Below are 72,089 nucleotides of genomic sequence, written 5' to 3' on the forward strand. Positions count from 1 at the left end.
CATCGAGTTCAGGAAAAACTTTCTTGTTTCCACTCAAATTATTATTGCAGTCCAAATCTAGCAACCATTGGCTGTCATTGCCATTGGAGCTTTCACGATAAGCCAGTAACAGAGTTTCTAGGTTATCATTCTAAGCAACTTTAGCATGATTCTCTCTATTTTTAGTTCTCCTGGCAGGTCATTCTCTGCTATAGTGCTTATCTCTTTTGCAACTTTCATGACTAGCCAGTAGCAGAGTTTTTAGGTTATCATTCTAAGCAACTCTAGCATGATTCTCTCTATTTTCTGTTCTCTTGGCAGGTCATTCTCTGCTATAGTGTTTATATCCTTTGCAGTTGTGACACTGAATATGTAACTTACATTCATATTGATAGTGACCAGGCTTTTTTCATTTATGACATTGAATATTAGATTTATTTTGAGAAGGATCATTACCTCTTTCTTCTTGTCTGGCAATAGGTCTGAAATTTTTGCCTCTCCTGCCTCTGAAATTTTGGCCTCTTTGATTATGTTCTATCTTGCTTGTGATGGACTCCTTCTCATTTCTTAAATTTACTTGGGTTTTTAATGCTTGCTCCAATGTGTTTGGTGACCTCTCGTTCATCCACATCTCTCGGAACTCTAATGAGGCTTATAAATCATTAAAAGTCAAAACTTCAAAATATTTGGATTCTTCAACGGTTGTAACCACATAATCAAACTGACTTGATAGCGTTTGTAGAATTTTCTCTATAATATCTTTTTCTTCAATTTTGTCACCATTATTTTTCATCTTGTTGACTATTTTCTGCATGTGAGCAAAATAATCACGAATACTTTCATCTTTACTCTGCTCCATTAGCTAATATTGTCTTTTTAAACTCTGCAACATCGTCCTTTTAACTGGATCTGCACCTTTATATGTTTTCAACAAAATATTCCAAACCTCTTTTACTGTTTTGGCATGAAATATTATTTTAAGAACTGGTAGCTCAATGGACTAACAAATTAAAAATAGGGCTTTCGCATTGAGTGAATGATCACGAACTAATTATTGTATTTCTTCAATTATTAACTTTTCTTTTTCCTTGAACCGTTTCTCTAAAATTTCTCCAAAGTCATTTCTCTTTAGATACAACTCCATTAAATGCTTCCACATTTTAAAATTATTTTTTCCATCAAACTTGAAAATTAGACTACATTTGTTGAGTTGATTGGACTCCAACGCTTGAACTAGAAACCATCTTGTTGTAATCGGCTCTGATACCAAATGTTAGTAATAAAAATTAAAATTACCTAAGGAAGTAAGTGAATTAATTTATCCACACAAATACTCAAATAATTTATTAAAAAAATACTCTTAAATATAAATATTTTCCTGCACACTATAACTCGTAAGAGCTATTTTTAACTTATGTCGTTAGAGTTAAAACTTACTAATTTTTTCTCTTACTTGCTCTCTTTGTTTCTTACAAAAGTTCTATTGCAAATGTAAATAATGATCCCTATTTATAATTGAAAATGGCGGTCCAAGGTAATTTTGCCGACTCCAAATGCATTGAATTTTATAGCTTCAAATGTCACCACATTTAAGTCCACATGAATCTACCAGTTCTTGACAAGTAAAATTTTTTATAGCTAAGTAAATTTTTATGCTAAGAAAATGGTGTTGATTGGCCATTAATATCCTTATTATTGAAGTAAAATCCATATTAGTAAGTGATCAAACTTAATTTAGCCACATTTTAACTATATTACTGTTTAATTACACCATTTTTTAGCTTAATTTATGTTTTTGTAATGTTTTTGCAGAAAAGGAAGAAAATAGAAAGTTGGAGAAAAAGTGCAGAAAAAATTGGGAAATTGATTGGGTCAGAGTGATTTGACCAAATCACCCGCAGGAAACCAAAGCAGAAGGCTAAAGGCAGAAACCTAGAAGTGATTCACAGAAACGATTTGGGCAAGTGATTTGCCCAAATCACCCGCCCAAATCACACTGACGCCAGAGAAACCAACAGCGCGGGAAAGAAGAGCAGAAAATTAAAATTTAAAAGTGGAGAAGTCCAATCCTACTTCAAACACTACAAAGTCAATTCCAAGAGCCACGAGAAGGTCTTTTCACTCAACGAATTGCATTCACAATTAAATACAAAATCAAAAGAGGAATCAAAGACTACAAAAGACCAAGTCAAGTTTAGGATTTCCAATCCCTAATTGGATTAGGATTCTCCATCTATAAAAGGGACAACATCAAAACTAGCAAACATCATCTCTCCACCTTCGGAATCACTGCAGAATCTCGGCAGCAGCCTCTCCATCTTTCTTTTCTTCTTTCTTTTGTGATTTTGTCCACCATGAGTGGCTAAACACCTTCTTTTCTAGTTGAAGTTGGGAAATTTCAGATTTGTGATGAATTGGGAGATTTAAAACTCCATTATTAAACTCTTATTTATTTTCAATATCTATGCAACTTGATCTTTCTATTATTATTGCTTTGCTTTTAGAATCAATTAAGGCCTATTGCTTTTAATTGCATGAGTAATATATTATTTGAATAATTTAGGTCCGTAATTGCTTAGATTGTTTAAACTTAAGTACAATCAATTGCATAATCTAAACTTGACCACGTGGTTGGCAAGGTTAGAATTAGGTTTCTCTAAGTCTTAAGTCAGTTAACAGTTGAAAAGTAAAAAACCCCAAGAACGTTCCTTAACAACTTGTTAACTAGTGTTTGATTAGCGAACATTTTCTAATCATACTAAAACTAAGGAGAAATTTGGATTGTGAGAAGCGTCTTCCACATTCTAAACTAATTTATTGAAGTAAATAGGGGTATCAAAAAGATCAATGATCAATTCTAAATAAGCTGAAATAGATCCATACTTCAATTAAAATTCTTCTCCCATTGATTTACTCATTTATTTAATTACTACTTTCTTTTACTCAGTTGTAACTCTTCAAAACAAACCCCCCTCCTTTTATTTACTTTTGTTATTTATTTGTCCAAGTCATTATTAGGAAAATTCGTAGTGTCAAATCCCTGTGGTTCGACCCTATTGCCACTATCTATAAATTATTTTATTGATTGAAAATAAGTTTATTTTTTACGGCTTCGACAACCGCTATCAAAAATTAGCGCCGTTGCCGGGGATTTGATTTAAACTAACGTATTTTCCCTTTATGACCAGGTCTGGCCGTAAAGACACTCTTCTTTACGATCCGGAGATAGAACGCACCACCAAGAGCTTAAGAAAGCAAACAAACTTGAGAAACCAAGCCTCAAAAGCATCTTCATCTGCAACAGCAACAAGCCGAGTGACCGCCACTCAATCTGCCACCAAGCCATCTGATAGAACTGATATTGCACCTGCTGCAGAATTTACCGCACCAGCAGATTCGCCTACTGCTGCATTTGAACCAGAAATTGAATTCCAGGTTTCTTCAGAAAATTACACAATGGCAGAACCACCTGTTGCATATGAAGAAGTTGAAGCTGAAGCTGAAAACGTGCCCATTCGAGCACCACAGCCATGGGAGAGAACACTCCGAGAGCTAGCTATTCCAGCAGAAGATCAGGCACCACTATGCATTGCCTACCCCCAACTGACAGCACCCTTTGAATTGAAGACAGGTCTGATCCACCTCCTTCCCAAATTTAGAGGCCTGAAAAATGAGGATCATCACAAACACTTGAAGGAATTCCACATTGTGTGCTCAACCATGAGGCCCGAAGGTATTTCAGAAGATCATGTTAAACTCAGAGCCTTTCCTTTTTCCCTCGATGACTATGCCAAGGATTGGCTATTCTACTTACCACCCGGATCCATCACATCATGGGCTGGTATGGTGAGAGCATTCTTGAGCAAGTTCTTTCCAACATCAAAAGCCATTGGCATCCGTCGAGAAATAAGTGATATAAGGCAAAAGCATTCTGAAGGCTTATATGAGTACTGGGAGAGGTTCAAAAGGTTGTGCACAAGCTACCCTCAGCATGATATTTCTGAAAAATCCCTAATCGAATATTTCTATGGAGGTTTACTACCCGCGGAGAGGAAGTTTATTGATGCAGCATGTTGTAATACCCGGCTAGGTCAGGCATCAGAATTCTTACCATCCGGTGGAATTCCGGAATGGCAGAGGTTCTAAAAGGGTAAGAGTGAAGGTTTTCTAAAAGGTTTTTAAGTGGTTCAAAGGTTTGATTCAGAAAAGAGTTAAGTTTTGAGGAGAAGTGGCTTAAGGAGTTTCTGTCATGTTCGGCCCCCGAATGGTAAGTTCGGCCGCCGAAAGTGCCCAATGTTCGGCCCCCGAAGTTTATGTTCGGCCCCCGAAAGTTGCATGGTTTTGCATGCAGTTTCGGCAGCCGAAGCTGAGGTGGTCGGTTAGTTGTGCACACTCCTCAGTCCGTGGTTTGGCCAAGTGTTTACCTCCAGATCATGACCAGAGGTTTGGCCATGTAACGACCCGGAAACCGGTACCACTCAGTAACGGTCCGAACCATCACTGGCACTAGGATCCAGATCGGCTTAAGGCCGCCGGGACCCGTAGCAAGCCGACTATACTCTCTGTGTACCTGATAAATCCCATACATGATACAAAGATACTCAACAATCCTATAAAACTCTGTAGGCTTAACTACTGCTACTCAGATATATCAATCTGAAATGGCCCTCAGGGCCTATACCAGGGACTACTATCTGCTGTGGATCAAGGGATTGAAACCCTTTTACTCTGTAACACAATCCACTGGTATCACATCAAAGCCATACATTAAGCCTAACTCACACATTTCTCATCAAGAAACGTAAAACAGGATTCATGTACAAGGGATTAATCATACATCACACTATAGCAATGATACTAGGAAAAGCACAAGTCTATCCAGTATACGACAGTACATATTTATACACATTACATTACCACTAATCTTTGAGTTACATCATGTCTACTACTTTATTACAACCATACATGCATGCATATCTTCCCTCTGTACTCTTGCTGACTTTAACTTCCCATAGCTATCTCAGAACCTGCAAAACTGGGGTTAAGGGAGTGGGATGAGCTACTACAGCCCAGTGAGGAGGAACAATAAAAACAGTTCATTCATTACATGCTCTCATGAAATGCATCACATCACAAACATATCATCTCAAGGATGAACTTGTCACCAATAGCCCTCAACTACATGTGATAATCTGACCAACTGTGCCAGGGAGACGATGTCATCACCTGGTCTACTCTTATCTCTGCTCTGATATCATAACATGACCAACTGTGCCAGGGAGACGATGTCATCACCTGGTCTACTCTTATCTCTGCTCTGTGCTCTGACTATAGTACCAGGAGCGACCTGGCCTATCCAGGGGCGACCTGGTATGGCTATCTCATGCCATAACTCTGTATCTGCTCTCTATCATGGGCTAAGGATCATCCAACATTCATCCACAGGAACAACAACTTATGCAATGCAGCATATTCGTGAATTCTAATGCAACACAACCTAAGATATAACATGGCAGTATATGATGCATGGATCATGCTAGAATCGTGTCATTTCTCAAGAGAAAATATGTAATTTAGTTCCACTCACCTCTAGCCAATGCTGGCTAACTCTGGGCCAACTCTAACTCTGGAGCCTCCTCGGTTCCTCGGTCCAATCCTACACAGATGGACGTAAATGAGGTACCAAACATACTCTAACATAACTATGAACATCTCTCCAAAAACCCTCTAAAACATCACAAAACATGCATGCAAAACAAGCAAAGGAAGGCTGGACAGGGCACCTTCGGCAGCACCTTCGGCGGCTGAATGTCTCCTCCAGAGACGAAAGTCAGGCATGTTCGGCGGCCTAACTTGGACTTTCGGGGGCCGAACCTGAGTTTAGCCAGAACTCAGTTTCGTGCACAAGGACGCCTGCCAGTCCCTCCATCACCTGTTCAGACCTCAACACATGCATTTAACCCTTCTAAAACATGCATAAACACTTCAACAAGCCTAAGGGAGCTTCAAATAACTTTAAACTCCAACAACAAGCTCACAAGACACACATCAAACATAAAGGATTCATAAACCCTATGATGCACATCTCATGCAAACTCATGCCTAGCTCCCTTTTCCCTTTACAAAACTCATTAAAACATCATAAGAACCATGGATCAACACTTACCTCTTGAAGAACAAAGGCTGAGATGATCCAAACTCAAAGATATGGAGAAACCAAGCTTCAAAAGCTTCAAACTCCAAAACCTTGTTTCAAGCTCACAACTCTTCAAAACAAGGGTAAAACTCATTAAAACCGTGAAAGATTTGAAGAAAAACCATGAAAATACTTTAAGGAGATCAAGACCTCACCTAGGTCAAAAGGAGAGAAGAAACCTCCTCCTTTTTCTGCCACTCGGTGCCCTTATAGATGAGCAACCGCCTCAGGTTCGGCTGCCGAATCGCATGCAAAACCATGCAACCTTCGGGGGCCGAACTTAACCTTCGGGGGCCGAACATTGGGCACTTTCGGCGGCCGAACTTAACATTCGGGGGCCGAACATGGCAAAATGCCTCCTTGGCCATATCTCTTCAAAACTCAATCCTTTTCTACGCTAAACCTTTAAAACACTTGAACATATTTTAGACAACTTTCTCTTACCCTTCCAGAGACCTCTGACATCCTCGAACTCCCCCGGACGGTAGGAATTCCGATGTCTGAATCTAGCCGGGTATTACATTCTTCCCTCCTTTAAAAACATTCGTCCTCGAATGTTAAAACAACAACAATAAACATACAGGGAAACAAGAAGAAAGCCGACCTTCGTAGACACAGATACCCCTGGAGTAAAACTCCCGGGTTGGCTATACTGTCTGACTTTGCTGACCCTTTACTGCTTACGCTGTGTCTACACTAATTATTTACCACTCTTGCTTGTACACAATCGACCTGACTCTTTCATATGACTACTAACTTTCCTTTTCTTTGACTTTTCTCAGCTTATTTACACTACTCTGGTTATACGCACCTTTGCTTCTCTTTACTGAACTCTGACAAAGGAACAATAATCCTCAGGAAAAGCTAGATGCCTTGCCTATAGCTTTGACTCTTTTCTTACTAGAGAACTCGTAGTGTGCTACATCACACATCACACAGATATGCTCCGAAATTGAACTCAGATTACAGAACTTGGCCTCTATGCCGTGTTCTCTTGCACTCAACAATGCTTAGTAGATAATGGGCATGCTTCTCTATTCTTGATTTTTTTTGTATTTGTTTTTTTTTTTTTTTTTTTTTGTTCTGAACTATCCTACGCTTTTGCTGCGCACTCTGATCCTTGCCTGTCTTTATTCTTCTTTACTATACTGGCTTCTTCTCTTTTGATCCCTTCTAACATTACTAGACTATCTCTAGCTCTCTAGCTATCTATTTCTATAGGATAAACTGATAAGCGACATCTGACTGAGGGCAGCTAAGCCTTACCCAGTAAATCCTGTCTTGTATACTCAGAGTCGCTGAGCCGTTTTACCCCTTCCCTCTGGTTTAAACTCTTCATTACAAGCAAAATCTCATCTCTATGCAACTGTTAACTGGCTTTTCTCTCCCTTTCGACAGATAGTTCCCAACTCTCAGATCGATTATAGAAAACAACCGGCTTCTACTAGCTGTTCCTATGGAACACTTATCCTTGGTAGTGAGTTTGTGCAACTATTCACAGTTGTGATAACATCTCAAGGTTTCATCCTCCGTTTCTCACAACGATACTGGAACATTCCAGGGTGTGTGGTACTAAGTCGGATAGAATCCTTTACTACCAAGTGCATATTGTTCTACTATCGCTCTTCAGTCTGTAACTGCTTTTCTAACTCTTATAGGTTTCAACTCTTACATGCTACAGGTATCATTCCAAAGGAAAAGGTGAAGATGCATCTAGTCTCCATTCTCACTTAACTTTCAAACTCTACTGGGTTTACTAATGGTAAACCTGCTAACTCGTCTGGGCTAACATATAACACTCTTTCTCTTTTCCTGTCTATGAATACTGAGGCTGGTTCCCTGACCTGGCTATGCGCTCAAACAAGAGCAAGAAAACTCCTGACTAACTTCCCTAACGAATTCACGAGCCTGTAGGGTTGATATCAAACTGCTGGGTATGCTAAACTGTCCCCCTCTAAGGACTAACTCTGACCCATCCGAGCCTCTGAACTCTGAACTGTCCTACCTTGTCTTTGCAGACTTAGGTAGTACCTCAAGTAGCTAGCCAATCCGCCCTAGGGTGACATCATCAGTCACCCCTAGAACCATAAGGTCAGCTGGACGGCATCTACTACTCTCAACAAACTCTGAACTGAACCGACAGACTGACTCTGCCATAGATGAATCACACTCTTGGGCCCTCTGACCCAAAGAGAACACGCTACGCCAGAAGTTATCAACCCCTCCTCTATTTATGGCTCTCAAAACAACAGGGAAAGAAACATCAGGGTCCACTAAAATCTACACATCTGAACACCCGCAAGTGAACGTATCGGACATCACCGTGTTCGATGTGTTAGCCTCCTACTGAGTCAGGATGAAGATCCAAGCTAAAGCTAATGAATCTTCCCTCGGGAACCGACCAAAGAAAAGGAGAACTCTCTTCTCTTGCCTCAACCCCTGTCCTAAAACATGGCTAGAGCTACAGGCTGAGTTACACTACTAGAAGTCATCTGCTGGGACTGTGCCAATCAGGGCCGCAGTAGGACACTCACATAACATGAGTCCTTCCTGCTCGCATCTATACATGCCGTAGTCCCATACCAATAGACTACTTTCGTGTACACTCCACACCTCACGCATCCAGAACTATCTGAACCAGAGCTCATCGCCATCTAATCCCAGACCAAACTGAACTTTCCTTCTACACTTTCGTCCTTTACCTTTACTCTATTCTATTCTTTCTCTGCTCTATCTTATCTCATTTACTCTTTTCTTTGCTTACTTTTCTCTTTCTTACTTTTATTCTTTTTCTTACTCTTCACTTTCTTACGCTATTTCCTTACTTGAGGTCTACACTCAGAGCTGAGAGATCACTCTCTCTCTACCTGGATTTCAAATCCACGGCTAGAGCTCTCGAGCTTTTCCTGGCTGACTAATCTTTCACGACTCACTGAACTTTTGTCGCTGAACATCTAACTCTATTCCACTTTACTTTTCTCACATCCACTGCTAATCTAGTAAGATCCAGAAAACCATACACATCAGAACACGCAAAAATGAGCTTACCTGGCACCACTGTGTTTAGTGTGTCTGTCTCTGGCTGAATCTGGGTGAAAATCCGAGCCGAAACTAACGGACTTCCACTTAAGGAACCTCCTGAAGAAGGGACTACCCCTCTTTCTCTACCTCTGCCCTGCACCGAGGCTGGAGCTTCTGGTGGAATTATATTGTCTGCGGATGTCTGTGGGAACTGTGCTGACATGACCGTAATGGGACACTCTCGTGCCATGTGCCCCTCCTGTCCGCACCTGAAACATGCTGTTGTCCCAGCCCGACATACGCCTTTGTGCCTCCTACCGCACTTCACACATCTAGAACTATCCCAACCAGAACTCGAACCCTCGCGAAAACCCATGCCAAACTGTACCCTATTCCAGAACTCTCTTTTCTTTGACCCTTTCAGGCCTCTCACTTTCTTTTTATTCTTTGCAGCAGCCTCACCCAAAGGAAAACGATCACTAGTCTCTGGGTAAGTTTCTACACTCATGTTTTCTGTCTGCTCAGGCTGCGCAAAGTCACTCTCCTTACGCTCCCTTGGGCTCTCTGGACAAACCCATCCTGTAAACTCTGAAGCAAACTGCTCCCAGGATAAGCGTTCTACCCTCGGGTCCACATGCTGGGTGAACCATTCCCTTGCCTTCTCACATTTCAATGTAACCCCTGCCATCTGTATGGCTCTACTCTCATTAGCTCCCAACTCATCGGTTATCAGCTTAACCATTCTAAGATACTCAACAGGGTCATCACCAGTCTCAAATGTGGGAACATCCAACCTCAAATAAGCTGTCATCTGCACCATACTTTCCCCAGGTGAACTAGACTTGGGTGTTTGGACAATTGGGGCTACTGGTTCTCCTGGTGGTGGAGGAGATGCAACATGCCCTAGGTTAGGGTTTACTGACCCTGGGTAACAAAAGAAGGGTGGAAACATGGTATACTGTGAATATGACGGGTAAAAGGAAGGATAAGGCATAAAGGTGGGATATGGGTTATATCTAGGAAACTCTGATGTCCCTCTCATCGGGTACTCTGCCCCCCACTGATAGGGTGGATACTGAGGTGGAACAAACCTCGAGGCCTGAGTGCCTCCTTGGGACTCACCCATATCTCTTCCCAACCTACTTCTACTAAAGCTATCATCTCTCCTCTGCTCATCCTCCTCTCCTTCTCTCCGATACCCTGACATACTACTCTGAACAACTCCCCTTCTACTCTCATCAACAGACCTTCTAGGGTCCCTTGATGTACCTTCTCTGCTTAAACGATCTGATATTGTCCTTTGCAGAACAGGGAGATGGACATCCCTGTCCTCATCCTCCGGCGGAGCTCCTGTCAATCTAGCAGATCGACGAGTTCCTCTCATCCTGCCTCTGAAAAAGCACAACAGCACACACAATATCATCAAATGATCCATGTGAAAACACATGAATCCTTAGCACATATCAAACATATCAATAATGCACATGCAACTCATCATGGCATTCCACATCAGCATGCAAGACAGGACTCCACATCCTATCCTAGTGGACATGATTTTAACTTATTGTGCTTTCCTTCCTATACAAGACAACACCTCTTTCCGATGTGGGATATCCCAACACACCGTACTCTTGAGGCCCTATGCTCTGATACCAATCTGTAACGACCCGGAAACCGGTACCACTCAGTAACGGTCCGAACCATCACTGGCACTAGGATCCAGATCGGCTTAAGGCCGTCGGGACCCGTAGCAAGCCGACTATACTCTCTGTGTACCTGATAAATCCCATACATGATACAAAGATACTCAACAATCCTGTAAAACTCTGTAGGCTTAACTACTGCTACTCAGATATATCAATCTGAAATGGCCCTCAGGGCCTATACCAGGGACTACTATCTGCTGTGGATCAAGGGATTGAAACCCTTTTACTCTGTAACACAATCCACTGGTATCACATCAAAGCCATACATTAAGCCTAACTCACACATTTCTCATCAAGAAACGTAAAACAGGATTCATGTACAAGGGATTAATCATACATCACACTATAGCAATGATACTAGGAAAAGCACAAGTCTATCCAGTATACGACAGTACATATTTATACACATTACATTACCACTAATCTTTGAGTTACATCATGTCCACTACTTTATTACAACCATACATGCATGCATATCTTCCCTCTGTACTCTTGCTGACTTTAACTTCCCATAGCTATCTCAGAACCTGCAAAACTGGGGTTAAGGGAGTGGGATGAGCTACTACAGCCCAGTGAGGAGGAACAATAAAAACAGTTCATTCATTACATGCTCTCATGAAATGCATCACATCACAAACATATCATCTCAAGGATGAACTTGTCACCAATAGCCCTCAACTACATGTGATAATCTGACCAACTGTGCCAGGGAGACGATGTCATCACCTGGTCTACTCTTATCTCTGCTCTGATATCATAACATGACCAACTGTGCCAGGGAGACGATGTCATCACCTGGTCTACTCTTATCTCTGCTCTGTGCTCTGACTATAGTACCAGGAGCGACCTGGCCTATCCAGGGGCGACCTGGTATGGCTATCTCATGCCATAACTCTGTATCTGCTCTCTATCATGGGCTAAGGATCATCCAACATTCATCCACAGGAACAACAACTTATGCAATGCAGCATATTCATGAATTCTAATGCAACACAACCTAAGATATAACATGGCAGTATATGATGCATGGATCATGCTAGAATCGTGTCATTTCTCAAGAGAAAATATGTAATTTAGTTCCACTCACCTCTAGCCAATGCTGGCTAACTCTGGGCCAACTCTAACTCTGGAGCCTCCTCGGTTCCTCGGTCCAATCCTACACAGATGGACGTAAATGAGGTACCAAACATACTCTAACATAACTATGAACATCTCTCCAAAAACCCTCTAAAACATCACAAAACATGCATGCAAAACAAGCAAAGGAAGGCTGGACAGGGCACCTTCGGCAGCACCTTCGGCGGCCGAATGTCTCCTCCAGAGACGAAAGTCAGGCATGTTCGGCGGCCTAACTTGGACTTTCGGGGGCCGAACCTGAGTTTAGCCAGAACTCAGTTTCGTGCACAAGGACGCCTGCCAGTCCCTCCATCACCTGTTCAGACCTCAACACATGCATTTAACCCTTCTAAAACATGCATAAACACTTCAACAAGCCTAAGGGAGCTTCAAATAACTTTAAACTCCAACAACAAGCTCACAAGACACACATCAAACATAAAGGATTCATAAACCCTATGATGCACATCTCATGCAAACTCATGCCTAGCTCCCTTTTCCCTTTACAAAACTCATTAAAACATCATAAGAACCATGAATCAACACTTACCTCTTGAAGAACAAAGGCTGAGATGATCCAAACTCAAAGATATGGAGAAACCAAGCTTCAAAAGCTTCAAACTCCAAAACCTTGTTTCAAGCTCACAACTCTTCAAAACAAGGGTAAAACTCATTAAAACCGTGAAAGATTTGAAGAAAAACCATGAAAATACTTTAAGGAGATCAAGACCTCACCTAGGTCAAAAGGAGAGAAGAAACCTCCTCCTTTTTCTGCCACTCGGTGCCCTTATAGATGAGCAACCGCCTCAGGTTCGGCTGCCGAATCGCATGCAAAACCATGCAACCTTCGGGGGCCGAACTTAACCTTCGGGGGCTGAACATTGGGCACTTTCGGCGGCCGAACTTAACATTCGGGGGCCGAACATGGCAAAATGCCTCCTTGGCCATATCTCTTCAAAACTCAATCCTTTTCTACGCTAAACCTTTAAAACACTTGAACATATTTTAGACAACTTTCTCTTACCCTTCCAGAGACCTCTGACATCCTCGAACTCCCCCGGACGGTAGGAATTCCGATGTCTGAATCTAGCCGGGTATTACAGGCCACGTCTCCCTTGACTCATCTGCAAGCTTTAATCAGCTTATGCAGAGGGTTGGTCTTTGCAAAAGGGGTTGAACGTTTTTGAGAGAAAAGAAGAGTTGTGAGGGTTTGAAGCTTTGGAGGAGGAGTTGCTGAGTTGGCTGTTCCTCTTCTGTTTTCAAGAGGTAAGGGAAGTCTTTAAACTTGTTTTAATGATTTATAACAGCTTTTAAAGAGGTTAAGGGGAGAGTTATGTATATAGGTTTAGTTTTGATGTTTTAATGGTGTAAATATGTATATGTGTTCTAGTTGCTGTGTTGTTGGGGTTAGTAGGTAGTTTTGGACCCCTTGGTTCATATACCTGAGTATATGTGAGTGAAGGAGGAGGTATGCATGTATGGAGTGGGGTTGGTGCTTGGCAGGCTTGTTCATGCACGAAGCTGAGTTCTGGATGAACTCAGGTTCGGCCGCCGAAGGGAGGATTCGGCCGCCGAACCCCTTGTGGAGGCAGGTTCGGCTGCCTAAGGTTGCTTCCGAAAGAATGGACTTTCGGCTCTGTCATGCACATTCGGCCGCCGAAGGTGCCGCCGAAGGTGCTCTGTCCAGCCTTCTTTTGCATGTTTATGTGATTGTTTTCAGAGGTTCAGAGGGGATTATAGGGGATTGTTTAAGAGTTAATAAGAGTATGTTTGACACCTCATTCGAGTCCATTTGTATAGGATTGGACCCGACAGTTCAGGGAGGTTGTCAGGATTAGCAGTTGCAGCGTCAGTCAGGTTTCTGCTTGAGGAGCAGAGGTGAGTAGAACTAAACTTAATCTTTTATTGTAAGAAAATGGAATGTATGAAGCATAGTCCATGCATCATGAATGTTATGATATGTATTAGGGTGATTGCATTAGAATCACGAAGATGGTGCATTGCATTATTCATTGATAGTGGGAATTGGACCAAGGCGACATCAATAGCCCTTAGAGGGAGTTTTGAGGTCATGTCTAATTCTAGATGATTGGACCCAGGCGACATCAATAGCCCGTCGAGGGAGTTTTGAAGTCATGTCCAATCAATGATGTGGAAATTATGAGTTGTGTTGCATTTTCATAAAAGATGTGTATGAATGAACTATTTTTAGTGTTTCTACTCACTGGGCTTTAGAAGCTCATCCCTTTCCCTTAATCCCAGTTTTGCAGGTTCAGTATAGCAGGGAAAGTCAGCAACAGCAGAGTGGTGACTAGAAGACTGCATGTGTAATAGCTTAGTATGGACATGATGTAAATAAAAGAAATATATGTAAAGGCATGTAATAGCTAGTATGTCAGTATGATATGGTTTAGAATGTGCTTTGCCTAGTGTTTGTTTATCCCTTGTATATGCATGTATCCTGTTTTCAGTTTCTTGATGAGAACTGTGTCAAAACAGACTTAATCAATGTTGTGTTTCGAAAACCCAGTGAAGGATAACTGTGAGGGAAGATAGGGTTTCATTCCCTTGACCCAAGACCAGTGCAAAGGAAAGACCAGGTTTGATTCCTGTGATCCACAGAGTAGACCATTAGAGAAAACCAGGTTTGATTCCTGTGACTCTATGGTAGCCAAGTTAACTTATGATATGCTGACCCTTACAGAGTGGGTTCTATGCTGCAGAGCGCATAGGGTATGGAGGTTACTTGGTAAAGCATCACTGGTGTATTATAGATAGCCCGAGGGCTAGTTCAGATTGGTATATCTGAGCATTTTGGTTCATATGATTGAACCTACAGAGAGTGTTTTGAAAGGTTAAGTCTGGTTGTTTAATAGCAACGTTTTAACAGTTAATAGTCCAGTCGGATCATGTATGGGATTTTAACAGCTACACAGAGTTCAGGATAGGCTTACTACGGGTCTAGGCGGCCTTAAGGCGATCTGGATCCTAGTGCCGAGCGGTTCGGACCGTGACAAAGAGGGTACCGGTTTCCGGGCTGTTACAGATGGTATCAGAGCATAGGGCCTCATAAGTACGGTGTGTTGAGCATTTTTGTTCAAGGCTTAGAGATATCTCACATCGGAAAGAGGTTGGTCTAGAGGTTATAGAAAGGCAAAGCACAATAAGTTAAATTATGTCCACTGAGCTAGGAAGTTTGTTGCATGCTGATGTGAAATGCCATGCTGGATGCTATGCATGTATATGTTCTATGTTCATGTGTCTTTCATATGAACTATATGTGTGCTAATGTTTGCTTATTTGTGTTTTGTGTTTTCAGAGCTAAGATGAGTGGAATTAGTCCTCAGAGTGATTCAGATCCGTCGGAAGGGTCTTTTGATGATAGTAAAGAAGGAATGAATCTAGAATCAGAAAACAGGAGAGAGCTAGAAGTGGCTGTGCAAAGAAGGGATGTAGGTGTACAGGTGAATGTAGATGAAGAGACTTTAGAGGATACTCAGACCAAGGATTCTAGGATAGGAGAGAATGAATCCTCCACCTGGAGTACAGCTACCTGGAAAGGAGCAAAGTGGGGGAAAGCGACAAAGAAAAAGGTTAGGGGCCTTAAAGGGTCAAAGAAGAATACAATAGGGACTAGTGGTGCTGGTCCAAGTTCTGGTATAGGCAAGCCACAATGTTTGAGGTGTGGTAGATTGCATAAGGGAATCTGTCTGGCAGGAACAATAGGATGTTATCGATGTGGACAGAAGGGGCATGTGATTCGTGAGTGTCGTATGATGCCTTGGATGGTTCGGTCCCAGCGGACTGTTTCAGGTAGAAAGGTTCAGCAGGGAATAGCACCCTCAGATCCAGTGGTGCCAGGTATGCTCTTTTTGAGAGTTTTGATGTATATGTTTGTTTTTGTGGATCCTAGTCGGATTGAAAGTAATAGAATGGAATAGAATTACATGTTCAGAGTAACAGGTAAAGAGATGGAGAGTTAGAGAAAAGTTAATAGCTAAGAGTTAAAGACATAGAGTATCAGAAAAGAGTTAAAGAGAGAGTTGTGGTATAAGATGCTATGTTTCAGGTTTCTCCTAATCCCAGGCATAGTGAGAATGGTTCTCTCAAGTAAGAAGTAAAGGTAAGTAAGATAAAAGCAGAAAGAAAAGTGGGATCGATCAGAAAAAAAAAAAAACAACAAAACAGTTTAGCGTTAGTCTGGGAAGAGGTGGTAGTTGAGGCAGAGGAAAAGGTCAGTCTTTTCTTCAGTGGATTCCCGAGAGAAGTTCCATTTGCTTTAGCTTGGATCTTCACCCTGACTCAGTAAGAGGCTGTTACATCACACACGGTGACGTCAGGTGCGTTCACGTGAAAGTATTGAGATGTGTCTGCTAGTTGTTTTGAACCCCAGTGTCTTCGCTTTTCTTGTTGCTTAGTGAGCCGATGACAGCATGGGTTTGGTGACTTCTGGGCTTAGAGTGGTTTTCTTGGGTCAATGGACCTGAGTGTGATCCATCTGAGATAGAGTCAGTCAGTTCAGTTCAGAGTTTGTGGTGAGTAGATGCAATCCAACTGACCTTATGGTTCTAGAGGTGACTGTATGACGTCCTTCTAGGGCGGATTGATGCATTACTCATGGTACTACCTGTGTCCATAGAGACAAGGTGGGGAAATTGGATGGGTCAGGCAGTCCTTTAGGGGGACAGAGTATAGGTGCCTAGCAGTTGATATCAGTCCTACAGGCTCATCGTTATACAGGAAAGGTTGTCAGCGGGTTCTCTTAGCTCTTGTGAGCAAGTTTGTCAGGACAGGGAATCAGCCTCAGTGCCTTTTCTAGTGCGTACTAGATGTTTCCCAGGTAGGCTGTCAGGTTTACCATCTGTCAGGGAGGTAGGATTGGAATGAGAATGGTATCTGGACGCGGAACCATTGCTTCCTCTCTTTCCTCTACAGAATGGCACCTGCAGAGAGAAAGCTAAGAATAGTCAGGATAGTGGAAAAGAGGCTTGGTAGTTAAGGGTTTTATCTGACTTAGTACCTCACCCGCGTATATGCACAAGTTGGTGTGGGAAACGAACGATGAATCCTTAAGGTTTTGCGCTGATAGGTTAATAAGATCAGTGAGTGCAAGCTGGTAAGTAAGTACCACGTTTTCCTTGTTAGGATTGATGATCTTTAGCGGCTCTGATAAAAGTTGTTTATGGTTTTGGTGTGATCAAAGTTTTGAATGCTACCAGTTGAGAGTTGGGAATGAAAGGTTAGAAAAGAGGTTGGGTAAGAAAAGATAAAGAGAAAAAGGAATAAGGATCAGCATAGCGCAGCGAAAGCTGTAGAGTTCCGACAAAGAGTTTGCAGTATGGACTCAACTCAGGAAAATAGAGATTCAGGAATTCTCTCTTTCGAGAGAAGTGGTAGGCTTTATATGTTTATTTGTTTGTTTTTAACATTCGAGGACGAATGTTTTGTAAGGGGGGAAGAATGTAATACCCGGCTAGGTCAGGCATCAGAATTCTTACCATCCGGTGGAATTCCGGAATGGCAGAGGTTCTAGAAGGGTAAGAGTGAAGGTTTTCTAAAAGGTTTTTAAGTGGTTCAAAGGTTTGATTCAGAAAAGAGTTAAGTTTTGAGGAGAAGTGGCTTAAGGAGTTTCTGTCATGTTCGGCCCCCGAATGGTAAGTTCGGCCGCCGAAAGTGCCCAATGTTCGGCCCCCGAAGTTTATGTTCGGCCTCCGAAAGTTGCATGGTTTTGCATGCAGTTTCGGCAGCCGAAGCTGAGGTGGTCGGTTAGTTGTGCACACTCCTCAGTCCGTGGTTTGGCCAGGTGTTTACCTCCAGATCATGACCAGAGGTTTGGCCACGTCTCCCTTGACTCATCTGCAAGCTTTAATCAGCTTATGCAGAGGGTTGGTCTTTTGCAAAAGGGGTTGAACGTTTTTGAGAGAAAAGAAGAGTTGTGAGGGTTTGAAGCTTTGGAGGAGGAGTTGCTGAGTTGGCTGTTCCTCTTCTGTTTTCAAGAGGTAAGGGAAGTCTTTAAACTTGTTTTAATGATTTATAACAGCTTTTAAAGAGGTTAAGGGGAGAGTTATGTATATAGGTTTAGTTTTGATGTTTTAATGGTGTAAATATGTATATGTGTTCTAGTTGCTGTGTTGTTGGGGTTAGTAGGTAGTTTTGGACCCCTTGGTTCATATACCTGAGTATATGTGAGTGAAGGAGGAGGTATGCATGTATGGAGTGGGGTTGGTGCTTGGCAGGCTTGTTCATGCACGAAGCTGAGTTCTGGATGAACTCAGGTTCGGCCGCCGAAGGGAGGATTCGGCCGCCGAACCCCTTGTGGAGGCAGGTTCGGCTGCCTAAGGTTGCTTCCGAAAGAATGGACTTTCGGCTCTGTCATGCACATTCGGCCGCCGAAGGTGCCGCCGAAGGTGCTCTGTCCAGCCTTCTTTTGCATGTTTATGTGATTGTTTTCAGAGGTTCAGAGGGGATTATAGGGGATTGTTTAAGAGTTAATAAGAGTATGTTTGACACCTCATTCGAGTCCATTTGTATAGGATTGGACCCGACAGTTCAGGGAGGTTGTCAGGATTAGCAGTTGCAGCGTCAGTCAGGTTTCTGCTTGAGGAGCAGAGGTGAGTAGAACTAAACTTAATCTTTTATTGTAAGAAAATGGAATGTATGAAGCATAGTCCATGCATCATGAATGTTATGATATGTATTAGGGTGATTGCATTAGAATCACGAAGATGGTGCATTGCATTATTCATTGATAGTGGGAATTGGACCAAGGCGACATCAATAGCCCTTAGAGGGAGTTTTGAGGTCATGTCTAATTCCAGATGATTGGACCCAGGCGACATCAATAGCCCGTCGAGGGAGTTTTGAAGTCATGTCCAATCAATGATGTGGAAATTATGAGTTGTGTTGCATTTTCATAAAAGATGTGTATGAATGAACTATTTTTAGTGTTTCTACTCACTGGGCTTTAGAAGCTCATCCCTTTCCCTTAATCCCAGTTTTGCAGGTTCAGTATAGCAGGGAAAGTTAGCAACAGCAGAGTGGTGACTAGAAGACTGCATGTGTAATAGCTTAGTATGGACATGATGTAAATAAAAGAAATATATGTAAAGGCATGTAATAGCTAGTATGTCAGTATGATATGGTTTAGAATGTGCTTTGCCTAGTGTTTGTTTATCCCTTGTATATGCATGTATCCTGTTTTCAGTTTCTTGATGAGAACTGTGTCAAAACAGACTTAATCAATGTTGTGTTTCGAAAACCCAGTGAAGGATAACTGTGAGGGAAGATAGGGTTTCATTCCCTTGACCCAAGACCAGTGCAAAGGAAAGACCAGGTTTGATTCCTGTGATCCACAGAGTAGACCATTAGAGAAAACCAGGTTTGATTCCTGTGACTCTATGGTAGCCAAGTTAACTTATGATATGCTGACCCTTACAGAGTGGGTTCTATGCTGCAGAGCGCATAGGGTATGGAGGTTACTTGGTAAAGCATCATTGGTGTATTATAGATAGCCCGAGGGCTAGTTCAGATTGGTATATCTGAGCATTTTGGTTCATATGATTGAACCTACAGAGAGTGTTTTGAAAGGTTAAGTCTGGTTGTTTAATAGCAACGTTTTAACAGTTAATAGTCCAGTCGGATCATGTATGGGATTTTAACAGCTACACAGAGTTCAGGATAGGCTTACTACGGGTCTAGGCGGCCTTAAGCCGATCTGGATCCTAGTGCCGAGCGGTTCGGACCGTGACAAAGAGGGTACCGGTTTCCGGGCTGTTACAGATGGTATCAGAGCATAGGGCCTCATAAGTACGGTGTGTTGAGCATTTTTGTTCAAGGCTTAGAGATATCTCACATCGAAAAGAGGTTGGTCTAGAGGTTATAGAAAGGCAAAGCACAATAAGTTAAATTATGTCCACTGAGCTAGGAAGTTTGTTGCATGCTGATGTGAAATGCCATGCTGGATGCTATGCATGTATATGTTCTATGTTCATGTGTCTTTCATATGAACTATATGTGTGCTAATGTTTGCTTATTTGTGTTTTGTGTTTTCAGAGCTAAGATGAGTGGAATTAGTCCTCAGAGTGATTCAGATCCGTCGGAAGGGTCTTTTGATGATAGTAAAGAAGGAATGAATCTAGAATCAGAAAACAGGAGAGAGCTAGAAGTGGCTGTGCAAAGAAGGGATGTAGGTGTACAGGTGAATGTAGATGAAGAGACTTTAGAGGATACTCAGACCAAGGATTCTAGGATAGGAGAGAATGAATCCTCCACCTGGAGTACAGCTACCTGGAAAGGAGCAAAGTGGGGGAAAGCGACAAAGAAAAAGGTTAGGGGCCTTAAAGGGTCAAAGAAGAATACAATAGGGACTAGTGGTGCTGGTCCAAGTTCTGGTATAGGCAAGCCACAATGTTTGAGGTGTGGTAGATTGCATAAGGGAATCTGTCTGGCAGGAACAATAGGATGTTATCGGTGTGGACAGAAGGGGCATGTGATTCGTGAGTGTCGTATGATGCCTTGGATGGTTCGGTCCCAGCGGACTGTTTCAGGTAGAAAGGTTCAGCAGGGAATAGCACCCTCAGATCCAGTGGTGCCAGGTATGCTCTTTTTGAGAGTTTTGATGTATATGTTTGTTTTTGTGGATCCTAGTCGGATTGAAAGTAATAGAATGGAATAGAATTACATGTTCAGAGTAACAGGTAAAGAGATGGAGAGTTAGAGAAAAGTTAATAGCTAAGAGTTAAAGACATAGAGTATCAGAAAAGAGTTAAAGAGAGAGTTGTGGTATAAGATGCTATGTTTCAGGTTTCTCCTAATCCCAGGCATAGTGAGAATGGTTCTCTCAAGTAAGAAGTAAAGGTAAGTAAGATAAAAGCAGAAAGAAAAGTGGGATCGATCAGAAAAAAAAAAAAAAACAACAAAACAGTTTAGCGTTAGTCTGGGAAGAGGTGGTAGTTGAGGCAGAGGAAAAGGTCAGTCTTTTCTTCAGTGGATTCCCGAGAGAAGTTCCATTTGCTTTAGCTTGGATCTTCACCCTGACTCAGTAAGAGGCTGTTACATCACACACGGTGACGTCAGGTGCGTTCACGTGAAAGTATTGAGATGTGTCTGCTAGTTGTTTTGAACCCCAGTGTCTTCGCTTTTCTTGTTGCTTAGTGAGCCGATGACAGCATGGGTTTGGTGACTTCTGGGCTTAGAGTGGTTTTCTTGGGTCAATGGACCTGAGTGTGATCCATCTGAGATAGAGTCAGTCAGTTCAGTTCAGAGTTTGTGGTGAGTAGATGCAATCCAGCTGACCTTATGGTTCTAGAGGTGACTGTATGACGTCCTTCTAGGGCGGATTGATGCATTACTCATGGTACTACCTGTGTCCATAGAGACAAGGTGGGGAAATTGGATGGGTCAGGCAGTCCTTTAGGGGGACAGAGTATAGGTGCCTAGCAGTTGATATCAGTCCTACAGGCTCATCGTTATACAGGAAAGGTTGTCAGCGGGTTCTCTTAGCTCTTGTGAGCAAGTTTGTCAGGACAGGGAATCAGCCTCAGTGCCTTTTCTAGTGCGTACTAGATGTTTCCCAGGTAGGCTGTCAGGTTTACCATCTGTCAGGGAGGTAGGATTGGAATGAGAATGGTATCTGGACGCGGAACCATTGCTTCCTCTCTTTCCTCTACAGAATGGCACCTGCAGAGAGAAAGCTAAGAATAGTCAGGATAGTGGAAAAGAGGCTTGGTAGTTAAGGGTTTTATCTGACTTAGTACCTCACCCGCGTATATGCACAAGTTGGTGTGGGAAACGAACGATGAATCCTTAAGGTTTTGCGCTGATAGGTTAATAAGATCAGTGAGTGCAAGCTGGTAAGTAAGTACCACGTTTTCCTTGTTAGGATTGATGATCTTTAGCGGCTCTGATAAAAGTTGTTTATGGTTTTGGTGTGATCAAAGTTTTGAATGCTACCAGTTGAGAGTTGGGAATGAAAGGTTAGAAAAGAGGTTGGGTAAGAAAAGATAAAGAGAAAAAGGAATAAGGATCAGCATAGCGCAGCGAAAGCTGTAGAGTTCCGACAAAGAGTTTGCAGTATGGACTCAACTCAGGAAAATAGAGATTCAGGAATTCTCTCTTTCGAGAGAAGTGGTAGGCTTTATATGTTTATCTGTTTGTTTTTAACATTCGAGGACGAATGTTTTGTAAGGGGGGAAGAATGTAATACCCGGCTAGGTCAGGCATCAGAATTCTTACCATCCGGTGGAATTCCGGAATGGCAGAGGTTCTAGAAGGGTAAGAGTGAAGGTTTTCTAAAAGGTTTTTAAGTGGTTCAAAGGTTTGATTCAGAAAAGAGTTAAGTTTTGAGGAGAAGTGGCTTAAGGAGTTTCTGTCATGTTCGGCCCCCGAATGGTAAGTTCGGCCGCCGAAAGTGCCCAATGTTCGGCCCCCGAAGTTTATGTTCGGCCCCCGAAAGTTGCATGGTTTTGCATGCAGTTTCGGCAGCCGAAGCTGAGGTGGTCGGTTAGTTGTGCACACTCCTCAGTCCGTGGTTTGGCCAGGTGTTTACCTCCAGATCATGACCAGAGGTTTGGCCACGTCTCCCTTGACTCATCTGCAAGCTTTAATCAGCTTATGCAGAGGGTTGGTCTTTTGCAAAAGGGGTTGAACGTTTTTGAGAGAAAAGAAGAGTTGTGAGGGTTTGAAGCTTTGGAGGAGGAGTTGCTGAGTTGGCTGTTCCTCTTCTGTTTTCAAGAGGTAAGGGAAGTCTTTAAACTTGTTTTAATGATTTATAACAGCTTTTAAAGAGGTTAAGGGGAGAGTTATGTATATAGGTTTAGTTTTGATGTTTTAATGGTGTAAATATGTATATGTGTTCTAGTTGCTGTGTTGTTGGGGTTAGTAGGTAGTTTTGGACCCCTTGGTTCATATACCTGAGTATATGTGAGTGAAGGAGGAGGTATGCATGTATGGAGTGGGGTTGGTGCTTGGCAGGCTTGTTCATGCACGAAGCTGAGTTCTGGATGAACTCAGGTTCGGCCGCCGAAGGGAGGATTCGGCCGCCGAACCCCTTGTGGAGGCAGGTTCGGCTGCCTAAGGTTGCTTCCGAAAGAATGGACTTTCGGCTCTGTCATGCACATTCGGCCGCCGAAGGTGCCGCCGAAGGTGCTCTGTCCAGCCTTCTTTTGCATGTTTATGTGATTGTTTTCAGAGGTTCAGAGGGGATTATAGGGGATTGTTTAAGAGTTAATAAGAGTATGTTTGACACCTCATTCGAGTCCATTTGTATAGGATTGGACCCGACAGTTCAGGGAGGTTGTCAGGATTAGCAGTTGCAGCGTCAGTCAGGTTTCTGCTTGAGGAGCAGAGGTGAGTAGAACTAAACTTAATCTTTTATTGTAAGAAAATGGAATGTATGAAGCATAGTCCATGCATCATGAATGTTATGATATGTATTAGGGTGATTGCATTAGAATCACGAAGATGGTGCATTGCATTATTCATTGATAGTGGGAATTGGACCAAGGCGACATCAATAGCCCTTAGAGGGAGTTTTGAGGTCATGTCTAATTCCAGATGATTGGACCCAGGCGACATCAATAGCCCGTCGAGGGAGTTTTGAAGTCATGTCCAATCAATGATGTGGAAATTATGAGTTGTGTTGCATTTTCATAAAAGATGTGTATGAATGAACTATTTTTAGTGTTTCTACTCACTGGGCTTTAGAAGCTCATCCCTTTCCCTTAATCCCAGTTTTGCAGGTTCAGTATAGCAGGGAAAGTCAGCAACAGCAGAGTGGTGACTAGAAGACTGCATGTGTAATAGCTTAGTATGGACATGATGTAAATAAAAGAAATATATGTAAAGGCATGTAATAGCTAGTATGTCAGTATGATATGGTTTAGAATGTGCTTTGCCTAGTGTTTGTTTATCCCTTGTATATGCATGTATCCTGTTTTCAGTTTCTTGATGAGAACTGTGTCAAAACAGACTTAATCAATGTTGTGTTTCGAAAACCCAGTGAAGGATAACTGTGAGGGAAGATAGGGTTTCATTCCCTTGACCCAAGACCAGTGCAAAGGAAAGACCAGGTTTGATTCCTGTGATCCACAGAGTAGACCATTAGAGAAAACCAGGTTTGATTCCTGTGACTCTATGGTAGCCAAGTTAACTTATGATATGCTGACCCTTACAGAGTGGGTTCTATGCTGCAGAGCGCATAGGGTATGGAGGTTACTTGGTAAAGCATCACTGGTGTATTATAGATAGCCCGAGGGTTAGTTCAGATTGGTATATCTGAGCATTTTGGTTCATATGATTGAACCTACAGAGAGTGTTTTGAAAGGTTAAGTCTGGTTGTTTAATAGCAACGTTTTAACAGTTAATAGTCCAGTCGGATCATGTATGGGATTTTAACAGCTACACAGAGTTCAGGATAGGCTTACTACGGGTCTAGGCGGCCTTAAGCCGATCTGGATCCTAGTGCCGAGCGGTTCGGACCGTGACAAAGAGGGTACCGGTTTCCGGGCTGTTACACATGTGGAGGATCAATTCAAGACAAAACACCTCAAGAAATGAGGAACTTAATTTCTACAATGGCAGCAGCTTCACAGTAGTTTGGAGATCAAGAACAGCCACTAAGAAGGGTGAATGAGGTGAGTACATCCACTTTGGCATCCCAAATTTCTGATCTCACCAGTGCTGTCCGTAGCCTTGTTGTGGGTCAAGCCCAATAAGTCCAGCAGATTCAGCAGCCCAAGCCATGTGGAATATGTGCAAACATGAACCACCCAACTGATCTGTAACGACCCGAAAATCGGACCGCTACCGGCTCTAGGATCCAGATCGGCTTAAGGCTGCCGGGACCTGTAGCAAGCCTGACATGCAACTTGTAAACCTGTTTAATCCCATACATGATCAACAACATACATAAAAATTAAAACTTTTCTTTCATACATTCTATCATACGCCAAACTCAACCTGTGCATGCACTGAACATAATCATCATCATAATCTTGACCCCTCTATGGGATCTTATCAATGCCCCCAATGGGTGGCATAACATGTGTTGAGTTGGCTAACATAGTCATCAATACACATTAAGATCATGTAACAAAAAGGGATTACAACATCTATAGGGTCAAGCACAACTTCTAATCCTCAATATCATTATACATAACATAACTATTCAGTTATACATCATCTTACAATTTATCATGTCCACTTTCTAACTATTACAATTACAAGACTTTACTCTTCTTGACTTCTCTGTCTAGTCCGTACCTGCAATCCTGGGGGATTAGGGAAAAGGGGTGAGCTACAAGAGCCCAGTGAGCAGAATAGAAGAAAACAACATTTAAAATCTCATGCCATCATGTAATGCAACACATCACAACAAATCATATTTCAGATGGTATTGTCACCAATAGTCCTCTACATTTCAAAGTGTCGGGACGTAGAATGGGTACAACCGGTCTTTCTCTTAACATAACATATCATAACATACCAATGTGCCAGGGACGTAGAATGGGTACAACCTGGACTTTCTCTTACATAGTGCCAGGGACGTAGAATGGGTACAACCTGGACTTTCTCTTACATAGTGCCAGGGACGTAGAATGGGTACAACCTGGACTTCCATACCATATCATGCCGTAACATCATCATATCATATGAGGACTAAAGGGTCATCCAATAACCAATCCACATCAACATCATAAATGCAATGCAACATATTCGTGAATTCTAATGCAAGCAACCTAATTCATTACATGGCATTCATGATGCATGAACGTGCTCAAGTGTATAACTCATTTGCTTTAAAAGCATAAAGGTTTATTCTACTCACCTCTGGCTAGCTCTGCTGACTCAGAAGCAGCTGAACTCACTGCTGGGGTCCTCGGTTCCTCGGGTCCGAACCTACACAGGTGGACTCAAATGAGGGACCAAACAACTAGAACATAACTCTAAAAACATTCCCCAAAAACCCCCTAAAACACCTCAAAACAATCATGCAAAAACATGCAAAGGAAGGCTGGACAGGGCAGGTTCGGCGGCACCTTCAGCGGTCGAAAGTCCCTCCAGAGCCGAAACCCAGGCAGGTTCGGCGGCACCTTCGGCGGCCGAAAGTCCCAGACAGAGACGAAAGTCTCTTTTCGGGGGCAACTTCGGCAGCCGAAAGGCCTGCCTCCCCAGCCATGTTCGGCGGCCGAAAGTTCCTTTGACTGCCGAACCTGGTTTCTGCCAAAGGGCAGAAACTTGGCTCCTTTATGCACATTTGCCTCCCAAAACTTCTAATCATGCATATAACTCAACCAAAACATGCATACAAGCTCCTAGGGGTCTCAAACTACCTTAAACCCCAGCTACAACACACAACAACAACACATTGCATCCACATTGCTCAAAACATAACATTAACTCAAAAACCTAACTATGAGCTAAACATGCATTCTACCCCATAGATCTTGCATAAAACTTACTTTAAACATGAAATGAGCTTAAGATCGGCTCTTACCTCTTGAAGATCGAGAGAGAGAGACGTCCTAAACTCGGAGGTGGGAGATTTTGAGTTCTTGAACCTCAAAGCTCCAAAACTTGCTTTAAACTCGAGAATCTTCAAAACAAAGCAAAAACTTGTGAAAATCTTGAAAGATTTGAAGGAAAAACTCAAGGATTGGTGAGGAACGGCGGAGAGCTCACCTTGGCCGACAATGGGGAGAAAAACTCGCCCGTTTTCGGCTAAGGGACCCTTTTATAGTGGCTGGCTAGGCCATGTTCGGGGGCCGAACGTGCCTCCGCATGCATGCCATGTTCGGCGGCCGAACTTGAGGTTCGGCGGCCGAACCTGGACTTTCCTCAACCTATGCCTTCGGGGCCCTAAGGCACACCCGAAATGCCTGCATGTTCGGCGGCCGAACTTGAGGTTCGGCGGCCGAACCTGGGTTTTCCTCCAAGGTTGTTTTATGTAAAAACTCATTTTCTTTTTACTTAAAATCATCAAAAATCATTAAAACATTTCATGAAATCATGGTTCTACCCTACTAGAGGCTTCCGACATCCGAGATTCCACCGGACGGTAGGAATTCCGATACCAGAGTCTAGCCGGGTATTACATTCTCCCCCCCTTAAGAACATTCGTCCCCGAATGTTCCTCAACTAGCACATAGCATGGCATACACATAACATACACATAAAACACATAAAGCTCACAAGGGACAAACCTCAGAAAAGATAAGGGTATTGCTGGAGCATGGACTCCCGTGTCTCCCAAGTGCATTCTTCCAAATTGTGGTGGTTCCATAGGACTTTCACCATCGGGATTTCCTTGTTTCTCCGCTTTCTGATCTGGGTGTCTATGATCTGTACTGGCTGCTCAACATACATGAGATTCTCTTGGACCTCCACATCAGGCTCACTAAGAACCTTGCCCGGATCTGACACAAACTTCCTCAACATTGAAACATGGAAAACCGGATGGATTTTTGCCATTGAAGCAGGCAAATCTAGCCTGTACGACACATTTCCAATCTTCTGCAAGATTTCAAAGGGTCCGATGTATCGTGGGGCTAGTTTACCTTTCTTCCCAAAACGAACCACTCCTTTCATTTGAGACACCTTGAGCAATACCAGATCTCCCTCCTGAAACTCTACTTGCCGTCTGCGGATGTCTGCATAACTCTTCTGTCTGCTTGAAGCAGTCTTGATTCTCTCTCTGATTATGGGTACCACCCTGCTGGTAATCTCTACTAGCTCAGGCCCTGCCAAGGCCTTCTCTCCAACTTTCTCCCAGCAAACAGGTGATCTACACTTCCTTCCATATAAAGCTTCATATGGAGCCATCCCGATGCTAGCATGATGGCTGTTATTGTAGGCAAACTCCACCAAAGGTAGATGCTGCCTCCAAGAACCGCCAAAGTCCAGCACACACATTCTGAGCATATCCTCGATAGTCTGGATGGTCCTTTCTGACTGTCCATCAGTCTGGGGGTGGAAGGCAGTATTGAAATCTAACCTAGTACCCATGGCATTCTGCAGACTCCGCCAAAACCTGGAGGTGAACTGGGGCCCTCTATCCGACACTATAGAAACAGGAACCCCATGCAGCCTGACGATCTCATCCACGTATACCTGCGCCAACTTGTCCACAGAGTAGCCACTCCTGACAGGGATGAAGTGAGCAGATTTGGTGAGTCTGTCCACAATCACCCATATGGAGTCCAATCTGTTGGACGCCGCCGGTAACCCCACTACGAAGTCTATAGCTATATTCTCCCATTTCCACTCTAGAATAGGTAGTGGGTTAAGCATTCCAGCCGGCTTCTGATGTTCCAGCTTCACCCTCTGACACACTTCGCAGGCTGACATAAACTGTGCCACTTCTTTCTTCATCGCTGGCCACCAATAAACCTTCTTCAGATCTTGATACATCTTGGTGGCTCCGGGGTGAACGCTGTATCTTGCATTATGAGCCTCCCTCATAATGTCTCCTTTTAGCCCTATGTCATAGCGGAGGATCCCCTTACTGTCAAATCTGAACTCACTGTCTTTGCCTGACTGAACAGTCCTGGCAATCTTCACTAACTATGGGTCCTCATGTTGTTTCTGAGCCACTTGCTCCAGAAACACAGGTGTCACTCTCATCAGGGCCACTAAAGCACCTGTACCAGACAACTCCAACTATAGACCTTCATCAATGAGCTTGTAAAACTCCTTCACCACTAGTCTCCTCTCTGCCGTGATGTGGGATAGACTGCCTAGTGACTTCCGGCTTAGGGCGTCTGCCACGACATTCGCCTTACTCGGATGATACTGAATCTTGCAATCATAGTCACTCAGCAGTTCTACCCATCTCCTCTGTCTCAAATTCAAGTCTCTTTGACTCAGGATGTACTGCAGGCTTTTATGATCTGTAAAGATCTCACATTTTACCCCATAGAGGTAGTGCCTCCACATCTTGAGTGCAAAGATTACTGCTGCCATCTCTAGGTCATGCGTGGGGTAATTCAACTCATGCTTCTTCAGCTGCCTAGAAGCATAAGCAATCACCCTCTCATTCTGCATCAGTACACAACCTAGTCCCACACGGGACGCATCACAAAAGACTGTAAAGTCCTCATCACTAGATGGCAGAGCTAAAACTGGTGCTGAAGTCAACCTCTTCTTAAGCTCTTCAAAACTCTCTTCGCACTGGTCGGTCCACAGAAACTTCTGATTCTTCCTGGTCAACCTGGTCAGAGGAGCTGCTATTTTCGAGAAGTCCTGAACGAACCTCCTGTAGTAACCTGCCAAACCCAAGAAACTTCTAATCTCTGTCACTGAAGTGGGTCTAGGCCAGTTAGCCACAGTTTCTGTCTTCTTAGGGTGCACCTCTATCCCGTTCTCTGACACTACATGCCCTAAGAATGAAATGCTCCTCAACCAGAACTCACACTTAGAGAACTTGGCATACAAGCCATGTTCCCTCAAGGTCTGCAGAACCAACCTCAGATGATGGGCATGCTCCTCTGCATTCCTGGAATACACTAAGATATCATCTATGAAGACAATAACAAAGTGATCCAGGTATTGACTAAACACTCTATTCATGAGATCCATGAATGCTGCAGGGGCGTTGGTTAACCCGAACGGCATTACAAGGAACTCAAAATGCCCATATCTGGTCCTGAAGGCTGTCTTCGGCACATCCTCCTCCCTTATCCTTAGCTGATGGTACCCCGATCTCAGATCTATTTTAGAGAAACAACCTGCTCCGGCTAGCTGGTCAAATAGATCGTCGATCCTTGGCAATGGGTACTTATTTTTGGTAGTGACTTTGTTCAACTGCCTGTAGTCGATACAAAGTCTAAGGGATCCATCCTTCTTTCTCACGAACAAAACTGGTGCACCCCAAGGTGAAGTGCTCGGTCGGATGAAGCCCTTTTCTACCAACTCTTGCAACTGTTCTTTCAATTCCTTCAACTTGGCTGGAGCCATCCTGTAGGGAGGGATAGAGATCGGTCGGGTTCCAGGCATCAATTCTATCTCGAACTCTATCTCCCTAGCAGGTGGTAAACCTGGCAGCTCGTCTGGGAACACATCTAAAAACTCTCTAACCACTGGCACCGAGGTGGGCTCTCTAACCTGACTACTAAGCTCTCTCACATGAGCCAAATACCCCTGACATCCCTTCCTAAGCAACCTACGAGCCTGAAGAGCTGATATCAGACCTCTAGGTGTACCCCTCCTGTCTCCCCTGAAGACAACCTCTGACCCATCCTGACCTCTGAACCTGACTACCTTGTCCCTGCAGTCCAAGGTAGCACCATGGGTAGATAACCAGTCCATCCCTAGAATGACGTCAAAAGCTGTCAAATCTAGAACCACCAGGTCGGCGGACAAGCATCTTCCCTCAACAAACACAGGACTACACTGGCAGACTGACTCTGCCACTGATGGATCACATTTGGGTCCACTGACCCAGAGGGGACACTCTAACTCAGAGATCATCAACCCCAACCTCTGAACGGCTCTCGGAGCAATAAAAGAATGAGATGCACCAGGGTCCATCAAGGCATACACATCTGAACAACCAATGACTAAATTACCTGCCACCACGGTGTTAGGTGCATCTGCCTCCTGTTGAGTCATCGTGAAGATCCGTGCTGGAGCTGATGGACCTTCACCTCTGAAACCCGCTGAAGAAGAGGCTGCCCCTCTCCCTCTGCCTTTGCCACTGGCTTGAGTCATGGCTGGAGCTGCTGGCTGAGCCACACTACCAGAAGCTGTCTGCTGAGACTGTGCTCCAAAAGCTGCCCTAGGACACTCCCGAGCTATGTGTCCCTCTTGCCCGCATCTGAAGCAGGCTGCTGTCCCAGCCCGGCAAACTCCCCTGTGTAGCCTACCACACTTTGCACAAACTGCATTTTCCGCACCAGAGCTCGAGCCACTCCCTAGTCCCAGACTAGACTTGACCTTGTTCCAAAACTTGTTCTTCTTGGTCTTCCTAGTGGTGTTACTCCACTTTTTGCTGCCTGAAGCTGCTGCACTAAAAGAAGAAGAGCCTGGGGTCTTAGAACCAGAAGGCTGTGCCACTGACTGCTTGACTGATCCCTGAACGATGGCACTGGCCTCCATTTTCTGAGCCATATCCACTATGGCATGAAAGCTCTCCCTATCTGCTGACTGGATCAAGGAGGAATATCTAGAGTGGAGTTTCATGATATACCTCCTTGACCTTTTCTGATCTGTGTCTAGGTTTTGCCCTGCAAATGGCAACAGCTCCAAGAATCTGTCTGTGAACTCCTCTACACCCATCTCTTCAGTCTGCCTCAACTGCTCAAACTCTATCATCTTCAGCTCCCTTGAACTATCGGGAAAAGCCCATCCTGCAAACTCGTTTGCAAACTCTTCCCAAGACATGCTGTCTACCCTTGGGTTCACATAATTCTTGAACCACTCTCGTGCCTTCTTACACTTAAGAGTGAACCCAGCCATCTGAATGGCTCTACTGTCATCAGCCCCAATCTCATCTGTGATCACCTTAACCCTTTCAAGATACACAAATGGGTCATCCCCTTTTTCATACTGAGGAGCACCCAGTTTCATGTAGTCGGTCATCTTGACCTTGCTCCCACTGGCTGAGCTAGGTCTAGAAGGTTGGGTAACTGGGGCTGCTGGTTCTGTAGGTGGTGGAGGTGGGGCAACATTTTCTGAGGTAGGGTTTGGATAGTAAGGTGGGGGTGGATACATTGGGTACTGTGAATATGGTGGGTAGTAGGGTGGGTATGGCATCTGCGTGGGATAAGGGGTCAAACTAGGGTAATCCGATGTACCTCCCATCGAATACCCGGGATTTTTTGAGAAGTGTGGGTAGTGGGGTGGCTGAACAAATCCCGAGGCCTGAGTGCCTCCTTGGGACTCTCCCATTCCCTCTTCTGACATGCTAACTCCCAAACTGCCATCCCTCCTCTGCTTTACGTCCATATCATCCCCCATGTCTTCTGACATTCCACCCTGAACTGTTCCTCTGACTGATCTGCTTCTACCCAGATCCAGAGACCTTCTAGGGTCTCTAACTGCTCTTTCTCTGTTAGACCTACTAGACATCGCCCTAGGCAATGTAGGAGGACGGGCGCTCATGCCCTCATCCTCAGGTGGCACTCCAGTCAATCTTGCTGATCGACGAGTTCCCCTCATTCTGATTTCTGAAAGGCAGCACATAACAAGCAAACATTAGCATCATATGGTTCATGCGGGCACACATGAACCCTCATCACATACATATCATTCATATCATAGCATTAATGCACATGTATAAAATCATGGCATTTCACATCATCAAACAAGACAGGACTCCACATCCTATCCTAGTGGACATGATTTTCCTACTGTGCTTGACCTTCTATAACATCTATGAGCCCGACACTCTAGGTCCGACCATATGAACCTAGGGCTCTGATACCATTCTGTAACGATCCGAAAATCGAACCGCTACCGGTGCTAGGATCCAGATCGGCTTAAGGCCGCCGGGACCCGTAGCAAGCCTGACATGCAACCTGTAAACCTGTTTAATCCCATACATGATCAACAACATACATAAAAATTAAAACTTTTCTTTCATACATTCTATCATACGCCAAACTCAACCTGTGCATGCACTGAACATAATCATCATCATAATCTTGACCCCTCTATGGGATCTCATCAATGCCCCCAATGGGTGGCATAACATGTGTTGAGTTGGCTAACATAGTCATCAATACACATTAAGATCATGTAACAAAAAGGGATTACAACATCTATAGGGTCAAGCACAACTTCTAATCCTCAATATCATTATACATAACATAACTATTCAGTTATACATCATCTTACAATTTATCATGTCCACTTTCTAACTATTACAATTACAAGACTTTACTCTTCTTGACTTCTCTGTCTAGTCCGTACCTGCAATCCTGGGGGATTAGGGAAAAGGGGTGAGCTACAAGAGCCCAGTGAGCAGAATAGAAGAAAACAACATTTAAAATCTCATGCCATCATGTAATGCAACACATCACAACAAATCACATTTCGGATGGTATTGTCACCAATAGTTCTCTACATTCCAAAGTGCCGGGACGTAGAATGGGTGCAACCGGTCTTTCTCTTAACATAACATATCATAACATACCAATGTGCCAAGGACGTAGAATGGGTACAACCTGGACTTTCTCTTACATAGTGCCAGGGACGTAGAATGGATACAACCTGGACTTCCATACCATATCATGCCGTAACATCATCATATCATATGAGGACTAAAGGGTCATCCAATAACCAATCCACATCAACATCATAAATGCAATGCAACATATTCGTGAATTCTAATGCAAACAACCTAATTCATCACATGGCATTCATGATGCATGAACGTGCTCAAGTGTATAACTCATTTGCTTTAAAAGCATAAAGGTTTATTCTACTCACCTCTGGCTAGCTGACTCAGAAGTAGCTGAACTCACTGCTGGGGTCCTCGGTTCCTCGGGTCCGAACCTACACAGGTGGACTCAAATGAGGGACCAAACAACTAGAACATAACTCTAAAAACATTCCCCAAAAACCCCCTAAAACACCTCAAAACAATCATGCAAAAACATGCAAAGGAAGGCTGGACAGGGCAGGTTCGGCGGCACCTTCGGCGGCCGAAAGTCCCAGACAGAGACGAAAGTCTCTTTTCGGGGGCAACTTCGGCAGCCGAAAGGCTTGCCTCCCCAGCCATGTTCGGTGGCCGAAAGGTCCTTCGGCTGCCGAACCTGGTTTCTGCCAAAGGGCAGAAACTTGGCTCCTTTATGCACATTTGCCTCCCAAAACTTCTAATCATGCATATAACTCAACCAAAACATGCATACAAGCTCCTAGGGGTCTCAAACTACCTTAATCCCCAACTACAACACACAACAACAACACATTGCATCCACATTGCTCAAAACATAACATTAACTCAAAAACCTAACTATGAGCTAAACATGCATTCTACCCCATAGATCTTGCATAAAACTTACTTTAAACATGAAATGAGCTTAAGATCGGCTCTTACCTCTTGAAGATCGAGAGAGAGAGACGTCCTAAACTCGGAGGTGGGAGATTTTGAGTTCTTGAACCTCAAAGCTCCAAAACTTGCTTTAAACTCGAGAATCTTCAAAACAAAGCAAAAACTTGTGAAAATCTTGAAAGATTTGAAGGAAAAACTCAAGGATTGGTGAGGAATGGCGGAGAGCTCACCTTGGCCGACAATGGGGAGAAAAACTTGCCCGTTTTCGGCTAAGGGACCCTTTTATAGTGGCTGGCCAGGCCACGTTCGGGGGCCGAACGTGCCTCCGCATGCATGCCATGTTCGGCGGCCGAACTTGAAGTTCGGTGGCCGAACCTGGACTTTCCTCAACCTATGCCTTCGGGGGCCTAAGGCACACCCGAAATGCCTGCATGTTCGGCGGCCGAACTTGAGGTTCGGCGGCCGAACCTGGGTTTTCCTCTAAGGTTGTTTTCATGCAAAAACTCATTTTCTTTTTACTTAAAATCATCAAAAATCATTAAAACATTTCATGAAATCATGGTTCTACCTTACTAGAGGCTTCCGACATCCGAGATTCCACCGGACGGTAGGAGTTCCGATACCGGAGTCTAGCCGGGTATTACATATCCGTCGAGAAATAAGTGATATAAGGCAAAAGCATTCTGAAGGCTTATATGAGTACTGGGAGAGGTTCAAAAGGTTGTGCACAAGCTACCCTCAGCATGATATTTCTGAAAAATCCCTAATCGACTATTTCTATGGAGGTTTACTACCCGCGGAGAGGAAGTTTATTGATGCAGCATGTGGAGGATCAATTCAAGACAAAACACCTCAAGAAATGAGGAACTTAATTTCTACTATGGCAGCAGCTTCACAGTAGTTTGGAGATCAAGAACAGCCACCAAGAAGGATGAATGAGGTGAGTACATCCACTTTGGCATCCCAAATTTTTGATCTCACCAGTGCTGTCCGTAGCCTTGTTGTGGGTCAAGCCCAATAAGTCCAGCAGATTCAGCAGCCCAAGCCATGTGGAATATGTGCAAACATGAACCACCCAACTGATCTATGTCCTTCCCTTCAAGATGAGGACCAGCAAGTCAATGCAGTTGGAGGTTTTAATGGGCAAAGAAGGTATGATCCCTATTCTAATACATACAATCCAGGTTGGAGGGATCACTCGAATTTCAGTTATGCAAGGGCCAATCAATATCCAAATTACCATTAAAGAAATCCAGCCCCAACAGCACCTCAAAAGTCCAATACACCCCTTGAAGAGATAGTGAAGTCCTTAGCAAACACTGTGCAAAATCTTGAGCAACAAATGGGACAAATGGCTTCATCCTTGAGTAAGCTTGAATCACAAGGAAAGCTGCCTTCCCAAACTGAGATAAATCCAAGGCAAAATGCTAGTGCTATCACATTGAGGAGTGGAAAAGAGCTTCAAGACAGCAAGCCTGAGAAAATGCAAAAACAGGTCACTGAAGAGAATCTGCTGGAAAGTGATCAGGGCAGTCGATCTGCCCAAATCACAGACCCAATCGATAGGCAGACTGAATTACCCAGCAGAGGCAACCTGCCCAAATCACCGAGAAGGCATAAGTTGATTTGTCCAAATCAACAATCCAGGCAGAATTTAGCTCCCAACAGACCAAGGTAGACCAGCAATCAGTGGAGAAATTTAAGGTACCTCCCCCCTTCCCAAGAAGATTTGCAAGATCCCAAAAGGAGAAAGAGGAGAAAGAAATACTTGAGACATTCCGCAAGGTAGAAATCAACATTCCCCTATTAGATGCTGTAAAGCAAATTCCAAGGTATGCAAAATTTCTCAAAGAGCTATGCACCAACCGAAGGTGTAACGACCCGAAAATCGGACCGCTACCGGAGCTAGGATCCAGATCGGCTTAAGGCCGCCGGGACCCGTAGCAAGCCAAACATTCATCCTGTGAACCTGTTTAATCCCATACATGATCAACAACATACATAAAAATTTTGAACTTTTCTTTCCATTCATTCACCAAACTCAACCTGTGCATGCACTATTCATGAACATAAACATTAACCCCACCTTGGAGTCCTCATCAATGCTCCAACGGGGTGATACAACATAAATTAAGTTTGGTTTATAATAATCATCATTAAACATTAAGATCATGTACTAGAAAGGGATTAACATAATACTACGGTCAAGCACAACTCTAAACTCCCATAATCATCATTACATTACATTTTTATACCATACTTTTACATGACTGTACTCAACATAACATATCAACATTTTTCATGTCCACACTAGCTATTACATGACCATGACTTCATTACTCTTGCTGACCACCTGGTCTACCCTGTACCTGCAAACCTGGGGGTTAAGGGAGAGGGGTGAGCTACTAGAGCCCAGTGAGCAGAATAATAAAACATAGTATTTAAAACATATGATATCATGGGATGCATCACAGCACAAACATTTCACATCAAGGATGAACTTGTAATACCCGGCTTGAGTCCGGCATCAGAATTCCTGTAGTCTGGTGGAATTTCGAGTGTCGGAACCCTCGAGAAGGGTAAGACATATGTTTTCATGTGTATTTTAGAGTTTTGAAGGTTTTAAGTATAACGGAAAATGAGTTTTTGAAAGAAAAGCAACAAGGGAGAAATGCAAAGGTTCGGCCGCCGAAGGTCACTTTCAGCCGCCGAATATTGCATGGTTTCGGATTCATGTTCGGCTGCCGAAGGTGGTCTGGCCAGCCACCTATTTAAGGGCCAAGGGTCGGTGGAAGGAGGATATTTCTCCTCCACTTGCAGCCAGAGGTGAGTTCAAGCCTCTCTCAAGTTGACTTTCATGTTTTTCATGTTTTTCACCAAATCTTTCAAGGGTTTTACGAGTTTTGGTGTGTTTTGAAGGTTTTGAGCAAAAATAGCAAGTTTGATAGTTTGGAGCTTTGGAAGAGGTTTTCTCCATATCTCCACGTTAAGAGCACTCATCCTCAAGTTCTTAAGGAGGTAAGGGTGGATCCTGAACTTCTTTGATGATTTTTAAAGGTTTTATGGAAGTTTGATGGGTAGTATGCATAAGTAGGTGTAGGTGAGAGGTTTGGGAGATGTTGATGTTCAAGCATGTTAAGTGTTGTTTGATGTGTTTATTTGAGGTTTTAGAATAGTTTTGAACCTCTTTATGCATGATTTATGGTATGTGCTAGTTGGGAGTAGTTGATATGCATGTTGGGTACGTTTTGGGTAAGTTTTGCATGAAACAGAGCAGGGTTCTGCCCAACGGGCAAAACCAGGTTCGGCCGCCGAAGGAAGATTCGGCCGCCGAACCCCTTGTGGAGGCAGTTTCGGCTGCCAAAGCTTGCCCCCGAACTTTTGGACTTTCGTCTCTGGAGGCAAGGTTCGGCCGCCGAAAGTGCCGCCGAAGGTTGAGTTTTGTCTCTGGACGAGACTTTCGGCTGCCGAAGGTGCCGCCAAACATGCATGAGTTTCGTCTCTAGAGGGGAGTTTCGGCCGCCGAACCTGCCGCCGAAAGTGCCCTGTCCAGCTTTCTTTTGCATGTTTTATGTGCTTGTTTTAGGATCTGTTAGAGGGGGCGTTTGGGGAGTTTCTTAGAGCTGTTCGTGAGTTAGTTTGGTCCCTCATTTGAGTCCACCTGTGTAGGTACGGACCAGAGGAATCAGGGAAGTCAGCAGTGAGCACAGGTTCCGACCTGCAGAGTTAGTACAGAATCAGCCAGAGGTGAGTGGAACTTCTCTTTTCAGAACTAAACTATTTGGAGCATATGTCATGCATCATAAGATTATAGTAGGATGCTTGCATTAGTTTCACGAAGATGACGCATTGCATATACGATGTGTATGAGGCTGTGGATAGACCAAGGTGACTCCAATAGCCCAAACTCTGTTATAAGACCTGGCCGGGCCAGGCAACCATCTGTAGGTAAGACCTGACTAGCTCAGGCAGCAGAGATAGTAAGACCTGGCTGGGCCAGGCAGGCAGAGTGTAAGACCTGGCCGGGCCAGGCAGATTGAGGTTGTAAGACCTGGCTAGGCCAGGCATCCTTTGAGTGGGATTGTTGGTGGTCATGTCTGTCCCTGAGATGATGTGCTGTAGTGCATTCCATAAGATCATGTTTTCAACTTATGGTTTATATCGTTCTGCTCATTGGGCTTGTATAGCTCATCCCTCTCCCCTAATCCCAGTTGTGCAGGTTCAGAGTCCAGAGGGAGTCCAGCAGAGTGTGGAAGAAGCAGAGTTATGTAATAGCTAGTATGGACATGTTGATGTAAAGAGATAATGTATAGTGTGTAGCTTAGTGCTTGACTTATAAGAGTTGTAATCCCTTGTGGTAATCACATGATCAGTTTATGTATGTTTCTTTGAATGTTAATGCATATGAGAAAACCAGGCTTAACATTATGAGTTATTAGACCAGAAAGAGTGCATGCACAGGTTAAGCCCTGGAGGAAAGAAAAGTTTTAATAGAAAATGTATGATCATGTATGGGATTTCACAGGTACACAGACAGTATAGCAGGCTTACTACGGGTCCCGGCGACCTTAAGTCGATCTGGATCCTAGTGCCGGTAGCAGTTCGGTTTCCGGGCTGTTACAGATTGGTATCAGAGCCCTAGGTTCATATGGTCGGACCTATAGAGATAGAGTTGGGCTCATAGAGGTTTAGTGGGTCAATCACAATAGGAAAACATGTCCACTAGGATAGGATGTTAGTCCTGTCTGTCTGATGCTGTGAACTGCTAGTATGTATGCATGTGCCTCATATGATGTGTGATGTGCGCTTATGTGCTCTGTTATGTGTTGTGTTTTTCAGAGAGAGTTAAGATGCGAGGAACTCGTCGATCCGCGAGATTGACTGGAGTCCCACCTGAAAGTGAGGGTACAGCTGCTCGTCCTCCTGCATTGCCAAGGGCAAGGACTCATAGGTCAAGCAGGGAAGGAACGTCAAGAGACCCTAGAAGGTCTTCTGACGAGAGCAGAAGAGGAATAGGCAGAAGGGAAGGAGCAGAAGAAGAGAGAGTTGCTTTGGAGGAGGAGGATCAGAGTAGAGATGTTAGTATGGGTAGAGGAAGGTCAGAAGAAGGTATGGGGGAGTCTCAGGGAGGTGCGCAGGCCTCGGGGTTTGGCTATCCACCCTTTCCACAGGGCCCAGGGTATCCGATGGGAGGCACATCGGATTACTCCAGCTTTGCCCCATATCCACCCTATATGCCATATATGCCCTATCCTTCCTTCTATCCACCCTATCACATGTATCCACCCCCACCTTTTCATCAAAGTTCAGCATCTCCTGAAGCCAGAGAAACAGTACCTCCACCACCACCACCTGAACCAGTAGCCCCTGTTGTTGAAGCACAACCCAATTCTTCAGGGGGAAATAAGGTGAAGATGACCGAGTACTTAAAGTTGGATGCTCCTAAATTCAACACGGGAGATGATCCCTTTGAGTATCTCAGTGCAGTCAGAATGATTACAAGTGAGTTGGGAGCAGATGACAGTAGAGCCATTGAGATGGCAGGGTTCACATTAAAATGCAAGAAAGCCAGAGAATGGTTCAAGAACTATGTGGACCCCAGAATGGATAGTATGACATGGGAAGAGTTCGCCAATGAGTTTGCTGGGTGGGCTTTTCCTGACAGTTCCAGGGAACTAAAGGTTGTGGAGTTTGAACAGTTGAGACAGACGGAGGAGATGAGCATTGATGAGTATACAGATAAGTTCCTGGAATTGTTACCGTATGTGGGTCAGGCGTATGATACGGATCAGAAGAAGGCAAAGAGATATGCCACGAGGCTCCATCCCAGGTATTTCTCTTTGATTCTCCACGCGGAGAAGGAGAGTTTCCACTCCATTGTGGATGCTGCGAGAAAGATGGAGGCCAGTGCCATAAGTCAGGGAGTAGTCAAGCAGTCAAAGGCACAGTCTTCTAGTGCGAAACCAGGTTCCTCCTCGCAGAGTACAACAAGTGCGAGCAAGAAGAGATGGGAGAAATTCAGAGGAAAGAGAGGCAAGTTCTGGAACAAGCTTAAGACGGGTCTAGGAATGAGTAGCGGCTCCAGCTCTGGCACAGATCTTCCAGTGTGCAATAGATGTGGGAGACCGCACAGAGGAGCTTGTTTGTTGGGATCTTCAGCCTGCTATAGATGTGGGCAGGAGGGACATTATGCACGGGAATGTCCTCAGGCGACTTTGGTTGCACCATCCCAGCAGATGACCTCAGGTAGTGTCGTTCAGTTAGCAGCTTCAGCCCGACCACCAAGCAGTGGCAGAGGTAGAGGGAGAGGGTCAGCCTCTTCTTCAGGGATGGGTTCCCGAGGTGCAGGTTCGTCAGCTCCAGCACGGATTTTCACCATGACGCAACAGGAGGCAGACATGTCGAACAAAGTGGTGTCAGGTAATCTCATCATTGGGTGTTCTGAGGTGTATGCTTTGATGGACCCCAGTGCTTCTCACTCTTTCATTTCTTCTAGAGCCGCAGAGAGTTTAGGGTTGATCGTATCCGAGTTAGAGTGTCCTGTAACGACCCAAAAATCCGGACCGTTACCGGCGCTAGGATCCAGATCGACATAAGGCCGCCGGGACCCGTAGCAAGCCTATTAAGCATCCTGTACAGCTAGTACAATCCCAACCATGACAAACATTCATAAAACAATTAAAACTTTACCTTTAACCAGCTTGACCTGTGTATGCACTATGACTGAACTCATAGAACCCCTAGGGTCAGCATACCCTATGTCAAGCTCGGTCCAACACATACATCAACATAAAACTAAAACTCATGTACAAAGGGATTATCCAACTCGGGCCAAGCACAATACTATAACTCTGAACATATTGCACAACATTATTTTACAATACAACTCTTTTACATCATTACATAACTTTACAATACATCATGTCCACTACTATTCTATTACATATCATAACCATAGTCATATCCTGATGATCTCCCGATCTATCTCTGATCCTGCAAACCTGGGGTTAGGGGAGAGGGGTGAGCTATAAAGCCCAGTGAGCGGAAAAACATACAAGGAAAACAATTCATTTTAAAGTATGCTATCATGGAGTGCATCACAACACAAACATAACACATCAAGGATGAATTTGTCACCCATAGCCCTCAACATACCGTAATATGTCCAACTATACCAGGGGCGATGAGGCCACACCTAGTATTCACTTACATAACTCATGTCATAACATGTCCAACTACACTAGGGGCGATTAGGCCTCACCTAGTGTTCGCTTACATAGCATAGTGCCAGGGGCGACCTGGTCTTTCTATCTCATATCATACCATGTCATATCATGTCATATCATATCGTACTGAGGGCTAGAGGATCATTCAAGATTCATCCACATCACTTTCATCGTATTATGCAATGCATCATATTCGTGAATTCTAATGCAAACAACCTATTACATAACATGGTAATCATGATGCATGAACATGCTTAACATTTGATTTATTTTAAAACATGAGGTTCAGTTCCACTCACCTTTGACTAGCTCGGGGCCGACTCTGAAACGGCTGACACTGCTAAACACCTCGGATACTCGGGTCCGATCCTACACAGGTGGACTCCAGTGAGGTGCTAAACATACTCTAAACAACTCATAAACAACGCCCCAAAAAACCCTAAAAGCATCAAGGAAACATGCATACATAGCACTCATGAAAAGGCTGGACAGGGCACTTTCGGCGGCACTTTCGGCGGCCGAAGGTCTCTTCCAGAGACGAAAGTCATGCAGGTTCGGGGGCGCCTTCGGCAGCCGAACCCTCTCTCCAGAGACGAAAGTCAGGCACTTTCGGCGGCCGAACATCACCTTCGGCGGCCGAAAGTCTGCTTCGGCTCCAAAACAAAACTTTCGGGGGCAAGGTTTGGCGGCCTTTCCATGCATCCATAGGCAGGTTCGGCGGCCGAAACCACCTTCGGCGGCCGAACCTGAGTTCGTCCAGAACTCAGCCTCATGCACCAACAGCCCCCCAAACCATTTCAAACATCCCAAAACAAGCACCAAACTTCCTAACATATGCACAAACTCTTAACCATGCACAAAGGAGCTTAGCAACTTGCTTAAACTCCACAAACAACATCAAAAGCATACATGGATAGCTTATGACCCACATAGGCCAAAACCATCAAAACAACCCATAAGCTCACTTGCTCTTTCCCAATCATGCATACACTCTCCCACATGCATAAACTAGCTTAAACATTCAACATAACATCACATAACCAGGCGTAAACATACATTGGGCATAAAACCCACATAAACCTAAACATGCATATCTACCCATTAAAACTCCCATAAACTCACTTAAAACTTCATTTAAAACACTAGGAAGGTAAGGATCTACACTTACCTCTTGAAGATCGAGGGGTGGTGCGATCCCTAACTCGGAGGTGTGGAGGATCCAAGCTCCAAAAGCCTCCAAACTCCAAAACTTCTATTTGGGCTTCAAAACTTCAAAGTAAGGGTAGATCTCATGAAAAACTTGAGGGATGGGTAGAGAAAACATGAAAATGACCAAAGGAGGGCAAAAACTCACCTGAGCTCGAGAATGGGGAGAAAACTCGCCCATTTCCGATCTGAGGGCTCTTTATAGGTGGCCTGCTGAACCACCTTCGGGAGCCTAACGTGCCCCCTAAACTCATGCATGTTCGGCGGCCGAACTTGAGGTTCGGCGGTCGAACCTGGTTCATTCAAACAAGGCTTTCGGAGGCCAAAAGCGCTCCCGAAACCTTCCCATGTTCGGCGGCCGAACTTTACTTTCGGCGGCCGAACCTGGCAAATGCCTCCTTAGTCTTTTCTTTTTAAAAATTCAATTCTTTTTCATTTAAAACCATGAAATCAGTAAAAACATTTTAGAAATCACATTTTACTCCTCTAGAAGACTCTGGCATCATCAAAATTCCAAATTCCAACGGAGATTCCGCCGGAAGGTAGGGATTCCGATGCCGGAATCTAACCGGGTATTACATTCGTCCCCCCTTTAAGAACATTCGTCCTCGAATGTTCAAACAAACAGGCACAAGCATAAACACAACATAAGCACAATCATAACAATACATAAACTCTAGTCTATAAAGAAACACGGTATCACTGGAGTACGAACTCTCGGTCTCCCTGGTGCACTTTTCATCTTAAGGTGATTGTAAGGGACTTGCACCATAGGGATTTCCTTGTTTCCACACTTTCTAACTTGTGTGTCTGCGGTCCGTACTAACTGCTCAACATAGGTGAGATCCTCTATGATCTCCACCTCTGGTTCTTTCCAGAACCTCACTCGGACCCGACACGAACTCATATACCGTGGAAACATGGAAAAACGGATGGAGCTCTTCCTTTGAAGTAGGTAAATCTAACTCGTGGAATACATTCCCTATCCTTTGTAGGATTTCAAGGGTCCAATGTATTTGAGAGCTAATTTACCTTTCTGCCCATTATGAGTCACCCTCTCTTTAGGAGACACCTCCAGCAACCTCAACTTCTTCGAGAACCTCCTCCTGCTTCCGCTGCGCACTCTGATAAAACTCTTCTTTCTTCTGAAACTCTACGTACCTTTTGCGGCAACTTCAAAACTCTCCTGCTGACTCACAGCAGTTCCGATTCTTCTCATTCTTTGGTTACTGATCTTCTTCTTACTGCACTAAGGGATGGGATAGCTGCCAAGTGGTTTTCGGTTGAGGGCATCTCTCAAAATATTTGCCTAACCGTAAAATGAACCTTGAAGTCATAACCACTACACAGTTTTTACCCATCTTCTCTGCCACCGGTTCTTCCCCCTTGACTCAAGATGTATTGCAAGCTCTTTCGACCCGTAAGGATCTACCATCATACCTTATACAGGCATCGCCTCCACATCTTGAGTGCAAAGATTATCATCGCCATCTCTAGATCATGTGTAAGATGATTCAACTCATGCTCCTTCCGCTACTTAGAAGCATAAGCAATCATCCGGCCACTTTACGTTAACACACAATCTAGTTCCACTTGGAACGCATCACAGGACACTGTGACATCTTCATTACTGGCGGACAGAGCCACCACTGGTGCTGACATCGACATTTCCTTCGGCTCTTCAAAGCCTTCTTCACACTGAGTAGACCACACAATCCTCTGGTTCTTTTTGATCCATCTGGTCATAGGAGCGGCAACTCTAGGGAAGTTCTGGATGAACTTTCCAGTAGGTAACCGGCCCACCCCAAGGAGCTCTTGATCTTTGACACGATAATGGGCCCGGGCTAGTCAGCTACAACTTTAACTTTCTCGGGTCTACCTCACTTTTCTCTTCTTTCCCGACATTTCATGACCCAAGAAAGGTATGCTCCTCGACCGAAACTCACATTTGGAGAACTGGGCATCCAAGCCATGTTCTCTCAGGATCTGCAATCCTGATTTCAGATAATGGGCATACCCTTCTGCATTTCTGGAACTCACCGAGGTACCGTCAATGAAGACAACAACGGAGTGATCCAGAAACCGACTAAAACTTTGCTTATGAGACCCATGAATGCTGTAGGGGCGTTCATTAACCCGAACGACATTCCTAGACTCATAGTGCCCATATCTGGCTCTAAACACTGCTCTCTGAATACCTTCTTCCTTGATCTTAACTGATAGTACCTGGACTTCAGATCTATTTTGGAAGGGCAACCAGCTTCTGCTAGCTGGCTTAAAATAGATCGTCAATCCAAGGTAACAAATACTTGTCCTGGGTAGTGACTTTGTTCAACGACTTGTAGTCGATACATAGTCCTTGAGATCCATCTTTCAACCTCGCAACAACACTGGAACACCCCAAGGTGAGGTGCTCAATTAGATGGGAACCCTTGTCTACCAACTCTTGCAACTGATCCTTACAACTTTTTCAACTCTGTTGATACCATCCTGTGGGGAGAGATAGAGATTGGTCCAATTCCATGCATTACATCTCTTTTGAACTCTATCTCCCTGACAGGCGGTAGTCCTGGGAACTCATCTGGGAAACATCTACGAACTTTTCTGATTACGGCCATTGAGGCGGCTCCCTGACTCGACTGCTAAACATTCTCACATAAACTAGAAACCCCTGACAACCTCTCCTGAGCAACATACGAGCCTATAAGGCTGATAACAAACCTCTAGGTATCCCTACTCTGTCCTCTCTAAGGACTACCTCTGATCCATCCAGACCTCTGAACTTGACCACCTTGTCTCTGCAGACTTAGGTAGTACCACTAGTAGAAGAACCAATCCAACCCTAGAATGACGTCAAACAGTCAAATCTAGAACCGCTAGGCCAGCTGGAAGGCATCTACTCACAACATACTCTGAACTATACCGGCAGACTGACTCTGCCATTGATGGATCACACTTGGGTCCACCGACCCAAAGGGGATACTCTAACTTATAAGCTATCAAGCCCAACCTCCCAATGACTCGCAAGCAAACAAAGAAAGAGAAACATTAGGGTTCATAAAACATACACATCAGAACATACTAGAGTGAGATTACCTGATCCCATCGGGTTCGATGTGTTAGCCTCCTGCTGGGTCATGGCGAAGATCCGCGCTGAAGCTGATGGACCTTCTCCATGGGAACCTATTGAAGAAGGAACTATCCCTCTTCCTCTGCCTCTGCCCTGCGCCATGGCTGGAGCTCCTGGCTGAGCCACTCTACCTGGAGCTGTCTGCTGGGACTGTGTCACCAAGGTCGCGGTGGGACACTCACGTGCCATGTGCCCCTCCTGTCCACACCTGAAACATGCCGTTGTCCCCACCAAACAGACTCTCTTGTGCGGCCTACCGCACCTCGTACATCTGGAGTTACCCGAACCAGAGCTCGAACCATCACTTATACCCATACCAGACTTTATCTGATCCCAGAACTTGCTCTTCTTCGATCTTCTGAGGCCTCTGCCTCCCTTCTTACTCTTTGTGACAGCCTCGCTCAGAGGGGAGAGATTAACATCACTTGTCCCCGGGACTTTGGAACCCGAAGACTGTGCCACGTACTGTTTAACTGTCCCTTGAATGATGGCACTAGCCTCCATTTTCCATGCCATATCCACTATAGCATGGAAACTCTCCCTTTCTGCTGATTGAATCAACGAGGAATACCTGGAGTGAAGCTTCATAACATATCTCTTAGACTTCTTCAGGTCTGTGTCAAGACCTTGTCCTGCAAACGGCAACAGCTCCAGGAACCTGTCTGTAAACTCATCTCCGCTCATCTCTTCCGTCTGCCTTAGCTGCTCAAACTCAATCATCTTCAGTTCTCTGGAACTATCTGGAAATGCCCATCCTGCAAACTCATTGGCAAACTGCTCCCAGGATAAGCCTTCCAACCTTGGGTCCACATAGTTTTTGAACCATTCCCTTGCCTTCTTGCATTTCAATGTGAACCCTGCCATCTGAATGGCTCTACTGTCATTTGCTCCCAACTCATCAGTTATCATCTTCACCGTTCTGAGGTACTCAAAAGGGTCATCTCCTGATTCAAACTTGGGGGCACCCAACTTTAGGTAGTCTGTCATCTTCATTTTACCCCCAACTGATGAACCAGGTTTGGGTATCTGGATATCAGGGACTATTGGTTCTACTGGTGGTGGTGGAGGTGCAGCATTCCCTGGGTTAGAGTTTGCTGGACTTGGGTAGAAAGATGAGGATGGAAACATGGGGTACTGTGGGTACGGTGGGTAAAAGGGAGGGTAGGGCATAAAGGTGGGATATGGGTTATAGCTAAAGAAATCCGATGTACCTCCCATCGGATACCCCGCCCCTTGCGGGTAGGGTGGATACTGTGGTGGAACAAAGCCCGAGGCCTGAGTGCCTCCTTGGGACTCTCCCATATCCTCTTCTGACATACTCATGCCCAAACTACTATCTCTTCTCTGGTTATCCTCCTCTGTTTCCATCACATCCGATGATATATCACCCTGAACTGATCTCCTCCGACTTGCACCAAAAGACCTTCTAGGGTCCCTTGATGTACCTTCCCTGATTTTCCTACAAGATCTTGCCCTCTGCAGAGCAGGGGAATGGGCATCCATGCCCTCATTCTCTGGCGGAGCTTCAGTCAATCTGGCAGATCGATGAGTTCCTCTCATCTTAACTTCTGAAAACATAACATATCACATAATTATTAGCATCATACGGTCCATGTGGAAACACATGAACCGACCGCACAGACATAGCATAACATTACTGCACATGCACATCATTATGGCATTTCACATTATCATACAAGACAGGACTCCACATCCTATCCTAGTGGACATGATCTCTCCTACTGTGCTTGCCCTTCTATAACCTCTATGAGCCCGACACACTATAGGTCCGACCATGTGAACCTAGGGCTCTGATACCATTCTATAACGACCTAAAAATTCAGACCGTTACCGGCGCTAGGATCCAGATCGGCATAAGGCCGCCGGGACCCGTAGCAAGCCTATTAAGCATCCTGTACAGCTAGTATAATCCCAACCATGAACAAACATTCATAAAACAATTAAAACTTTACCTTTAACCAGCTTGACCTGTGTATGCACTATGACTGAACTCATAGAACCCCTAGGGTCAGCATACCCTATGTCAAGCTCGGTCCAACACATACATCAACATAAAAGTAAAACTCATGTACAAAGGGATTATCCAACTCGGGCCAAGCACAATACTATAACTCTGAACATATTGCACAACATTATTTTACAATACAACTCTTTTACATCATTACATAACTTTACAATACATCATGTCCACTACTATTCTATTACATATCATAACCATAGTCATATCCTGATGATCTCCCGATCTATCTCTGACCCTGCAAACCTGGGGTTAGGGGAGAGGGGTGAGCTATAAAGCCCAGTGAGCGGAAAAACATACAAGGAAAACAGTTCATTTTAAAGTATGCTATCATGGAGTGCATCACAACACAAACATAACAAATCAAGGATGAATTTGTCACCCATAGCCCTCAACATACCGTAATATGTCCAACTATACCAGGGGCGATGAGGCCACACCTAGTATTCACTTACATAACTCATGTCATAACATATCCAACTACACCAGGGGCGATTAGGCCTCACCTAGTGTTCGCTTACATAGCATAGTGCCAGGGGCGACCTGGTCTTTCTATCTCATATCATACCATGTCATATCATGTCATATCATATCGTACTGAGGGCTAGAGGATCATTCAAGATTCATCCACATCACTTTCATCGTATTATGCAATGCATCATATTCGTGAATTCTAATGCAAACAACCTATTACATAACATGGTATTCATGATGCATGAACATGCTTAACATTTGATTTATTTTAAAACATGAGGTTCAGTTCCACTCACCTTTGACTAGCTTGGGGCCGACTCTGAAACGGCTGACACTGCTAAACACCTCGGATACTCGGGTCCGATCCTACACAGGTGGACTCCAGTGAGGTGCCAAACATACTCTAAACAACTCATAAACAACGCCCCAAAAAAACCTAAAAGCATCAAGGAAACATGCATACAGAGCACTCATGAAAAGGCTGGACAGGGCACTTTCGGCGGTCGAAGGTCCCTTCTAGAGACGAAAGTCATGCAGGTTCGGGGGCGCCTTCGGCGGCCGAACCCTCTCTCTAGAGGCGAAAGTCAGGCACTTTCGGCGGCCGAACATCACCTTCGGCGGCCAAAAGTCTGCTTCGGCTCCAAAACAAAACTTTCGGGGGCAAGGTTTGGTGGCCTTTCCATGCATCCATAGGCAGGTTCGGCGGCCGAAACCACCTTCGGCGGCCGAACCTGAGTTCGTCCAGAACTCAGCCTCATGCACCAACAGCCCCCCAAACCATTTTAAACATCCCAAAACAAGCACCAAACTTCCTAACACATGCACAAACTCTTAACCATGCACAAAGGAGCTTAGCAACTTGCTTAAACTCCACAAACAACATCAAAAGCATACATGGATAGCTTATGACCCACATAGGCCAAAACCATCAAAACAACCCATAAGCTCACTTGCTCTTTCCCAATCATGCATACACTCTCCCACATGCATAAACTAGCTTAAACATTCAACATAACATCACATAACCAGGCGTAAACATACATTGGGCATAAAACCCACATAAACCTAAACATGCATATCTACCCATTAAAACTCCTATAAACTCACTTAAAACTTCATTTAAAACATTAGGAAGGTAAGGATCTACACTTACCTCTTGAAGATCGAGGGGTGGTGCGATCCCTAACTCGGAGGTGTGGAGGATCCAAGCTCCAAAAGCCTCCAAACTCCAAAACTTCTATTTAGGCTTCAAAACTTCAAAGTAAGTGTAGATCTCATGAAAAACTTGAGGGATGGGTAGAGAAAACATGAAAATGACCAAAGGAGGGCAAAAACTCACCTGAGCTCGAGAATGGGGAGAAAACTCGCCCATTTCCGATCTGAGGGCTCTTTATAGGTGGCCTGCTGAACCACCTTCGGCAGCCAAACGTGCCCCCTAAACTCATGCATGTTCGGCGGCCGAACTTGAGGTTCGGCGGCCGAACCTGGTTCATTCAAACAAGGCTTTCGGAGGCCAAAAGCGCTCCCGAAACCTTCCCATGTTCGGCGGCCGAACTTTACTTTCGGCGGCCGAACCTGGCAAATGCCTCCTTGGTCTTTTCTTTTTAAAAATTCAATTCTTTTTCATTTAAAACCATGAAATCAGTAAAAACATTTTAGAAATCACATTTTACTCCTCTAGAAGACTCTGGCATCATCAAAATTCCAAATTCCAACGGAGATTCCGCCGGAAGGTAGGGATTCCGATGCCGGAATCTAACCGGGTATTACAGTCCTCTCTGGGTCAGTGGACCTAGATGTGACCCATCATTGGCAGAGTCAGTTTATCAGTTCAGTCCAGTGTTTATAGAGGATAGATGCCTTCCAGCTGACCTTGTGGTTCTAGAGTTGACAGATGTTGATGTCATTCTAGGGATGGATTGGTTATCTACCTATAGTGCTACCTTGCACTGTAGGGACAAGGTAGTGAGTCTCAGAGACCAGGATGGGTCAGAGTGTGTCTTCAGAGGAGACAGGAGAGGGACACCTAGGGGTTTGATCTCAGCCCTCCAGGCTTGTAGGATGTTGAGGAAAGGGTGTCAAGGGTTCCTAGCTTATGTGAGAGAGCTAGACAGTCGGGTTAGGGAACCGTCCTCAGTACCAGTTGTTAGAGAATTTCCAGATGTGTTTCCTGAAGAGCTTCCAGGACTACCACCTGATAGGGACATAGAGTTCGAGATAGAGTTGATGCCCGGTACCAGACCGATCTCTATTCCTCCCTATAGGATGGCACCAGCAGAGTTGAAAGAGTTGAAAGAGCAGTTACAGGATTTGGTAGCTAAGGGTTTCATCCGCCCGAGTACCTCACCCTGGGGTGCTCCAGCATTATTTGTCAGAAAGAAGGATGGACCCCTTCGACTTTGTGTCGACTACAGACAGTTGAACAAAGTCACTATTAAGAACAAGTATCCTTTACCCAGGATCGATGATCTATTCGACCAATTGACAAGAGCAGGTTGTTTTTCGAAGATAGATCTGAGATCCGGATACCACCAGTTAAAGATCAGAGAAGAGGATGTATCCAAGACTGCGTTTCGGACTAGATACGGGCATTATGAGTTCCTAGTGATGCCGTTCGGGTTGACTAATGCCCCTGCAGCATTCATGGATCTCATGAACAAGGTTTTCAGGGAGTACTTGGATCGTTTTGTGATCGTCTTTGTAGATGATATTTTGGTGTACTCCAGGAATGCAGCAGAACATGCCCAGCATTTGAGGATCGTTTTGCAAACCTTGAGAGAGCATGGCTTGTATGCCAAGTTCTCCAAATGTGAGTTCTAGCTCAGGAGCATTTCCTTTTTAGGACATGTAGTATCAGAAGAAGGAATAGCAGTAGATCCCCAGAAGGTAGAAGCAGTAGCCAATTGGCCTACACCCATGACCGTGACTGAGATCAAGAGTTTTTTGGGTTTGGCAGGCTACTATCGGAGGTTCGTTCAGGACTTTTCGAAGATAGCTGCTCCTATGACCAGACTGACCAGGAAGAATCAGAAGTTCGTATGGTCAGAGGATTGTGATGCGAGTTTTGAAGAGTTGAAGAGACGGTTGACTTTAGCACCGGTGTTAACTCTGCCGATCAGTGATGAAGACTTCACAGTATTCTGTGATGCATCCCGAGTGGGATTAGGTTGTGTGTTAATGCAGAAAGACAGAGTGATAGCTTATGCTTCTAGACAGCTGAAGAAGCACGAGCTGAACTACCCGACACACGATCTTGAGATGGCAGCTGTTATCTTTGCACTTAAGATGTGGAGGCATTACCTCTATGGGGTAAAGTGTGAGATCTATACGGATCATAAGAGCCTGCAGCACATCTTGAGTCAGAGAGAATTAAATTTGAGGCAAAGACGGTGGGTAGAATTGCTTAGTGATTACGATTGCAAGATCCAGTATCATCCGGGTAAGGCTAATGTTGTAGCTGATGCCTTAAGCCGGAAGTCACTTGGCAGTTTATCCCACATTGCAGTAGAGAGAAGACCGGTGGTGAAGGACTTTTACAGACTCATGGATGAAGGACTACAGTTGCAGTTATCTGGTACAGGTGCTTTGATTGCACAGATGAGAGTTACACCAGTGTTTCTAGAGCAAGTGGCTCTGAAACAGCACGAAGACCCTGAGTTAGTGAAGATTGCCAGGACTGTTCAGTCTGGTAACAGTGCAGAGTGTAGATTTGACAATGAGGGGATTCTTCGACACGGTAAAAGATTATGTGTACCAGATGATAGCAGTTTGAAGGAAGACATTATGAGGGAAGCTCATAGTGCAAGATATAGCATTCACCCTGGAGCCACCAAGATGTATCAAGATCTGAGAAGGGTGTATTGGTGGCCAGCGATGAAAAAGGAAGTAGCACAGTTTGTGTCAGCCTGCGAGACATGTCAAAGGGTGAAGCTAGAACACCAGAAGCCGGCTGGAATGCTTAACCCACTGCCGATCCCAGAATGGAAATGGGAGAACATCGCTATGGATTTTGTAGTGGGGTTACCAGCGACGTCCAACAGGCTAGACTCCATATGGGTGATTGTGGACAGACTGAAGAAATCTGCTCACTTCATTCCAGTCAGGAGCAACTATTCTGTGGACAAGTTGGCGCAGGTCTATGTAGAAGAAATAGTCAAGCTGCATGGAGTTCCAGTGTCGATCGTATCAGATAGAGGACCTCAGTTTACCTCCAGGTTTTGGCGGAGTCTGCAAGCTGCTATGGGCACAAGGTTGGATTTCAGCACCGCTTTCCATCCACAGACAGACGGTCAGTCAGAAAGGACCATCCAGACCATAGAAGATATGCTGAGAATGTGTATGTTAGACTTTGGCGGTTCTTGGAGGCAGCATCTACCTCTGGTGGAGTTTGCCTACAACAATAGCCATCATGCTAGCATAGGGATGGCCCCTTATGAAGCCCTGTATGGGAGGAAGTGCAGAACACCTGTTTGCTGGGAAGAGGTAGGAGAGAAGGCTCTTGCAGGGCCAGAGTTAGTTGAGATTACCAGCAAGTTAGTGCCTGTGATCAGAGAGAGAATCAGAACAGCTGTAAGCAGACAGAAAAGCTATGCAGACATCCGTAGGAAGCAGATAGAGTTCCAGGAGGGGGATATGGTATTGCTGAAAGTGTCTCCAATGAAAGGAGTGGTTCGCTTTGGAAAGAAGGGTAAATTGGCTCCACGGTACATAGGTCCCTTTGAGATTTTGCAGAAGATCGGGAATGTGTCGTATAAGCTGGATTTACCTACATCGATGGAACGAATTCACCCGGTATTTCATGTTTCTGTGTTGAGAAAGTTTGTGTCAGATCCAGAGAAGGTTCTCAGTGAACCTGATGTCGAGATCCTTGGAGATCTCACATATGTCGAGCAGCCAGTGAGGATCTTGGACACCCAGATTCGAAAGCTGAGAAACAAGGAAATACCAATGGTGAAAGTCCTGTGGAACCACCACAACATAGAAGAGTGCACTTGGGAGACACGGGAGTCTATGCTCCAGCAATATCCATATCTGTTTTAAGGTTAGGTTTTCCCCTTTGCTATGTGTTTATGTGTATTTGTGTTTCGTTGTTTGAGGAACATTCGGGGACGAATGTTCTTAAGGGGGGGAGAATGTAATACCCGGCTTGAGTCCGGCATCGGAATTCCTATAGTCTGGTGGAATTTCGGGTGTCGGAACCCTCGAGAAGGGTAAGACATATGTTTTCATGTGTATTTTAGAGTTTTGAAGGTTTTAAGTATAATGTAAAATGAGTTTTTGAAAGAAAAGCAACAAGGGAGAAATGCAAAGGTTCGGCCGCCGAAGGTCACTTTCGGCCGCCGAAGGTCACTTTCGGCTGCCGAATATTGCATGGTTTCGAATTCACATTCGGCTGCCGAAGGTGGTCTGGCCAGCCACCTATTTAAGGGCCAAGGGTCGGTGGAAGGAGGATATTTCTCCTCCACTTGCAGCCAGAGGTGAGTTCAAGCCTCTCTCAAGTTGACTTTCATGTTTTTCATGTTTTTCACCAAATCTTTCAAGGGTTTTACGAGTTTTGGTGTGTTTTGAAGGTTTTGAGCAAAAATAGCAAGTTTGATAGTTTGGAGCTTTGGAAGAGGTTTTCTCCATTTCTCCACGTTAAGAGCACTCATCCTCAAGTTCTTAAGGAGGTAAGGGTGGATCCTGAACTTCTTTGATGATTTTTAAAGGTTTTATGGAAGTTTGATGGGTAGTATGCATGAGTAGGTGTAGGTGAGAGGTTTGGGAGATGTTGATGTTCAAGCATGTTAAGTGTTGTTTGAGGTTTTAGAATAGTTTTGAACCTCTTTATGCATGATTTATGGTATGTGCTAGTTGGGAGTAGTTGATATGCATGTTGGGTACGTTTTGGGTAAGTTTTGCATGAAACAGAGCAGGATTCTGCCCAACGGGCAAAACCAGGTTCGGCCGCCGAAGGAAGATTCGGCCGCCGAACCCCTTGTGGAGGCAGTTTCGGCTGCCAAAGCTTGCCCCCGAACTTTTGGACTTTCGTCTCTGGAGGCAAGGTTCGGCCGTCGAAAGTGCCGCCGAAGGTTGAGTTTCGTCTCTGGACGAGACTTTCGGCTGCCGAAGGTGCCGCCGAACATGCATGAGTTTCGTCTCTAGAGGGGAGTTTCGGCCGCCGAACCTGCCGCCGAAAGTGCCCTGTCCAGCTTTCTTTTGCATGTTTTATGTGCTTGTTTTAGGATCTGTTAGAGGGGGCGTTTGGGGAGTTTCTTAGAGCTGTTCGTGAGTTAGTTTGGTCCCTCATTTGAGTCCACCTGTGTAGGTACGGACCAGAGGAATCAGGGAAGTCAGCAGTGAGCACAGGTTCCGACCTGCAGAGTTAGTACAGAATCAGCCAGAGGTGAGTGGAACTTCTCTTTTCAGAACTAAACTATTTGGAGCATATGTCATGCATCATAAGATTATAGTAGGATGCTTGCATTAGTTTCACGAAGATGACGCATTGCATATACGATGTGTATGAGGCTGTGGATAGACCAAGGTGACTCCAATAGCCCAAACTCTGTTATAAGACCTGGCCGGGCCAGGCAGCCATCTGTAGGTAAGACCTGACTAGCTCAGGCAGCAGAGATAGTAAGACCTGGCTGGGCCAGGCAGGCAGAGTGTAGGACCTGGCCGGACCAGGCAGATTGAGGTTGTAAGACCTGGCTAGGCCAGGCATCCTTTGAGTGGGATTGTTGGTGGTCATGTCTGTCCCTGAGATGATGTGCTGTAGTGCATTCCATAAGATCATGTTTTCAACTTATGGTTTATATCGTTCTGCTCATTGGGCTTGTATAGCTCATCCCTCTCCCCTAATCCCAGTTGTGCAGGTTTAGAGTCCAGAGGGAGTCCAGCAGAGTGTGAAGAAGCAGAGTTATGTAATAGCTAGTATGGACATGTTGATGTAAAGAGATAATGTATAGTGTGTAGCTTAGTGCTTGACTTATAAGAGTTGTAATCCCTTGTGGTAATCACATGATCAGTTTATGTATGTTTCTTTGAATGTTAATGCATATGAGAAATCCAGGCTTAACATTATGAGTTATTAGACCAGAAAGAGTGCATGCACAGGTTAAGCCCTAGAGGAAAGAAAAGTTTCAATAGAAAATGTATGATCATGTATGGGATTTCACAGGTACACAGACAGTATAGCAGGCTTACTACGGGTCCCGGCGACCTTAAGTCGATCTAGATCCTAGTGCCGGTAGCAGTTCAGTTTCCGGGCTGTTACAGAACTTGTCACCACTTAGCCCTCTATACAGTCCAATTATGCCAAGGGCGTAGTGCAGGCTCGCCTGGACTTCCATAGCATACATACATATCCAATCATGCTGAGGGCGTAGTGCAGGCTTACCCGGACTTCCATAGTCTGTCGTGTCATACCATATAAGGGCTAATGGATCATTCAACATTCATCCACACCAACAACATAATGTGCAATGCGACATATTCGTGAATTCTAATGCAAGCACCCTAATATATCTCATGGCATTCATGATGCGTGAATCATGCTAAAACATTCATTATTTACTTTGAAAACATAGAGAGTTATTCCACTCACCTCTGGCTAGCTCTGACAAGACTCGAAAGCAGCTATCTCACTGCTGGGGTCCTCGGTTCCTCGGGTCCGAACCTACACAGGTGGACTCAAATGAGGGACCTAACAAACATGAATATGACTCTAAAATACTCCCAAAAAACCCCCTAAAACACCTCAAAACATCCATAGAAAACATGCAAAGGAAGGCTGAACAGGGCACTCTCGGTGGCAGGTTCGGCGGCCGAAAGTCCCTCCAGAGCCGAAAGTCATGCAGGTTCGGCAGCACCTTCGGCGGCCGAAAGTGCCCTCCAGAGACGAAAGTCCATTTTCGGGGGCAAGCTTTGGCAGCCGAAAGGCTTGCCTCACAGACAGGTTCGGCGGCCGAAAATCCTTTCGGCTGCCGAACCTGGTTTCTCCCAAAGGGCAGAAACTCAGCTCTTCCATGCACACTTTCCTCCCAACCTTCCAAATCAAGCATCCAACTCTCTTAAAGCATGCATACACACATACATCAACACCTAGGGGTCTCAAACTATCCTAAACCCCAACTACAATACATCAAACATGCTTATCCAACATACATTGTCCATATAATCACATAAAACCTAACAAAGCTCAACTAACCTAAGCATGCATTTCTACCCTATGAATCAACTTAAAACTTGTTTAAAACATACTATAAGCTCAAGATCGGCTATTACCACTTGAAGATCGAGAGAGAGAGACGACCTAAACTTGGAGAACCAAGGAAAAGAGCTCCTGAGTCTTCCAAGCCTCAAAACTTGCTTTAATGCTCAAAATCTTCAAAACAAAGTGAAAACTCATGAACATCATGAAAGATTTGAAGGAAGAGACTCAAAATCGGCGAGGGACGGCGGAGAACTCACCTTGGCCGAAAATGGGGAGAAAAGCTCGCCCATTCGGACAAGGAGACCCTTTTATAGGTGGCTGGCCAGGCCACTTTCGGGGGCCTAACGTGCCTCCGCATGCATGCCATGTTCGGCGGCCGAACCTGGACTTCCCTCACTTATGCCTTCGGGGGCCTAAAGCACTCCCGAAGTGCATGCATGTTCGGCGGCCGAACTTGATGTTCGGCGGCCGAACTTGAGGTTCGGCGGCCGAACCTGAGTCTTCCTCTCAAGCCCATTTTCATTCAAAACTTAATTTCTTTCTTGCTTAAAACTATAAAGTACATAAAAACATTTTATGAAAACATGGTTTTACGCTTCTAGAGGTTTCCGACATCTGAGATTCCACCGGACGGTAGGAATTCCGGTACCGGAGTCTAGCCGGGTATTACAGAAGAAAACTTACTGAACGTGAAAAAGTAAGTGTGGGGGAGTGTGTCTCAGCTGTCATTCAAAGAAAACTTCCAACCAAATGCAAGGATAGAGGAATGTTTGCCGTTTCATGTAAAATAGGCAACGTGGGGATAAAGAAGGCCATGTGTGACCTTGGGGCTTCAATTAATGTCATGCCACTTTCCATCTTTAACTTGTTAAATGCAGGTACACTCAAGGGCACCAGCATTGTAATCCAATTGGTCGACCGATCCGTTGTCTACCCCAAGGGAGTGCTAGAAGATGTGTTGGTGCAAGTGGACCAACTAGTCTTTCCAGCAGATTTTTATGTAATTGACATGGAGGAAGACAAGAGCAACACAACCTCTGACATTCTACTTGGAAGACCATTCTTAAGCATAGCTAGAACCAAAATTAATGTGCATGATGGCACATTAACTATGGAGTTTGAAGGGAAAGTTATCAAGTTTAATATTTATGATGCCATGAAATTTTCCAATGATGTTTCTCCTGTTTATGGCCTTGATATTATTGATGATTTATGATAGAGCATATTTTAGTCTACTTTATTATGATCTTATTGATGTTTATTTACACATTTCCTATCTAATTTTGTGGTTTTAATCATGTTTTGCAAATATTAGGTGTAAAGAGACAATCAAGAGAAAATGCTCTAAAAAATGCCAAAAAGTGCCAAAACTGGAAAAGCCACCTTCGGAAGCACCTTCGGCGGACGAAAGCCTTGTCCAGAGCCGAAACTCAACCATCTTCGGAAGCACATTCGGCGGCCGAAAGTCTGCTCCAGAGCCGAAAGTCCAGCTTCCGAAAACAAGTTTAGGCGGCCGAAAGTCCCCCCGAACTGCCTCTTCCTTATTCAAGAAGCCAAATCTTGAAGATCACATGTTTCCCACTTCATGCCATGCACATTCAAAATTCAAAAGGAGGCTCCACCTTCCTCTTTAGTGCATGAGTGGCAAGAATAATGTGAAGAAGACTTCTTGGACACACCTTGGACAGCAATTAAAAGACCAAAAAGCCCCTCCCTTGCCTTCTCACATGCACATAGAAGGCACATATTAGACCAAGGGCATTTTGGGCAGCCTCTAAAAGTTGCATGGACACCCAAGAAACCCTAGGCAGCCTCCTAAGACTTATTTAAAGGCCTCAAGAAGACATGAAGAGGCATATTTGAAGATTGAACATCACCATCACTCCTCCAAGGTTCGGCCGCCACTCCTCCCTCCACCTTCGACCGCCGGTTCTCCTTCTTTCTTCTCTTCTTCTACTTTTTGTTTTGGTTCAGCCATGAGTGGCTGAAACCCTTAATTCTAGTTGAATTTTGGTTGAAACTAAGGTTGTTTAAAAGGTTGTGAGATCTGAACATAAAGTGTTTGCTTTTGGTTTGTTCAATATTCATGCAATTGAGTGCTTAAATCTAAGATTGCTTTGTTGTTTTGATCAAATTGGCCACTTGATTCTTAATTGCAAAGTTAATTGATTGTTAGTTGGGATATTTATTAGTCCGTAATTGCTGAAAATATTCCAACCTAAGAACACTTGGTGTAAAAACTAAGGAATTGTATGATCTAGCAACATCTCATGCGTTTGAGTAGCTAGGGTTGGATCTCTCTCATTCTATATGCAATTGACAATTGTTTTGATGCCTAAGGCCCAAGGACGTTCCTTGGCAATTTGTTAATTAGTAATTGATCAGAGAACGTTCCCTAATTGATTTAATCATAAGGAGAGACATGGTGGTGAGAAGCATTTTCCATCCCCATAACCAATCTATTGAACCAATTAAGAGAACATAAATTTCAATGATCAACCCAAACAACCAAAGTGGATCCATATCTTCAACTAGACCTTTCTCATATTGATTTCCTCTTTTATTTTGATTACTTGCTGTTTTAATTGCTTTTAATAGTTGTTAGTCAAAATAATATCAAACCCCCCCTTTTTACTTTATTGCACTTTACTTTTGATCTGCCTTCAGTTACTTACCTCCAATTGTGCTTTCAGTTGATTCTCTTGATCTTGTTTGGGAAAAATAGATAAGTATTCAATTCTCTGTAGATTCGATCCTTTACCACTATCTGCAGTTGTAAGATTGTTGATAACCGTAGAGGTTATTTTTTACCAGCTTCGATAACCGCGAGTCAAAAATTGGCGCCGTTGCCGGGGAATTGATTTTACTTGTTTATTTTTCTTTCATGACCAGATATGTACGCAGGGACACTCTGCCCTTTGATCCAGAAATTGAACGTACCCTCAGAAGGTTAGGAAAGCAAGCTGCCGAGCATTCTGCCCAACCTTCGGCCGCCGAACCCCATCCACCTTCGGCCGCCGAACCTTCCTTGCTCCAGCAACCGAATTTTGCACCAATGGCAGAACCAAATGCACAAGCTGCTGCCCCTAATGGACATGCTGTCCAGAACTAAATAATTCAAGAAAATCCAGCCATGAGACCATAAATGCCAAGAGAAAGAACCATGAGAGAGTTAGCAACACCTGTAGGTGATCAAGCACCACTTTGCATCACCTATCCACCTCTGATAGTTCCTTTTGAACTAAAGACAGGTTTGATTCATCTTCTCCCTAAATTTAGAGGTTTGCGAAATGAAAATCCACACAAGCACTTGAAAGAGTTTAATATTGTATGCTCATCTATGAGACCTCAAGGTATCTCTAAAGATCATGTTAAATTAAGAGCTTTTCCCTTTTCATTAGATGACTTTGCTAAAGATTGGTTATTTTATTTGCCACCTGGATCTATAACTTCTTGGGATGATATGGTCCAAACCTTTTTGAACAAATACTTCCCAACATCTAAGTCAATTGGCATAATAAGAGAAATCACTAGCATAAGACAAAAACCAACTGAGAATTTATATGATTATTGGGAAAGGTTTGAAAGACTGTGTACAGGTTGTCCTCAACATGATATGTCAGATAGGTCCCTCATACAGTTCTTTTATGGAGGATTGCTCTCATTAGAAAGAAGATTCATAGATGTAGCTTGTGGAGGATCCATTGCAGACAAAACACCTAGGGAGATGCGAGAGTTGATCTCTACACTTGCAGCCTCATCTAGGCAATATGGAGAAGAAAAGCAACTGCAAAGAGGAGTCTATGAGGTAAATTCACCTACTGTTTCTGAATTGACATCTATTATGAAAGGTTTTGCCATAGAACTGGCCCAACAGATGCAAGCAGCCCAGCCGCCTAGGCCATGTGGAATCTGTTCATATGTAGGACATCCAACTGATCAATGTCCTACTCTGCAAGAAGACAACCAGCAAGTTAATGCCATTGGAAGGTATAACAACCAGCCTAGACATGATCCATATTCAAACACATACAATCCAGGTTGGAGAGACCACCCCAATTTCAGCTACGGAAGGGCCAATAACAATCAGAACTATCAAAGGAATCAAGCCCAACCAGCACCTTCAAATCCCATCCAACGCCTTGAAAAGATGATGGAGTCCATGGCCGGTGCTATACAAAGACTCAATCAGCGTATAGATCTGATGGTCACATCCGGAAGCAATTCTGAAACCCAAGATAAACTCCCTTCTCAAACTGAAACTAACCCCAGACAGAATGTCAGTGCTATTACTTTGAGAAGTGGAAAAGAGCTTCAAAATGTAAGATATGAGGAAGAAAGGCAAATAGCACCAAATCCTGTGCCATCTGAAACCTTCCCTGCGCTTTCTGAAACACAAGTTGCGCCAAAGCCAAGGCAACCTGAAGCCCCTCCAGCGCAACCTGAAGCCCCTCCAGCGCAACCTGAAGCACCTCCTGCGCAGAAGACTGATCAAAAGGTAAGCTTTCACATTCCACCTCCTTTTCCAAAAAGATTTAAAAGAACACAAAAAGAAAAGGAAGAAAAGGAGATCCTTGACACCTTCAGAAAGGTCCAAATCAACATACCTCTGCTAGATGCTGTTAAGCAAATTCCCAGGTACGCAAAATTTCTAAAAGAGTTGTGTACCAACAGAAGAAAGCTTGCTGAGAGAGAAAAAGTAAGTGTAGGTGAGGTTGTTACTGCTGTTATTAAAAGAGAACTCCCTACTAAGTGCAAAGACAAAGGAATGTTTGTTATTTCTTACAAGATTGGGAATGTTGGAATTAAGAAAGCCATGTGTGATCTTGGTGCATCCATCAATGTTATGCCTCTTTCCATCTATAAATCTCTAAATGCATGTGCACTGAAAGACACAAAAGTTGTGATCCAATTAGCTGATAGATCTGTGGTATATCCCAGAGGTGTTCTAGAAGATGTGTTAGTTCAAGTAGATGAACTTGTCTTTCCTGCTGATTTTTATGTGATTGATACTAAGGAAGATAGTTGCAATACTAGTTCTGATATCCTTCTTGGACGACCTTTCTTGAGTACTGCTAGAACTAAGATCGATGTGCATGATGGTACTCTCACTATGGAGTTTGAAGGGGAAGTAATTAAGTTTAATGTCTATGATGCCATGAAATATCCACATGATATGTCCCCTGTTTATGGTCTTGATATTATTGACTGCTTGAGTCAGGAAATTTTTGATGAAAATCAAGATGATATTCTTAACAGTGATTTTTGCAGAGATACTGATCAGGTACAGATTGGGAGCCAGAAAGAGCCAAAACTCAAAGAAACAGTCTGTAGCATCCAACAGATTGATGTTGCGCAGCTTGAAGACTTTCGGCCGTCGAATACAGACAACTTTCAGTCACCGAACTTGACTGCCTTCCAGACACAGAATCCAGCGCCACAGTTTGCCCAGCACACTGAAAACATTCGGCCGCCAAATCCAGACCTCTTTCGGCCGCCGAATCTGACCGTCCTTTAGACACCGAATTCTGTTGCTCCACTTCAGAATGAGCCTGCACAGACTGAAACTTTTCGGCCGCCAAATACAGACATCCTTTGGCCGTCGAACCTTGTTCCACAGCCTCCAGTGCAAGCAAGCTCTTCCAGCTCGCCTTTGCAGTCAAGTCAGAAAGCACCAGAATCAGATCTGAAGCCTCTCCCAGACCATCTGAAATACATGTACCTAGGAGCTAACAAGACACTACCAGTAATAGTGTCCAATGAATTGAGCACACATGAAGAAGCAAGCCTCTTGAAAGTGCTACAGAAGCATAAAGGAGCCATAGGGTGGACCATAGATGACATCAAAGGTATTTCTCCTTCCACATGCTTGCATAGAATACACATGAAGGATGAATGCAAGCCAGTTAGAGGTGCTCAAAGAAGACTGAATCCACCTATGATGGAGGTAGTAAAGAAAGAAATAGTCAAGCTCCTTGATGCAGGTATCATATATCCAATCTCTGATAGCAAATGGGTGAGTCCTGTGCATGTAGTTCCAAAGAAAACTGGAATTACCATCATTCCAAATGCTGAAGGAGAACTTGTTCCCACAAGAGTTCAGAATGGATGGAGAGTGTGCATGGACTACAGAAAGTTAAATGCTGCAACAAGGAAAGATCACTTTCCACTACCTTTCATTGATCAGATGCTAGAAAGGCTTGCAGGTAAGTCCCATTATTGTTGTCTCGATGGTTATTCAGGTTTTTACCAGATTCCAGTTGCTCCAGAGGACCAAGAGAAGACCACCTTCACTTGTCCTTTTGGCACTTTTGCCTTTAGAAGAATGCCATTTGGACTATGCAATGCACCTGCCACCTTTCAACGATGCATGATGAGCATATTCTCTGACTATGTGGGTAAGACAATTGAGGTATTCATGGATGATTTCTCTGTAACGACCCGGAAACCGATACCCCTCTGTAACGGCCCGAACCGCCACCGGCGCTAGGATCCAGATCGGCTTAAGGCCGCCGGGACCCGTAGCAAGCCAAACATACCTCCTATCACCTGGTCAAATCCCATACATGATAAAAAACTTTAACATAAAAACTCAAACATCTGATGTACAAACCGAGCCTGACCTGTATGCGACATAACTGAAAACATAAAAGAACCCCCTACTAGAGCCCTCATCAAAACTCTAGCTGGGTCTACATAACATACATCAAGCCGGAGTCACATCCAAAGAACCAAACCTAACCTGTGCATGCATCAAACCACAACACAAGACCTCCACTAGGGTCCTCATCCATTACCATAGCGTGGTAAACAACACATGCCACAAGTTTAGTTCAAGCACAACTCAACAGTAAACCATACATACATCATGTACTAACAAGGGACTAACCAAGTCTTGGGGCCAAGCACAGTACTAATCCATAAACATAACTCTACTAACTTTACATTACATTACATTTCATTATCTTACAATACATTATCTCAGTTTACAATACATGTCCACACAACTCTAATCTATTACATGAGCAAGACCTTTACCCTTGACGTCTTCCTGGCCTACCACTGACCTGCAAAACTGGGGTTAGGGGAAAGGGGTGAGCTAAAAAGCCCAGTGAGTAGAAACAAAGAAAACAGTTCATTAATTACATGCTTTCATGAAATGCGTCACAGCACAAACAAATCATATCACGGATTGGACCCAACCCCAAAACATCCCTTCCAGTCTCAGTATGCCCGGCCCAACCGGGTCTCACAACCTTCGTATGCCTGGCCCGGCCAGGTCTTACAACAACTGGATATGTATGCCTGGCCCGGCCAAGTCTCACAACATCTCTAGGGCTAGTGGGGTCGTCCTTGGTCCAACCTCCATCAACAGTAATAATGCAATGCTTCATATTCGTGTAACTAGTGCAATCAACCTATTACATATAAACATGATGCATGAGCATGCTTTAGGCATTTGATTTCATAAAATAAAGATTAAGTTTAGTTCTACTCATCTCTGGCAGACGCTGAACTAACTCTGCAACTGCTACTACTGGTGGCCTCCTCGATCCCTCGGGTCCGATCCTACACAGGTGGACTCGAATGAGGTGCCAACACACTCTAAACAACTCATAAACAACTACCCAAAAACCCCCTAGAACATCACTTAAACATGCATAGAAAACAACCTTGAAAAGGCTGGACAGGGCACTTTCGGCGGCACCTTCGGCGGCCGAACCCTCTCTCCAGAGACGAAACTCGGGCACCTTCGGCGGCACCTTCGGCGGCCGAAAGTCCCACTCCAGAGACGAAAGCCAGGCACTTTCGGTGGCCGAATCCTTCCTTCGGCGGCCGAAAGTCTGCTTTCAAGCCAAAACTCAGCTTTCGGGGGCAAGGTTAGGCTGCCAAACCATGCATCCAAAGGCAGGTTCGGCGGCCGAAGTTACTTTCGGCGGCCGAACCTGAGTTCTTCCCAGAAGGGCAGAACTCAGCTTCTCATGCATTCAAGCCTCCCAAACCTTCCAACACCCCAAAACAAGCACCCAGCCTTACCAAAACATGCATAAACCCTTAACCATGCACAAAGGAGCTTAAACAACTAGATTAAACTCCAAAAACAACCTCCAACACATGCATAGATAGCTTATGACCCACATAGGCCAAAACCATCAAAACAACCCATAATCTCACTTACTCTTTCCCAATCATGCATACACTCTCCCACATGCATAACCTAGCCTAAACATTCAACATAGTATCATATAAACATACATGAGCATTACATAACATACATTGGGCATAAAACCCGCATAAAGCCTAACATGTATATCTACCCATACTTTACCATTAAAACCTTCATAAAACTTCAAAAGACACTAGGAAAGCAATGATCTACACTTACCTCTTGAAGATCGAGGGTTGCGTGATCTCTAACTCGGAGGTGTGGAGAATCCAATCTCCAAGCTCCCAAAACTTCGATCTAAGCTTTAAAACTCTTCAAAATAACCATGGAACTCATGAAAACATGAAGGAGATGAAGAAAAACATGAAAACGGCCAAGGGAGGACAAAAACTCACTTGAGCTCGAGAATGGGGAGAAAACTCGCCCATTTCCGATCTGAGGGCCCTTTATAGGTGGCCTGGTTAGAGACCTTCGGCAGCCTAACGTGCCCCCTAAACTCATGCATGTTCGGCGGCCGAACTTGACTTTCGGCGGCCGAACCTTGGCTCGTTCAAAAAAGACTTTCGGAGGCCAAAGGCACTCCCGAAGTCTTTCCATGTTCGGCGGCCGAACTTCACTTTCAGCGGCCGAACCTGGCAAATGCCTCCTTGGTCTTTTCTTTTTAAAACTCAATTCTTTTTCATTTAAAAATCATGAAATCAGTAAAAACCTTTTAGAAAACACATTTTACCCCCCTAGAAGACTCTGGCATCTCTTGAAATTCCAGATTCCAACGGAGATTCCGCCGGAAGGTAGGGATTCCGATGCCGGAATCTAGCCGGGTATTACATTCACAGTACATGGTAACTCTTTTGAGGAATGACTTGCTAACTTAGAAAAAATCCTACAGAGATGCCTTGAATCTAACCTTGTACTTAATTATGAAAAATGTCACTTTATGGTTAATCAAGGTATGGTTTTAGGACATGTTGTTTCAGCTAAAGGAATTGAAGTGGACAAGGCCAAGGTAGACACAATTAAAAATCTGCCTTACCCTACAAATGTTAAAGACATCCGTTCCTTTCTTAGACATGCAGGATTCTACAGAAGATTCATAAAAGACTTTTTCAAAATCACACAGCCATTATGTAAATTGCTTCAACAAGATGTTGCATTTGATTTTGATGCAGGATGCAAAAGAGCATTTGTTCTAATTAAAGAATTGCTTGTGACTGCACCAATTATTCAAGCACCTGATTGGAACTTGCCATTTGAAATCATGTGTGATGCAAGTAATTATGCAGTGGGAGCAGTCTTGGGACAACGTGTGGAAAATTCTCCCCACGTCATTCACTATGCCTCTCGCACCTTGGATGCCACACAAAGCAACTACACAACAACAGAAAAAGAGCTCTTAGCTGTTGTGTTTGCCTTAGAGAAATTCAAACCATATCTGTAATACCCGGCTAGACTCCGGTATCGGAATTCCTACCGTCCGGTGGAATTTCGGATGTCGGGAACTTCTAGAAGGGTAAAGACATGTTTTATGCAATGTTTTCATGTTTTAAGAAATGTTTTCATGTTTTTAATGGTTTTAAAGTATGAAACTAAATGAGTTTTTGCATGAAAATAACATTGGAGGAAAACCCAGGTTCGGCCGCCGAAAGTCAAGTTCGGCCGCCGAACATGCATGCGTTTTGGAGGCACGTTAGGCCCCCGAAAGCATGAGTTAGGGAAGTTCAGGTTCGGCCGCCGAAAGTCAAGTTCGGCCGCCGAACATTTGCATGGATGCGGAGGCACATTCGGCCCCCGAACGTGGCCTGGCCAGCCACCTATAAAAGGGTCCCTTAGCCGAAAATGGGCGAGCTTTTTCTCCCCATTTCGGCCAAGGTGAGCATTCCGCCATCCTTCCCCAATCTTGAGTTTTTCCTTCCTTTTTCCATGATCTTTACAAGTTTATAACTTTGGTTTTGAAGATCTTTGAGCTTAGAACAAGTTTTGGAGCTTGGAGACCAAAAGTTGGATCTTCTCCCATCTCCAAGTTTAGATCTCCTCAACCCTCGATCTTCAAGAGGTAAGAGCCGATCTTGAGCTCTTCATGTGTTTTAAGTAAGTTTTAAGTGATTTTATGGGGTAGAATGACATGTATAGGGTTGTATGAGTTTTTAAGCAAATGTTAAGTTTTAAGTGATTTATGAACAATGTATGATGTTTGAATGTGCTTGAAGTGTTGTAGTTGGGGTATTTGATGTTTTGAGGCCCCTAGGAACTTGTATGCATGATTTGGGTGAAGTATATGCATGATGTGAGAGTTGGGAGGCAAATGTGCTTGAGGAGCCAAAGTTTCTGCCCTTTGGCAGAAACCAGGTTCGGCAGCCGAAGGCACTTTCGGCCGCCGAACATGGCTTGAGAGGCAGCTTTAGGCTGCCGAAGCTTGCCCCCGAAAGTTGGAGTTTCGGCTCTGTCCGAGACTTTCGGCCGCCGAAGGTGCCGCCGAACATGCATGAGTTTCGTCTCTGTCTGGGAGTTTCGGCCGCCGAAGGTGCCGCCGAACCTGCCTGACTTTCGTCTCTGGAGGGACTTTCGGCCGCCGAAGGTGCCGCCGAAAGTGCCCTGTCCAGCCTTTTCTTGCATGCTTCCTAGGAGTGTTTTGAGGTGTTTTTAGGAGGTTTTTGGGGGTATGTTTAGAGTTATGTTCTTGTTGTTTGGTGCCTCATTTGAGTCCACCTGTGTAGGTTCGGACCCGAGGAACCGAGACCCCCGGTTGTGAGATAGTCGTTCAGAGTTCGTTGTTTCAGCTTCAGTCACCAGGTGAGTGGAACAACTCCTTAAGTTTTAAAGTAAATGAATAAATGAATAAATGAATGAATCATAAAGCATTGCCCATGCATCATTATGCCATGCAATATTTCAGGATGTTTGCATTAGAACTCACGAATATGCTGCATTGCATAAATTGATGTTGATGTGGATGAATGTTGAGTGATCCATTAGCCCTTGTATGTTATGTCATGATATGATGATGATACGGTATGGAAGTCCAGGAAGACCCATTCTACGTCCCTGGCACTATGTAAGAGAAAGACCAGGACCCATTCTACGTTCTGGCACTAATGGAAATGTAGAGGGCTATTGGTGACAAATTCATCCTTTATGTGATTAGCTGTGATGTGTTGCATTCCATGAAAGCATGAATAAGAGAAAGTTATATAATAATATACCTAAAAATGGAGGAATCATAATAATAATAAAACGAATAATAATATACCTAAAAAGGGTGGAATTAAAGCAAATATTTTTAGTTTCCGCTCATTGGGCTTTATAGCTCACCCCCTCTCCCCTAACCCCAGTCTTGCAGGTGCAGAGTAGATAGAGAAGTCAGCAGAGTAAGAGAAGTTTATGTAATAGCTTAGCTGTGGACATGGTTTGTTGGTAATGTATAAGTATGAGATGTAATGTAATGTAAGTTTGATAATGTGCTTGACTAGAGTCTGTTGTATTCCCTGTACACATGGTCTTGTATGAGATATAATGTTTTTATGATGATTTTGTAATCCAAGCCTATGTTATGTTATGTTACCCCATTGGAGTATTTGATGAGGACTCCAATGAGAGACTTATGTTATGTTGTGCATGCACAGGCTAGGCTTGGCAAAGAAATGTTTGAATGAATGAAAGAAAAGTTTTTAATTTTTATGTATGTTGTTGACCATGTATGGGATTAAACAGGTTCACAGGATGTATGTTTGGCTTGCTACGGGTCCCGGCGGCCTTAAGCCGATCTGGATCCTAGCGCCGGTGGCGGCCTGATTTTCGGGTCGTTACAGAGTGGTATCAGAGCCCTAGGTTCATATGGTCGGACCTAGAGTGTCGGGCTCATAGATGTGATAGAAAGTCAAGCACAATAGGAAATCATGTCCACTAGGATAGGATATAGAGTCCTGTCTAGAATGAAAGTATGATATGCCATGAGATATGCTATGTATATGATGTGGGTTCATGTGTTTCCACATGAACCATTGGATGCTAATGTTTTAATTTCTGTGCTGTTTTTCAGTAATCAGAATGCGAGGAACTCGTCGATCAGCTAGATTGGCTAGAGTACCACCGGAGGATGAGGGCACGAGCGCCCGTCCTCCAGCGTTGCCAAGGGCAATGTCGAGTAGGTCCCACAGGGACAGAGCAGTGGGAGATCCTAGAAGATCTCTGGATCTGGGTAGAAACAGATCAGTAAGAGGAACGGTTCAAGGAGGCAGGTCAGTGGATGTGGGAGAAGAGATGGATGTGGACCAGAGGAGGGATGGTAGTCTTGGTGTGAGCATGCCAGAAGAGGGCATGGGTGAGTCTCAGGGAGGCACTCAGGCCTCGGGGTTTATTCCACCACCCCAGTACCCACCTTTTTCACCATACCCCGGGTATTCGATGGGAGGTACATCGGATTACCCCAGTGTTAATCCTTACCCTTCTCACATGCCATACCCACCTTTTTACCCACAGTATCCACAGTACCCTATGTACCCACCTCCATCCTTCCATCCAGGCACAGCAAACCCTATCCCAGGGGATGCTGCACCTCCACCACCAGCAGAAAACCAAAGACCTCAACCTACCTCATCTGGAGGGAGCAAGGCTAAGATGACCGACTATATGAAGTTGGGTGCTCCTCAGTTTGATACCGGTGATGATCCGTTTGTGTACCTGGAGAAGGTCAAAACAATTACAGATGAGATAGGGGCTGATGACAGTAGAGCCATTCAGATGGCTGGTTTCACTCTGAAATGCAAGAAGGCACGAGAATGGTTCAAGAACTATGTGAAACCAAAGGTGGACAGTTTGTCATGGGAGGAGTTTGCGAATGAGTTCGCAGGATGGGCTTTCCCTGACAGTTCCAGGGAGCTGAAGGTGATTGAGTTCGAACAGCTGAAGCAGACAGATGAGATGGGTGTCGATGAGTACACCGATAGATTCTTAGAGTTGTTGCCATTTGCTGGGCAGCATCTGGATACAGATCCGAAGAAATCGAGGAGGTATGTCATGAGGCTCAATTCCAGGTATTCCTCTTTGATTCAGTCAGCTGATAGAGAAAGTTTCCATGCCATTATAGACATGGCCAGGAGAATGGAGGCTAGTGCCGTAATAGAGGGAAAAGTCAAACAGTCTGTGGCACAACCTTCTGGTTCTAAGACCCCAGGTGGGGGAAGGATAGACCCTTCATCCTTGAGTTCAGCCAGTAAGAAGTGGGGCAATACCACTAAGAAACCAAAGAAAAATAAGTTCTGGAGCAAGATCAAATCAGGTCTGGGATTAGGAAGTGGCTCAAGTTCTGGTGCTGATAATGCAGTGTGTGCAAGGTGTGGTAAGCTACACAGGGGAGTATGCCGGTTTGGGACGACAGCCTGCTATAGGTGTGGGCAAGAGGGACACATGTCTTGGGAGTGTCCGAGAGCAGTTCCTACGGCACAGCCCCAGCAGACAACTTCGGGTAGCATAGCACAGCCAGCAGCTTCAGCCGCAACACAGGCTAGTGGCAGAGGCCGAGGGAGAGGGTCAGCCTCTTCTTCATCAGTTTACAGAGGGGAAGGTCCGTCAGCTCCAGCACGGATCTTCACAATGACGCAGCAGGAGGCAAACGCATCCAACACCGTGGTGTCAGGTAATATCATCATTGGTTGTTCAGATGTTTATGCCTTAATGGACCCGGGTGCATCCCATTCTTTTGTTTCTCCGAGAGCGGTCGAGAGGTTGGGTTTGATGGTCTCTGGGTTAGAGTGTCCCCTATGGGTCAGCGGACCCAAATGTGACCCGTCAGTGGCAGAGTCAGTCTGCCAGTACAGTCCAGTTTTCATAGAGGGAAGATGCCTATCCGCCGACCTAGTGGTTCTAGACTTGACAGATTTTGACGTCATTCTAGGGATGGATTGGCTATCTACCCATGGTGCTACCTTGGATTGCAGAGACAAGGTGGTTAAGTTCAGATGTCAGGATGGGTCAGAGGTCGTCTTTAGAGGAGACAGGGGGAGTACACCTAGAGGTTTGATATCAGCCCTACAGGCTCGTAGGCTGCTCAGGAGGGGTTGTCAGGGTTATCTAGCTCATGTGAGAGAGCTAGACAGAGATGTCAGAGAGCCCGCCTCGGTGCCTGTGGTTAGAGAGTTCTTAGATGTTTTCCCAGACGAGCTGCCAGGTTTACCGCCTCCTAGGGAGATAGAGTTCGAAATAGAATTGATGCCAGGAACCAGACCGATCTCTATCCCTCCCTACAGGATGGCGCCAGCAGAGCTGAAAGAGCTTAAAGAACAGTTGCAAGAGCTGGTAGACAAGGGTTTCATCCGACCGAGTGCCTCACCTTGGGGTGCTCCAGTGTTGTTCGTGAAGAAGAAGGATGGATCCCTTAGACTTTGTATCGACTATAGACAGTTGAACAAGGTTACTACCAAGAACAAGTACCCGTTGCCTAGGATCGATGATCTATTCGACCAGCTAGCAGGAGCAGGTTGTTTCTCCAAAATAGATCTGAGATCTGGGTATCATCAGCTGAGGATCAGAGATGAAGATGTGCCAAAGACGGCATTCAGGACCAGATATGGGCATTTTGAGTTCCTTGTGATGCCGTTCGGGTTAACTAACGCCCCTGCAGCATTCATGGATCTCATGAACAGAGTATTTAGCCAATACCTGGATCACTTCGTTATTGTCTTCATAGATGATATCTTAGTGTATTCCAGGAATGCAGAAGAGCATGCCCATCATCTGCGGTTGGTCTTGCAGACTTTGAGGGAACACGGCTTGTATGCCAAGTTCTCTAAATGTGAGTTCTGGCTAAGGAGCATTTCGTTCTTGGGGCATGTAGTGTCAGAGAATGGGATAGAGGTAGACCCCAAGAAGACAGAGACTGTGGTTAACTGGCCTAGACCCACTTCAGTGACGGAGATCAGAAGTTTCTTGGGTTTGGCAGGTTACTACAGGAGGTTCGTTCAGGACTTCTCAAAGATAGCAGCTCCTCTGACCAGACTAACCAGGAAGAATCAGAAATTTCTGTGGACCGACCAGTGCGAAGAGAGTTTTGAAGAGCTTAAGAGGAGGTTGACTTCAGCACCAGTGTTAGCACTGCCATCTAGTGGAGAGGACTTTACCGTCTTTTGTGATGCGTCCCGTGTGGGACTGGGATGTGTGCTTATGCAGAATGAGAGGGTGATTGCTTATGCTTCTAGACAGCTAAAGAAGCATGAGTTGAATTACCCCACGCATGACCTTGAGATGGCAGCAGTAATCTTTGCACTCAAGATGTGGAGGCACTACCTCTATGGGGTAAAATGTGAGATCTTTACAGATCATAAGAGCCTGCAGTACATCCTGAGTCAAAGAGATTTGAATTTGAGACAGAGAAGATGGGTAGAACTGCTCAGTGACTATGATTGCAAAATCCAGTATCATCCGGGTAAGGCTAATGTTGTAGCTGATGCCTTAAGCCGGAAATCACTCGGCAGTCTATCCCACATCACAGCAGAACGAAGACCAGTAGTAAAGGAGTTCTACAAGCTCATCGAAGAAGGGCTACAGTTAGAGTTGTCGGGTACAGGTGCCTTAGTGGCTCAGATGAAAGTGACACCCGTGTTCCTTGAGCAAGTCGCTCAGAAACAGCATGAGGACCCCGAGTTAGTGA

The 72,089-nt window shown here is 44.4% G+C and overlaps 1 protein-coding gene across 1 annotated transcript; it reads left to right on the forward strand.

The window, feature by feature from the left end:
• Positions 1–1,500: 1,500 nt before the first annotated feature.
• On the forward strand, positions 1,501–57,484 carry LOC110617833 (the record flags this gene model as incomplete). The annotated part of the gene is made up of 5 exons (XM_043957752.1): positions 1,501–1,513; positions 3,182–4,012; positions 34,795–34,892; positions 35,657–35,880; positions 56,956–57,484. Coding segments are annotated over exons 1-5 (1,695 nt in total), but the record flags the coding sequence as incomplete, so codon positions are not given.
• Between the last annotated feature and the right edge of the window lie 14,605 nt (positions 57,485–72,089).

Source organism: Manihot esculenta, chromosome 6 (assembly GCF_001659605.2).
Source record: "Manihot esculenta cultivar AM560-2 chromosome 6, M.esculenta_v8, whole genome shotgun sequence".
NCBI classification, from domain to species: domain Eukaryota; kingdom Viridiplantae; phylum Streptophyta; class Magnoliopsida; order Malpighiales; family Euphorbiaceae; genus Manihot; species Manihot esculenta.